Source organism: Martes martes (genome assembly GCF_963455335.1).
Source record: "Martes martes genome assembly, chromosome: 18".
Taxonomy (NCBI): domain Eukaryota; kingdom Metazoa; phylum Chordata; class Mammalia; order Carnivora; family Mustelidae; genus Martes; species Martes martes.
Genome location: NC_137906.1, coordinates 20,554,805 through 20,626,893, shown reverse-complemented (window position 1 = coordinate 20,626,893; position 72,089 = coordinate 20,554,805). Strand labels below are relative to the sequence as shown.

The window sequence follows — 72,089 nt, the reverse complement described above, 5'->3', positions numbered from 1 at the left end:
CCATTCCGTGGGTTGCCTCTTTGTTTTGATGACTGTTTCTTTTGCTGTGCAGAAGCTTTTTATCTTGATGAAGTCCCAGAAGTTCATCTTTGCCTTTATTTCCTTCGCCTTTGGAGACATATCTTGAAAGAAGTTGCTATGGCTGATATCAAAGAGGTTACTCCCTATGTTCTCCTCGAGGATTCTGATGGATTCCTGTCTCACGTTGAGGTCTTTTATCCATTTCGAGTTTATCTTTGTGTACGGTGTAAGAGAATGGTCAAGTTTCATTCTTCTACATATAGCTGTCCAGTTTTCCCAGCACCATTTATTGAAGAGACTGTCTTTTTTCCACTGGATATTTTTTCCTGTTTTGTCAAAGATTATTTGACCATAGAGTTGAGGGTCCATATCTGGGCTCTCTACTCTGTTCCACTGGTCCATGTGTCTGTTTTTATGCCAGTACCATGCTGTCTTGGTGATCACAGCTTTGTAGTAAAGCTTGAAATCAGGTAACGTGATGCCACCAGTTTTATTTTTGTTTTTCAACATTTCCTTAGCAATTCGGGGTCTCTTCTGATTCCATACAAATTTTAGTATTATTTGCTCCAGCTCTTTGAAAAATACTGGTGGAATTTTGATTGGAATGGCATTAAAAGTATAGATTGCTCTGGGCAGTATAGACATTTTAACGATGTTTATTCTTCCCATCCAAGAGCATGGAATGGTCTTCCATCTTTTTGTGTCTTCTTCAATTTCTTTTAGGAGTGTTCTGTAGTTCCTCGAGTACAGATCTTTAACCTCTTTGGTTAGGTTTATTCCGAGGTATCTTATGGTTTTTGGTGCTATAGTAAATGGAATCGATTCTCTAATTTGCCTTTCTGTATTTTCATTGTTAGTGTATAAGAAAGCCACTGATTTCTGGACATTGACTTTGTATCCTGCTACATTACTGAATTGCTGTATGAGTTGTAGTAGTTTGGAGGTGGAGTCTTTCGGGTTTTCCATATAAAGAATCATGTCATCTGCGAAGAGAGAGAGTTTGACTTCTTCCTTGCCAATCTGGATACCTTTTATTTCTCTTTGTTGTCTGATTGCTGTTGCTAGGACTTCTAATACTATGTTGAACAAGAGTGGTGAGAGTGGGCATCCTTGTCGTGTTCCTGATCTCAATGGGAAGGCTGCAAGCTTTTTCCCATTGAGGATGATATTTGCTGTGGGTTTTTCATAGATAGATTTGATGAAGTTCAGGAATGTTCCCTCTATCCCTATACTTTGAAGCGTTTTAATCAGGAACGGATGCTGGATTTTGTCAAAAGCTTTTTCTGCATCAATGGAGAGGATCATGTGGTTCTTCTCTCTTCTCTTATTGATTTGTTCTATCACATTGATTGATTTGCGAATGTTGAACCATCCTTGTAACCCAGGGATGAATCCTACCTGGTCATGGTGGATAATCTTTTTAATGTGCTGTTGGATCCTGTTTGCTAGGATCTTGTTGAGAATCTTAGCATCCATATTCATCAGTGATATCGGTCTGAAATTCTCCTTTTTGGTAGGGTCTTTGCCTGGCTTGGGGATCAGGGTGATGCTGGCTTCATAAAAAGAGTCTGGAAGTTTTCCTTCTGCTTCAATTTTTTGAAACAGCTTCAGGAGAATAGGTATTATTTCTTCTTTGAAAGTTTGATAGAATTCCCCAGGGAATCCGTCAGGTCCTGGGCTCTTGTTTTTTGGGAGGTTTTTGATCACTGCTTCAATCTCGTTACTAGATATCGGTCTATTCAGGTTGTCAATTTCTTCCTGGTTCAATTTTGGGAGTTTATAGTTTTCCAGGAATGCATCCATTTCATCTAGGTTGCTTAGCTTATTGGCATATAACTGTTGATAATAGCTTCTGATGATTGTTTCTACTTCCTTGGTGTTAGTTGTGATCTCTCCCTTTTCATTCATAATTTTATTAATTTGGGCTTTCTCTCTTTTCTTTTGGATTAGTGTGGCCAATGGTTTATCGATCTTATTGATTCTTTCAAAAAACCAACTTCTAGTTTCGTTGATACGTTCTACTGTATCTCTGGTTTCTACCTCGTTGATCTCTGCTCTAATCTTGATTATTTCCCTTCTTACGTGTGGAGTTGGTTTGATTTGTTGTTGATTCTCCAGTTCTTTAAGGTGTAGAGACAGCTGGTGTATTCTGGATTTTTCCATTTTTTTGAGGGAGGCTTGGATGGCTATGAATTTCCCCCTTAGGACCGCCTTTGCTGTATCCCATAGGTTTTGGAGTGAAGTGTCTTCGTTCTCATTGGTTTCCATAAATTGTTTAAGTTCTTCTTTGATCTCCTGGTTGATCCAAGCATTCTTAAGCAAGGTGGTCTTTAGCTTCCAGGTATTTGAGTTCCTTCTGAACTTTTCCTTGTGATTGAGCTCCAGTTTCAAAGCATTGTGATCTGAGAATATGCAGGGAATCATCTCAGTCTTTTGGTATCGGTTGAGCCCTGATTTGTGACCCAGTATGTGGTCTATTCTGGAGAAGGTTCCATGTGCACTTGAGAAGAATGAGTATTCTGTTGTTTTAGGGTGGAATGTTCTGTATATATCTATGAGGTCCATCTGGTCCAATGTGTCATTCAATGCTCTTATTTCTTTATTGATTTTCTGCTTCGATGATCTGTCTATTTCTGAGAGAGGCGTGTTAAGATCTCCTACTATTAATGTATTCATATCAATATGACTCTTTATCTTGATTAATAGTTTTCTTATGTAATTGGCTGCTCCCATATTGGGGGCATAGATATTTACAATTGTTAGATCATCTTGGTGGATAGTCCCTTTAAGAATGATGTAGTGTCCTTCTGTATCCCTGACTACTGTCTTTAGTTTAAAATCTAATTTATCTGATATGAGAATCGCTACCCCGGCCTTCTTTTGAGGCCCATTGGCGTGAAAGATGCTTCTCCATCCCTTCACTTTCAGTCTGGGTGTATCTTTAGGTTCAAAATGGGTCTCTTGTAGACAACATATGGATGGGTCCTGTCGTTTTATCCAATCTGCAACCCTGTGTCGTTTTATGGGTGCATTTAGGCCATTCACATTGAGAGTGATTATTGAGAGATACGTTTTTATTGACATTGTGTTATCTTTGAAGTCTTTCTTTCTGTCGATTGTCTCTATATTTCTGTTCAATGCTATTCTTAGGATTTTTCCTCTTTTATAGAACCCCCCTTAATATTTCCTGCAGTGTCGGCTTGGTGGTTGCATAGTCTTTCAAGCCTTGCCGGTCTTGGAAACTCTTTATCTCTCCATCCATTTTGAATGTCAGTCTTGCTGGATAAAGTATTCTTGGCTGCATGTTCTTCTCATTTAGTGCCCTGAATATATCTTGCCAGCCCTTTCTGGCTTGCCAGGTCTCTGTGGACAGGTCTGACGTTATTCTGATGGGCTTTCCTCTGTATGTAAGGAGCTTCTTTGTCCTAGCGGCTTTCAAGAGATTGTATCTACAATTATGATTCCTCAATTTTACTATGAGGTGCCTGGATGTTTTTTTTGAATTTATAATCTTGGGGGGGGGACCTTTCTACTTCTAGTACATGAACACTTGTTCCATTCGCAAGATTGGGAAAATTTTCATGAAAAATTTGTTCCACTATATCTTCTAGACTTCTTTCTTTCTCCTCCCCTTCAGGGATTCCAATAATTCTGACGTTGGAACGTTTCATGGCATCATTTATTTCCCTGATTCTGTTTTCGTGGCTTCTAAGCTGTTTGTTCCAGGCTTCCTCCTGATCCTTTCTCTCTATTTGTTTGTCCTCCAGATCACTAATTCTATCTTCTGTCTCAGTTACCCTAGCTTTTAGAGAATTTAGATTAGATTGGAACTCATTGAGAGCGTTGTGAACCTCATCCCTGGTGGCCTTCAGCTCTGCCCTAACATTATGAACCTCCTCTCTGGTCGCTTTCAATTCTGCCCTAATCAATTCCGTTTGGTCATCCATGGCTTTCTCCAACCTAGCTATTGCCTGGATAATTGTTAGCCTGAATTCTCTTTCTGACATATTGTCTATGTTGATAGCCGTTAGCTCTGTTGCAGAAGGCCCATCCTCTGTATTTTTCTTCTGTTGGGGATTCCTCCTCCTAGTCATTTTGGTGAGAGATGACTGGACAGATGTAGCTGGATGTATTGACCGTGGTGCAGTCAAGGGGCACCCTGGAACGCTTCTGAGCACTCAGGATTCCCCACCCAAATGAGAGAAAAAAGAAAAGAAAAAGAAAAAAGAGGGAGCGAGAGAGAGGAAAAAAAGGGAAGATAAAAGTGAAGGTTCAGCCCAAATGGGCCCCAGGGTAAGGTTTATGACGTATACAAACAAAAACAGACAAACAAAAAGACTGATAAAAGTATATGACGAGAGAAAAAAAATATATATATAAGCAAAAAAAAGGAGGAGCCTCGTCAAGAAGAACCCCAAGTATAAGATTTATATACTATCCAGACAAACATAAATACACAGAGACACTGGCAGAAGAAAAAGATGGGAGCATGGTTATAGATTCTCGGTGTGGGCGAGGAAGGTTATTTTGATTCTTCCTGGATGTATCTTGATATCTTTGTTAAAGGACTCAACTTTCCTAAGAAAAAGGGGGATTAAAAATTGGTTCACCTATAGGGGTAGCATTGCTTGGAGAAAGGGGGTTACCTTGAAGTTTAACTCTATATGAATATTAGAAAATAAAAATAAAAAAGGAATAAACTGGACTAAACTAAATTAAAAATTTTTTTTTAAAAATTAAGAAAATAGAAAAGCAAAAGAAAAACACATGTGTATGTATCAAAAAATTCAGGTTAGAAGTTTATCATGGAATTTGATGTACTGGACATCTCACTGTGATGGTAAATAGGTTAAAAAATTATCTATATAAAAAAAGAAAAAAAATGAACCAGAATAGTGGGAAAGAATTAAAAATAAAAGTTGTATCTATGAAGTAGTGGTGGTTGTTCTCTTGTAGTCTTTTTTTTTTTTTCCTGATTTGTTTTCTGGGGGAGGGGGCTGCCACGTGGGTTTTCAGTCAATGATGTTCCCTGAGTTAAGTCCTCCCGACCCCCTCAAGGGGGTGGGCTCTGAGAAAAACGTTTTTTTCAGGTTTTTGTTCTCTGGAGGTTTTTATGTTTGTTCACTTCTTTTCTCTCGCCTTGACAGCTTTTGATGGTTTTTGGAGGTTTAGAGGAAAGAAAACTGCACCCCAACCTCCCTCTCAGAGAGAAGCCTCAGTCTGCTCCCCTGCAGGTGCTGCAGCCGCTGGGCCACTGGCAGAGCAGGTTCTGAGTCACGGTCCCTGGGGACGCAGGATCTCCTGCTTGTATGCAAAACCAAGGCAGCTGTGGCTGTCTGGGCAGCTCCAGACCGCCAGAGACGTTCCAAGCAGCGGTCGCACACTGAGATTTTCCCGCTGGCTGGGGCTGAGAGCTCAGGGCTTGCGCGCACCTCTCCCAGGGGATGGTTTGGGGCGCGGCGCCTCCAGCTCTATCGGCTCTATCGCCGCGTGGGTCATTCACCGCGTGGGTCCCAGAACACCAGGCTGGGCGTTCGTGCACCTCTCTCAGGGGAGGTTGAGGCACGCGCGCATCTCCAGGAAGGTGCGCGTTCTGCCGTCTGGCGTGGCCCCAGCCCCTCACGGGAGCCGGACTCCACCCGTTCTCGGGCGCACTGGCGGCTCCGGGACAAAGACCAGGTTTCTCCGCCGCACTCTCCGGCTCAGCGCCAGGGGATGCTGCCCTGGGTCTGGGGACTTAAGCCCCTATCCCTATCCGCCCCGATTCCCACAATTTCCCCGCGCGAGTCTTTGCTCTTTTGAGTGCTTTCAACAAGACTCCAAGTTAATGCTGGTCCCCAGATGCCGGGCACTCTCGTATTGGGGTATTATTTTCCAGTCGGTCGCCTCTGGTGGCTCCCTCCCCCTTTTGTTTATCTTCCGATATCAGTCCGACGTTCCCACTCCACTTTACCTGCCCACTGGCGTCTTCTGGCCCCCGTAGAGATCCAGACGTGTATAATTCTGATCTCAGGCTGATTTCATGGGTGATCGGAGTTCTTTGGTAGGTAATCAGCTCACTTTAGGGTGCAGGTTGAAAAGGCGCCTCCTCCTACTTCCCCGCCATCTTGTCTCCCCTCCTATACTACATCATCTTTATCCATTCATCTGTTGATGGACATCTAGGTTCTTTCCGTAGTTTGTCTATTACGGACATTGCTGCTATAAACAGTTGGGTGCATGTGCCCCTTTGGATCACTACATTTGTATCTTTAGGGTAAATACCCACTAGTGTGATTGCTGGGTCATAGGGAGGCTCTATTTTCGACTTTTTGAGGACCTTCTATGCTGCTTTACAGAGTGTGTGCACCAGCTTGCATTCCCACCAGCAGTGTAGGAGGGTTCCCCTCTCTCAGCATCCTTTCCATCATCTGTCGTTTCCTGACTTGTTAATTTTAGCCATTCTGACTGGCGTGAGATGGTACTCTCATTGTGGTTTTGATTTGTATTTCCCCAATGCCGAGTGATGTGGAGCACTTTTTCAAGTGTCTGTTGGCCATCTGGATGTCTTCTTTGTAGAAATGTCTGTTCATGTCTTCTGCCCACTTCTTGATTGGATTATTTGTTCTTTGGGTGTTGAGTTTGATAAGCTCTTTATAGATTTTGGATACTAGCTCTTTATCTGATGCACCATTTGTGAATATCTTCTGCCATTCTATTGATTGCCTTTTGGTTTTGTTGACTGTTTGCTTTGCTGTGCAAAAGGTTTTGATCTTGAGAAGTCCCAATAGTTCATTTTTGCCCTTGCTTCCCTTTGCCTCTGGCAATATTTCTAGGAAGATGTTGCTGTGGCTGAGGTTGAAGAGGATGCTGCTGCTGCCCGTATTCTCCTCAAGGATTTTGATGGATTCCTTTCTCACATTGAGGCCTTTCATCCATTTTTTATTTTATTTTATTTATTTTTTTATTTTCAGCGTAACAGTATTCATTGTTTTTGCACCACACCCAATGCTCCATGCAATCTGTGCCCTCCCTAATACCCACCACCTGGTTCCCCCAACTTCCCACCCCCCCCTTCAAAAACCTCAGGTTGTTTTTCAGAGTCCATAGTCTCTCATGGTTTACCTCCCCCTCCAATTTCCCTCAACTCCATTCTCCTCTTGATCTCCCCTTGTCCTCCATGTTATTTGTTATGCTCCACAAATAAGTGAAACCATATGATAATGGACTCTGTCTGCTTGACTTATTTCACTCAGCATAATTTCTTCCAGTCCCGTCCATGTTGCTACAAAAGTTGGGTATTCGTCCTTTCTGATGGAGGCATAATACTCCATAATGTATATGGACCACATCTTCCTTATCCATTCATCCATTGAAGGGCATCTTGGTTCTTTCCACAGTTAGGTGACCGTGGCCATTGCTGCTATAAACATTGGGGTACAGATGGCCCTTCTTTTCACTACATCTGTATCTTTGGGGTAAATACCCAGTAGTGCAATTGCAGGGTCATAGGGAAGCTCTATTTTTAATTTCTTGAGGAGTCTCCACACTGTTCTCCAAAGTGGCTGCACCAACTTGCATTCCCACTAACAGTGTAAGAAGGTTCTCTTTTCTCCACATCCTCTCCAACACACATTGTTTCCTGTCTTGCTAATTTTGGCCATTCTAACTGGGGCCTTTCATCCATTTTAAGTCTATTTTTGTATGTAGTGTAAGGAAATGGTCCAGTTTCATTTTTCTGCATGTGGCTGTCCAATTTTCCCAATACCATTTTTTGAAGAGACTGGTTTTTTTTTTTCCATTGGACATTCTTTCCTCCTTTGTCAAAGATTAGTTGACCATAGAGTTGAGGGTCTATTTCTGGACTCTCTATTCCATTCCATCGATCTATGTGTCTGTTTTTGTGCTGGTACCACACTGTTTTGATGATGACGGCTTTGTTGGAGAGCTTGAAGTCTGGAATTGTGATGCCACCAACTTTGGCTCTCTTTTTCAACATTCCTCCAGCTATTCGAGGTCATCTCTGGTTCCATAGAAATTTTAGGATTATTTGTTCCATTTCTTTGAAAAAAGATGATGGTGTTTTGATAGGGATTGCATTAAACATGTAGATTGCTTTAAACCTACTTCCAATCCAGGAGCATGGAACATTTTTACATTTCTTAGTGTCTTCCTCAATTTCTTTCACGAGTATAGTTTTCTGAGTATAGATTCTTTGCTTCTTTGGTTAGATTTATTCCTAGGTATCTTATGGTTTTGGGTGCAATTGTAAGTGGGATTGACTGCTTAATTTCTCTTTCTTCTGTCTTGCTGTTGGTGTATAGAAATACAACTGATTTCTGTGCATTGATTTTATATCCTGACACTTTATTGAATTATTGTACAAATTCTAGCAGATTTGGAGTGGAGTCTTTTGGGTTTTCCATATAATGTGTCATATCATCTGCAAAGAATGATAGTTTGACTTCTTCTTTGCCGATTTGGATGCCTTTAATTTCTTTTTATTGTCTGATTGCTGAGGCTAGGACTTCTAGTACTATGCTGAATAGCAGTGGTGATAGTGGACATCCCTGTCATGTTCCTGACCTTAGGGGAAAAGCTCTCAGTTTTTCTGCATTGAAAAATTAGCAAGACAGGAAACAACGTGTGTTGGAGAGGATGTGGAGAAAGGGGAACCCTCTTACACTGTTGGTGGGAATGCAAACTGGTGCAGCCACTTTGGAGAACAGTGTGGAGATTCCTCAGGAAATTAAAAATAGAGCTTCCCTATGACCCTGCAATTGCACTGCTGGGTATTTACCCCAAAGATACAGATGTAGTGAAAAGAAGGGCCATTTGTACCCCAATGTTTATAGCAGCAATGGCCACGGTCACCAAACTGTGGAAAGAACCAAGATGCCCTTCAACGGATGAATGGATAAGGAAGATGTGGTCCATATACACTATGGAGTATTATGCCTCCATCAGAAAGGACGAATACCCAACTTTTGTAGCAACATGGACAGGACTGGAAGAGATTATGCTGAGTGAAATAAGTCAAACAGAGAAAGTAAAGTATCATATGGTTTCACTTATTGGTGGAGCATAACAAATAATATAGAGGACAAGGGTAGATGGAGAGGAGAAGGGAGTTGAGGGAAATTGGAAGGGGAGGTGAACCATGAGAGACTATGGACTCTGAAAAACAACCTGAGGGTTTTGAAGGGGCGGGGTGGGAGGGTGGGGGAACCAGGTGGTGGGTATTAGGGAGGGCACAGATTGCATGGAGCACTGGGTGTGGTGAAAAAACAATGAATACTGTTACGCTGAAAATAAATAAAAAATTGGAAAAAAAAAAGAAAATGATATTCACTGCGGGTTTTTCATAGATGACTTTGATGATATTGAAGTATGTAACTTCTATTCCTACACTTTGAAGAGTTTTGATCAAGAAAGGATGCTGTACTTTGTCAAATGCTTTTTCAGCATCTATTGAGAGTATCATATCGTTCTTGTTCTTTCTTCTATTGATGTATTGTATCACATTGATTGATTTGCAGATGTTGAACCAACTTTGCAGCCCTGGAATAAATCCCACTTGGTCATGCTGAATAATCCTTTTAATGTACTGTTGGATCCTAGTGGCTAGTATTTTGGTGAGAATTTTTTTTTTAAATTTTTTATTTATTTTCAGCGTAACAGTATTCATTGTTTTTTCACCACACCCAGTGCTCCATGCAATCTGTGCCCTCCCTAATACCCACCACCTGGTTCCCCCACCCTCCCACCCCGCCCCTTCAAAACCTTCAGGTTGTTTTTCAGAGTCCATAGTCTCTCATGGTTCACCTCCCCTTCCAATTTCCCTCAACTCCCTTCTCCTCTCCATCTACCCTTGTCCTCTATATTATTTGTTATGCTCCACCAATAAGTGAAACCATATGATACTTGACTTTCTCTGTTTGACTTATTTCACTCAGCATAATCTCTTCCAGTCCTGTCCATGTTGCTACAAAAGTTGGGTATTCGTCCTTTCTGATGGAGGCATAATACTCCATAGTGTATATGGACCACATCTTCCTTATCCATTCATCCGTTGAAGGGCATCTTGGTTCTTTCCACAGTTTGGTGACCGTGGCCATTGCTGCTATAAACATTGGGGTACAGATGGCCCTTCTTTTCACTACATCTGTATCTTTGGGGTAAATACCCAGCAGTGCAATTGCAGGGTCATAGGGAAGCTCTATTTTTAATTTCCTGAGGAATCTCCACACTGTTCTCCAAAGTGGCTGCACCAGTTTGCATTCCCACCAACAGTGTAAGAGGGTTCCCCTTTCTCCACATCCTCTCCAACACACGATGTTTCCTGTCTTGCTAATTTTGGCCATTCTAACTGGTGTAAGGTGGTATCTCAATGTGGTTTTGATTTGAATCTCCCTGATGGCTAGTGATGATGAACATTTTTTCATGTGTCTGGTAGCCATTTGTATGTCTTCCTTGGAGAAGTGTCTGTTCATATCTTCTGCCCATTTTTTAATATGATTATCTGTTTTGTGTGTGTTGAGTTTGAGGAGTTCTTTATAGATCCTGGATATCAACCTTTTATCTGTACTGTCATTTGCAAATATCTTCTCCCATTCCGTGGGTTGCCTCTTTGTTTTGATGACTGTTTCTTTTGCTGTGCAGAAGCTTTTTATCTTGATGAAGTCCCAGAAGTTCATCTTTGCCTTTGTTTCCTTTGCCTTTGGAGACATATCTTGAAAGAAGTTGCTGTGGCTGATATCAAAGAGGTTACTCCCTATGTTCTCCTCGAGGATTCTGATGGATTCCTGTCTCACGTTGAGGCCTTTTATCCATTTCGAGTTTATCTTTGTGTACGGTGTAAGAGAATGGTCAAGTTTCATTCTTCTACATATAGCTGTCCAGTTTTCCCAGCACCATTTATTGAAGAGACTGTCTTTTTTCCACTGGATATTTTTTCCTGTTTTGTCAAAGATTATTTGACCATAGAGTTGAGGGTCCATATCTGGGCTCTCTACTCTGTTTGGTGAGAATTTTTGCAACTGTGTTCATCAAGGATATTGGTCTATAATTCTTTTTGTTTGGGTCTTTGTCTGGTTTTGGGATCAAGGTAATGCTGGCCTCATAAAATGAGTTTGGAAGTTTTCCTTCCATTTCTATTTTTTGGAACAGTTTCAGGAGAATACGTTTTTTAAAAAAAAAAATTTTATTTATTTATTTGACAGACAGAGATCACAAGTAAGCAGAGAGGCAGGCAGAGAGAGAGAGAGGAGGAAGCAATCTCCCTGCTGAGCAGAGAGCCTGATGTGGAGCTCAATCCCAGGACCCTGGGATCATGACCTGAGCTGAAGGCAGAGGCTTAACCCACTGAGCCACTCAGGTGCCCCAGGAGAATAGGTATTAATTCTTCTTTAAATTTTTGGTAAAATTCCCCTGGGAAGCCCTCTGACCCTGGGCTCTTGTTTGTTGGGAGATTTTTGATGACTGATTCAATGTACTTACTGGTTATGGGTCTCTTCAGGATTTCTATTTCTTCTTGGTTAAGTGAAGTAGTTTCTACGTCTCTAGGAATGCATCCATTTCTTCCAGATTGTCAAATTTGCTGGAGTATTGTTGCTCATAATATGTTTTTATAATTGTTTGTATTTCTTTGGTGTTGGTTGTGATCTCTCCTCTTTCATTCATGATTTTGTTTATTTGGGTCCTTTCTCTCTCTCTCTCTCTCTTTTTTTTTTTTTTTGATAAGTCTGGCCAAGAGTTTATCAGTCTTAGTAATTTTTTTGAAGAAGCAGCTCTTAGTTTCATTGATTTGTTCTACTGTTCTTTTCGTTTCTATTTCATTGATATCTGCTCTAATCTTTATTATTTCTCTTCTCCTGCTGGGTTTAGGCTTTATTTGTGGTTTTTTCTCCAGCTCCTTTAGGTAGGGTTAGGTTGTGTATTTGAGACCTTTCTTGTTTCTTGAGAAAGTCTTGTATCAGTATATATTTTCCTCTCAGGACTGCCTTTGCTTTGTCCAATAGATTTTGAACAGTTGTGTTTTCATTATCATTTGTTTCCATGAATTTTTTCAATTTTTCTCTAACTTCCTGGTTGACCCATTCATTCTTTAGTAGGATGCTTTTAGCCTCCATGTATTTGGGTTCTTTCCAACTTTCTTCTTGTGATTGAGTTCTACCTTCAGAGCATTGGGGTCTGACAACATGCAAGGAAAGATCCCAATCTTTTGGTACCAGTTGAGTCCAGATTTGTGACCCAGGATGTGATCTATTTTGGAGGATGTTCCATGTGCACTAGAGAAGAATGTGTATTCTGTTGCTTTGGGGTGGAATGTTCTGATTATATCTGTGATGTCCATCTGGGCCAGTGTGTCACTTAAGGCCTTTATTTCCTTGTTGATCTTTTGCTTGGGTGATCTGTCCATTTCAGTGAGGGAGGTGTTCAAGTCCCCTACTATTACTATATTATTGTCGATGTGTTTCTTTGATTTTGTTATTGATTGGTTTATATAGATGGCTGCTACCATGTTAGGGTCATAGATATTTAAAATGGTTAGTTCTTCTTGTTGGACAGACCCTTTGAGTATGATATAGTGTCCTTCCTCATCTCTTATTATGGACTTTGGCTTAAAATCCAATTGATCTGATATAAGGATTGCCACCCCAGTTTTCTTTTGATGTCCATTAGCATGGTAAATTGTTTTCCACCCCGTCGCTTTAAATCTGGAGGTGTCTTTGGGTCTAAAATGAGTTTCTTGTAGACAGCATATTGATAGTTTTTTTTTTTAAATCAATTCTGATACCCTGTGTCTTTTGATCGGGGCATTTAGCCCATTTACATTCAAGTTAACTATTGAAAGATATGAATTTAATGCCATTGTATTGCCTGTAAGGTGACTATTACTGTACATTGTCTCTTTTCCTTTCTGGCCTACTACGTTTATGCTCTTTCTTTGTTTAGAGGACCCCTTTCAGTATTTCCTGTAGGGATGGTTTGATGTTTGCAAATTCTTTTAATTTTTGTTTGTCCTGGAAGATTTTTTTTTTTACTTTATTAAAATACTGAGTTTATTTCACATGTATATTTTTGTCTCCCCACCATTTCCATTTGTCTGACCACCACTACTACTATGTCCTATCATAACATTCCATACATACTTAAAACCAAGCAAAGGGTGGAGTTCCATCTTTAAAAACTAAACAGGCATTTTGGACAACACATTCTTGGCAATAGAACCTGGACAACGTTTATCAGACACGGTAGGGAAAGTTCTCACTCTGCATTATAAAAAGGACAGCCAGATATCAACTGTTACAGAAATGAAATAAGACGGAAAATTTTAACAAACTGTTTAAACTATTTTCTTAAAGAGACTTCCTCCACTGCCAGAGATCTTGAATAGCCTCTTGGTCAGTCATCCGGAAGCAATTCTTCACATAATTGATGAACTTGGCTTCCACTTTGGGAAGAGAACCACCTTTTTCTATACTTGCTTGCATTTTTGCTTTAATGTCTTCTACAGAACTAGGTCCTTTCGGTGTCTTGGGAGTCTTTTCCTGTTTTTTTAAAGATTCTTGACCTTTTGTTCTTGCTGTTGATGGTTTTGAGTCTTTTCCATTCTGGTTCGATTTCTGTGCATTTTTGGCTGGAGTATCTCGTATAGATTTCTTTACTGGAGCCTTTTCTTCAGCTTCCTCATCATTGAAATCATCATCATCATCATCTTCATCAGCAGCAAGTTTTACTTTTTTCTGAGGAACCTTGCTACCACTTCCAGGGGCAGAACGCTTTCCTGATATACTAAGGAGTTTCACGTCCTCTTCCTCTTCATCTTCTGACTCTGCATCTTCCTCCACAGCTACTAAGTGCTGTCCACTAATATGCACAGGCCCTGAACCACATTTCAACCGTAAGACCACAGGTGGTGTTATTTCAAAGCCCCCAAGGGAAACCGTTGGCTGTACAGACATTTTCAAAGTTGCCAGTGTGACTTTAATTGGACTGCCTTCATAATTCATTGCCTCTGCTTCAACAATGTGCAATTCATCCTTTGCACCAGCTCCTAAACTGACCGTTCTTAAAGATAACTGGTGCTCATTTTCATCATTATCCACCTTAAAGTGATAATCCTTGTCAGCCTTTAGTTCACAACCGAAAAGATAGTTCTGGGGCCTCAGGGGCTCATGTCCATATCCATCGAATCTTCCATGGGGGGGGGGTGGCTCGCACTTAAGTGGGAGAGAAGGCTGACGGAGATAAATGACTACTGTTCACAGAACAGCCGCGCAGGACGGAATCACACCAGGGCTGTCCTGGAAGCTTTTTATCTCTCCTTCTATTTTCAATGATAGCCTCGCTGGATATAGTATTCTTGGCTGCATATTTTTCTCACTAGTGCACTGAATATATCGTGCCAGTTCTTTCTGTCCTTCCAGGTCTCTGTGGATAAGTCTGCTGCCAAGCTAATATTTCTACTATTGTATGTTACAGACCTCTTGTCCTGAGCTGCTTTCAGGATTTTCTCTTTGTCACTAAGACTTCTAAGTTTTATTATTAGATGTCGGGGTGTGTATCTATTTTTATTGATTTTTGGGGGGTTTCTCTGTGCCTCCTGGATTTTGATGCTTGTTCCCTTTGCCATTTTAGGGAAATTCTCCATTATAATTTTCTCCAATATACCTTCTCTCTTTCATCTTCTTCTGGGATCTCAATTATTCTAATATTGTTTCATGTTATGGTATCCCTTATCTCTTGAATTCTCCCTTTGTGGTCCAGTAATTGCTTGTCTCTCTTTGCTCAGCTTCTTTATTCTCTGTCATTTTGTCTTCTCTATAACTAATTCTCTCATCTGCCTCATTTATCCTAGCAGTAAGAGCCTCGATTTTTTATTGTACATCATTGCTAGCTTTTTTGATTTCAACTTGGTTAGATTATATTTCTCCAGAGAGTGATTTTATTTCTCCAGAAAGGGTTTCTCTTATATCTTCCATGGCCTTTTTGAACCCAGCTAGAACCTTGAGAATTATTGTTCTGAACTCTAGTTCTGACATATTACCAATATCTGTATTGATTAAGTCTCTAGCCATTGATACTTCCTATTGTTCTTTTTTCTGTAGTGAGTTTTTCTGCCTTGTCATTTTATCCAGATAAGAATATATGAATGAGGGAATAAAATACTAAAACGGTGGAAAAGAGCCCAGAAAAAGGCACACTAACTAAATCAGAAGAGAGTCAAACCAGGGGGAGAAGAAAGGGAAAAAGAGAAATAAAAATAAAAATAAAAAAATAAAAAAATGTGTATATTAGACTGGTGAATAGAACAGAGCCATCCACTTAATTTTGGGTGTATTCTGGCCTCTTAGAAGAAACTACCTCCCAAAATTTTAAAGAAAGAGAAACTTATACATATAAAATAAGGGTAAACATGATGAAGGGATGGAATATGACTGTAAAGATGAAAATTAAAAGAATTTTTGAAAAGGGAATTGAGAAGATAAGTTGTCTGGAAAAAGAAAAAAAGAGGAGGGAATGTGCTCAGGCTAGAACTAGAACTAGACTAGAACAAAGCCATGTGATAGATTTAGCATATATTTTGATATATTAGAAGAAATTGTTTCCCCAAAATTTTTTTTTATAAAAAAAGCTTTTATATATGCAAATATCAGGTTAAATACAATGAAGGGATAAAATATGACTGTAATAATGAAGGTTTAAGAAGAGTTTTTTTTAAGAATGGTATTGTTAAGATAAACTAGTCAAAAAGTGTTAAAAGAGGAAATAAGAAAAGTTAAAAAAATAGAATAAGAAAAAAAATAAAATTAAAAAAGTTTAACTTTACAAGACTAAAGGATCATGGGGAAAAAGCCATGAATTGTATGCGTTGCTTTCCCCTACCTCTGGAGTTCCACTGTTCTCCTTAATCGGTGAGCTTAATTTTGGCGGGCTGTTCCTGCAGATCTTCTGGGGCAGGAGTCTGCTGCAGTGATTCTCAAATGTCTTTACCCAAGGTGGAATTGCACTGCCTTTGCCAGGGACCAGGCTAAGTAATCTGCTTGGGTTCATTCTTGGGAGCTTTTGTTCCCTTAACACTTTCTGTAGAGTTCTGGAGGAGTGGAATGAAAATGGTGGCCTCCCAATCTCTGTCCCAGAGGAGCTGAGAGCTCAGGGCCCCACTCCTCAGTGCACCCTTAGAGAAAAACACTCAATCCCTCTTGTCTCCCTGGTCTCTGGCCGTGCTCTGTGCTCACCTGGCCTGTGACGGAACATTTCTGTCTCTGGTGCACGGCCCAGTTTGAAGTCCCAAACCCAGCAGATTCCTGCTGCACTGCTCCTCCTGGAGAAGGAAGGTTAGTCTTCCCAAATCTGCCACTTGTGGGTCCCTGTTCGAAGAACAGTGGCCCAACTGTGCCTTGGATCATGGTTTATGGTAATCCCAAGCTGAGAGCTCACTCCTAGGCTGTGTCTCTGCAGCTGGCTTCCCCACTCTGATACCTGGGAGCTCTTCCACACTCAGACACCCCTGATCTTTCTGTGACCCTGCAGGACTTGAGACCATTCTCTCCCTGCGATGGCTTCACCTCTGCTTAGCCTCTGGAGTCATGTCCCTCAGTGGAGCAGACCTCTAAAAGTTCTGAATATTTGTTCCACTTCTCTACCACTTGCCAGGAACTGGTCTATTTTCCCGTCGTTTTGGATTCACTTCTCCGCACATCCTACCTTTCAGAAAGTGGTCAATTTTCTATTCCTAGAATTGTTCCTCTTCTTCTCTTCTATCTCCTGTTGAGTTTGTAATTGTTAGGAATGGCTTGATAAGTATCTAGCTGAACTCTTGGGACCTGATGTCATTTCAATCTGCTACTCCTCTGTCATCTTGCCTCCCTATTTTGTTTTTCTTTTTCAACATTTTCTTAGTAATTCAGGGTCTCTCCCAGTTCCATACAAATTTTAAGATTGTTTGCTCCAGCTCTGAAAAATACAGTGGAATTTTGATTGGGATGGCATTGAAAGTATAGATTGCTCTAGGTAGTATAGACATTTTAACAATGTTTATTCTTCTGATCCATGAGCATGGGATGGTCTTCCATCTTCTTGTGTCTTCTTCAATTTCTTTCATGAGTGTTCTGTAGTTCCTTGAGTACAGATCCTTTACCTCTTTGGTTAGGTTTATTCCCAGGTATCTTATGGTTCTTGGTGCTCTAGTAAATGGAATCGATTCTCTAATTTCCCTCTCTGTATTTTCATTGTTAGTGTATAAGAAAGCAACTGATTTCTGTACATTATTTTGTATCCTGCCACATTACTGAATTGCTGTAGGAGTGCTAGTAGATTGGGGGGTGGAGTCTTTTGGGTTTTCCATATAAAGTATCATGTCATCTCTTGACTTCTTCTTTGTCAATTTGAATATCTTTTATTTCTTTTTGTTGTCTGATTGCTGTTGCTAGGACTTCTAGTACTACTTTGAACAATAGTGGCAAGAGTGTTGTGTTTCTGATCTCAAAGGAAAGGCTGTCAGCTTTTCCCCATTGAGAATGATATTTGCTGTGGGTTTTCATAGATAGATTTTATGCAGTTGAAGAATGTTCTCTCTATCCCTGTACTTTGAACTGTTTTAATCAGGAGCGGATGCTATATCTTGTCAAATGCTTTTTCTGCATCAATTGAGAGGACCATATGGCTCTTCTTTCTTCTCTTATTGATTTGCTCTATCACACTGATTGATTTGCAAATGTTGAACCACCCTTGCATCCCAGGGATAAATACCACCTGGTCATGGTGGATAATCTTTTAAATGTACTGTTGGATCCTATTAGCTAGGATCTTGTTGAGAATCTTGGCATCCATATTCATCAGGGATATTGGTCTGAAATTCTCCTTTTTGATGGGATCTTTGCCTGGTTTGGAGATCAGGGTAATGCTGGCTTCATAGAAAGAGTCTGGAAATTTTCCTTCTGTTTCTATTTTTTGAAACAGCTTCAATAGGTATTGAATAATAGGTATTATTTCTTCTTTGAATTTTTGGTGAAATTCCCCAGGGAATGCATCAGACCCTGGACTCTTGTTTTTTGGGAGGTTATTGGTCACTGTTTCACTCTTGTTACTGGTTATTGGTGTATTCAGTTGTCAGTTTCTTCCTGTTTCAGTCTTGAAGTTTACAGGCTTCCAGGAAGGCATCCATTTCTTCTAGGTTGCTTATCTTACTGGCATATAGCTGCTGAAATTAATATCTGATGATTGTTTCTATTTCCTTGGTGTTAGTCATGATCTCTCCCCTTTCATTAATAAGTTTATTAATGGGTCCTCCCTCTTTTCTTTTGGATTAGCTTGGCCAGTGGTTTATTTGTCTTATTGATTCTTTCAAAGAACCAGCTTTTAGTTTTGTTGGTGTGTTCTACTGTATCTCTAGTTTCTAAGTCATTGATCTCTGCTTTAATCTTAATTATTTCCCTTCTTGTGTGTGGCATTGGTTTAATTTGTTGTTGATTTTCCAGTTCTTTGAGGTACAAAGAGAGCTTGTGTTTTCTGGATTTTTCTGTTTGTTTGTTTGTTTGTTTGAGCGTTGGATGGCCTTGTATTTCCCCCTTAGGACTGCCTTTGCCATATCCCATAGGTTTTGGACCAAAGTGTCTTCATTCTCATTGGTTTCCATGAATTGTTTAAGTGTTTCTTTGATTTCCTGGTTGATCTAAATATTTTTTAACCAGGGTGGTCTTTAGCTTCTGAGTGTTTCAATTCCTTTCAAACTTTTTCTTGTGGTTGAGTTCCAGTTTCAAAGCATTGTCATCTGAGAATATGCTAGGAATAATCTCAGTCTTTTGGTATTGGTTGAGCCCTGATTTGTGACCCAGTATGTGATCTGTTCTGGAGAAGGTTCCATGTGTGCTTGAAGAGAATGAATATTCTGTTGTTTTAGGGTGGAATGTTCTGTATATATCTATTAGGTCCATCTGGCCCAATGTCCAAAGGTTTTGTTTCTTTGTTGATTTTCTGTTTAGATGATTTGTCTATTACTGAGTGTGGTATGTTAAGATCCCCTACTATTACTGTATTCATATCAATAGGTCTCTTTATTATTATTATTTTTTTAATAAAATTTTAAATACAATATTTTAATAATGTATGCTGACAGATGGTAACTACACATCATGGTGAACATTGTGTAATGTATAAAATTGTTGAATCACTTCTTTATTTTGATTAACAGTTGTCTTATGTAGTTGGCTGCTCCCATATTGGGGGCATAAATATTTACAATTGTTAGATCTTCTCGGTGGAGAGACCCTTTAAGAATGATGTAGTGTCCTTCCGTATCTCTGACTACAGTCTTCAGTTTAAAATCTAATTTATCTGATATGAGAATCATTACTCCAGCTTTCTTTTGAGGCTCACTGGCATGAAAGATGCTTCTCCATCCCTTCACTTTCAGTCTAGATATACCTTTAGGTTCCAAATGTGTGTCTTGTAGACACCATATGAACAGGTACTGCCATTTTATCCAATCTGCAACCCTGTGCTGTTTTATGGAAACATTTAGGCTATTCATGTTGAGAGTGATTACTGACAGATACATTTTTATTATCATCATGTTGCCTGTGAAGTCCTTGTTTCTATAGATTGTCTTCATAGATTTCTGTTCAATGACACTCCTGGGTTCTTTCTTCTTTTATAGAACCCCCCTTAATATTTCTTGTAGTGCCAGCTTGGTGGTCACATACTTTTTTAAACCTTGCTGGTCTTGGAAGCTCTGTATCTCTCCATCCATTTTGAAAGTCAGCCTTGATGGATAAAGTATTCTTGGCTGCAACTTGTTCTCATTTAGTGCCCTGAATATGTCTTGCCAGCCCTTCTGGCTTGGCAGGTTTCTGTGGACAGGTCTGACATTATTTTGATGGACTTTCCTCTGTACTTAAGGAATCTCATCCCCCTAGCTGCCCTCAGAAGCTCTTGTGTAAAATTATGATTCATGAGTTTCACAATCAATTATCTTGAGGTATTTCCAGATTCGTTGATCTTGGTGGGTGCTCTTTTTGCCTCTAGGACATGAATGCTTGTTCCATTCCCTAGTCTGGGAAAATTTTCATCCAGAATTTCTTGAACTATATCTTCTAGTCTTCTCTTTTTCTACACCCCCTCAGGGATCCCAATAATTGTGATGTTGGAAGATTTCGTGGCACCATTTATTTCCTTAATTCTGTTTTCATGGCTTCTAAGCTATTTGTTCCATGCCCCCTCCTGATCCTTTTTCTCTATCAGTTTGTCCTCAGATCTCTAATTCTTTTTAAAAAAAAATTTATTTATTTATTTATTTAAAATTTATTTATTTACTTGACAGAGAGAGATCACAAGTAGGCAGAGAGGCAGGCAGAGAGAGAGGGGGGAAGCAGGTTCCCTGCAGAGCAGAGAGCCCAGTGCGGGACTTGATCCCAGGACCCTGAGATCATGACCTGAGCCGAGGGCAGAGGTTTAACCCACTCAGCCACCCAGGTGCCCCAGACCTCTAATTCTATCTTTTGCCTTGGTTACCCTAGCTGCTAGAGTATATAGATTAGATTGGATCTCATTGATGCAATTAAAAAAAAGATTTTATTTATTTATTTGACACAGAGAGAGAGATTACAAGTAGGCAGAGAGGCAGGCAGAGAGAGGGAGAAAACAGGCACTCTGCTGAGCAGAGAGCCCAAAGTGGGGCTCAATCCCAGGACCCTGAGATCATGACCTGAGCCCAAGGCAAAGGTTTAATGCACTGAGACACCCAGGCACCCCTATTGATAGCATTTCTAACTTCTGCCAGATCGACCCTCACTTCTGACCTTAGGGATTCTATATTGTCACTAATGGTTTTCTCCAACCTATCCATTGCCTGAATTCCATTGTTATCCTGAATTCCCTTTCCAACATACAGTTTATGTCCATAGCCAATAGTTCTGATGGAGAGGGTAAAGTCTCTGATTTTTCCTCTGTTTTGTGTTCCTCCTCCTAGTCATTTTGATGAGAGGTGGTTGAGGGGATGCATAGCTGAATATATCAACCATGATTAGGCAAGGTGCGCCCTGGACCATTTCAGAGCAATTGGAAGTCACCACCAAAAAGAAAGAAAAAAGAAAAAGAGGGGGTAAAGAAAACCCAGTCAGAATGAGCCCCCAAAGTAAGATTTATAATGTATGTAAGCAAAAATGGACAAAACAAAAAGACTGACAAAATAAATGACAAGAAGAAAAAGAACCCAGTCAAAATGAACCCCATGAATAAGATTTAGATAATACCAGAACAAAAACAAATAGACAGAAACACTGACAGAAGTAAAAGATGGGAGGGTGATTATAAATCTTTGATGTGGGCAAAGAATGTTATTTTGGTTCCTCCTGGGTGTATCTTGATATCTTTGTTAAAGGACTCAACTCTCCAGAGATAAAGGGAGATTAAAACTGGTTTATATATAGGGGTAGTATTGATTAGGGAAAAGGGATTATCTTGAAACATATCTATATGTATATTAAAAAAAAGAAAAGAAAAAGAAAAACACAGGTATATGTATGAAAAAATTTCAAGTTAAAAGGTTATTTATGGAATTTGTTGTATTAAACCTCTAGTTGTAATGGTAAGTATGTTAAAAAAATTTAAAGAACAAGAATCATGAGAATGAACTTAAAAAAAAGCTTTATCTATGAAATATACAGGTTTTAGGGCAATACTGGGAGCTTAATATATTGTTTTCCCCTGATGTTGGTGTTTTACAGTTTTAGGGGGACCCAGTGGTGGTTGTCCTATTGTTCTTTTGGCTTGTCTTCTGGGCAGGGGGCCTGCTGTGTTGTTTTCCAGTCAGTCTTGCTTGGGTTGAGTTGTCCTGCCCCCTGTCAAGGGACTAGGCTCTGTGGAAACCGTTTTTTCAGGCTTTTGTTCTCTGAAGGTTTTTGTTCTTTGGGGGATTTTTGAGGCTTTTTGGAGGTTTAGTGGAAAACAAACTGCACCCAGACCTCCACCTCAGAGAGAAGCCTCAGTCTGCTTCCCAGACTGACTCTCCAATTGGACTCCCCAGTGTTGTCCAAAACACAGACACTCCTCCTCTACAAACTCTGCTGAACCTTGCAACCTCCCACAGGCGGTGCGCACCCCCAGCCACCCTCTCAGTGGTCACCTGAGGTGCCCATTTGTCTCTGCACCCCCATGCTGCTAAAACCCTGAGTGATATTTGGCCAGGTAGTCTGCTTCCGGTGGCTTCCTTTGCCGTGACTGCTGTCTGGGGTCCAAACTTCATGGTTGCGCAGGTCGCAGAAGGCTGCCAGTGCTGAGGGATCCTGACCAGAGATTTTGCTGGGTTCTCTCAGGCACAGGCTGGGAGTGTCCAGACCCTCCACGTGGCAAGAGGCCGGGGTCCTAAAGAGCACTGGTTGGCACCCACACCAAGCTCTCTCAGGCGCAGGAGTAGTATGCTTAAAGTCCACTTTTGTGCGGGGCATGCAGAGTGCAGAATGGTGTAGACCTAGCAAGTGTTGGCCAGTGCCCACACCAGAACCTCTGATGCATGGGCAGGATTGAGCTAAGCCCAGTGGTGGTGCAAGCACCTGAAAGCTGTTAGCTCAGGGACCAGGAAAGCCGTTAGCTCAGGCTCTGCTGTACTCTCTCTGGTTGGGTGGTCGCCGGCAGTGGCCATCCTGTGTCCGTGGGCTTAGGCCCATGCCTGTGACCGCCCAATTCCACCAGCTGCCCCTTAAGATCTTTTGCTCTTTTTGAGTGCCTTCAACCACACTCCAGGTTAATGCTGGTTCCCAACCACAAGGCACTTTCATATTGGGGTATTACTTTCTAATATGGTGGCTCCGTTCCCCTTCTGCTTATCCTCTGATATCAGTCTGAGCATTCCATTTCTGCTTTACCTCTCTACTGATGTCTTCTGCCCCTGTAGAGATCCAGAAGTGTATAATATTACATCTTAGCCAGTTTTAATGGGTGTTCAGAGTATTCTGGAAGATATTTAGTTCACTTTCAGGGACTGGTTGAAATAGAGCCTCCTACTTCTCAGCCATCTTGCCCCTTCCACATAGCAAGTTTTTGACTTGAACTTTTTCATACATACACTTTTTTCCTTTTTTATATATATAGATAACAATCTTCAATATAGTCCTTTCCCCCATACACAATACCACCTTTTTTTTAACTTTTAAAAAGTTTTTATTTATTTATTTGTTTATTTATTTATTTGATTTTTTAAATTTTTTTTCAGTGTTCCAGAATTCATTGTTTATGCACCACACCCGGTGTTCCATGCAATACAAAACTGAGTTAACATACAGTGTAATAATAGTTTTGGGTATACAAAATAGTGATTCAACACTTTCATATAATATCTGGTACTCATCATAAGCACACTTTTTGATTCCCATCACCCATTTAACCCAACCCACCATCTCCCTCCTCTCCTGTAACTATCAGTTTATTCTTTATAGTTAAGAGTCTGTTTCTTGGTTCGCTTCTCTCTTTTGTTTCCCTTTGCTTGTTTTGTTTCTTAAATTCCACATATGAGTGAAATCATATGGTATTTGTTTTCCTCTGGCTGACTTATTTTGTTTAGCATAATATTCTCTAGCTCCATCCATGTCATAGCAAATGGTAAGATTTCATTCTTTTTATGACTTTTTATGACTAATATTCCACTTCCATATATCTTCCATAAAGATATATCTATATCTTTATCTATATATTTATCTATATCCATATCTATATATCTCCCATCTTCTTTATTTATTCATCAGTCAAAGACAGATGAGCCATTTCCACAATTTGGCTATTGTCGGTAATGTTGTTATAAACATTGGGGTGCATGTATTTCATTGAATTAGTATTTTTGTATTCTTTGGGTACACTGAACACATAGAACATGGAGGGGAAATTTCTGGTTACTGTTTTCGTGACTGGACTTTGAAAGTCTCTGTCTTGATTACATGTTTACTCCAGGTATATATTGCTATCTCATCTGGGTTTGGGGCATATTTTTCCTAGTTTTATATTTCACTTTGTTTCAGTGAAATAAATAATGGGATTTTAAAAACAACTTTGTTGAGATGCAATTTACATATCATGAAATTCACCTATGGTAAGTTTATAATTCAATGATTTTTTAATAAATTCAGAACATTTTCATCATCCAAAAAGATCCTGTATATCTTTTACAATTAATTCTAGCTCCCAACTCCAGCTTTAGGCAACCACTAATGTTTCTTTTTTTTTAATATATATACCAGTTTTAATTTCCCTGTATCTGGAAATTTGAGTTCTCTAACAAAGGTAACAAGATACACCCAGGAAGAACTGAAATACACTTCCTCTCCCACATTAAGGGATTATAACCACCTTCCTGTCACCCACCCTTTTATTTTTTTCTTTGTTTTTCCTTTTTCTTTTGTCAGTCTTTTTTTTTTTAAAGATTTTTATCTATTTATTTGACAGACAGAGATCACAAGTAGGCAGAGAGAGAGAGAGGAGGAAGCAGGCTCCCCGCCGAGCAGAGAGCCTGATGCAGGGCTCGATCCCAGGACCCTGAGATCATGACCTGAGCCGAAGGCAGAGGCCTTAACCCACTGAGCCACCCAGGTGCCCCTTTTGTCAGTCTTTTTGTTTGTTTTTGTACTTTATAAATCCTACTCTTCGGGCTCATTTTGGCTGTTTTTTTTCTTTTTTTTCCACTTTTGTGGTGACTTCCGATTACTCCAAAACTTCCAGGGTGCACCTTGCCTGGATAGTAGTTGACATTTTCATCTATTCATCCCCTCAACCACAATTCAACAGAATGACAAGGAGGAGGAATTCCCAACGAAGAATAGACCCAGAGACAATGGCCTCTCCAGTAGATCTAATGGATATGGATCTAAGCAAGATGTCAGAAATAGACTTCAGGGTAGCAGCTATGAAGATAATAGTCAGGCTGGAGAAAACTATTAGTGGCAACATAGATTCATTAAGAGCAGAAGTGAGAGCAGATCTGGCAGAACTTAAAATTGCTCTCAGTGAGATCCAATCTAATCTAGATACTCTAATAATTAGGGTAAATGAGTCAGAAGAATGAATTAGTGATCTTGAAGACAAATTGATAGAAAATAAGGAGCAGGAGGAGGCCTGGAACAAACAGCTTAAAATGCATGAATGCAGAATTAGAGAAATAAATGACTCCAAGAAACATTTCAATGTCAGAAATTGGGATCCCTGAGAGAGTGGAGAGAGGGAGAGGACTAGAAGATATTTTGACCAAATTGTAGCCATGAATTTCCCTAATCTGGGGAATGAAACAAGTAATCGTGCCCTAGAGGCAGAGAGGACACCCCCAAAATCAATGAGGGAAGATAAATCCCCAGCATGTAATAGTAAAACTCACAAGTCTTAGAACCAAAGAAACTATTTTAAGGGCAGTTATGGGGAAGCTATTCCTTACATACAGAGGGAGGAACATCAGAATAATGCCAGACCTGTCCACAGAGACCTGATAAGCTAGAAAGGCCTGGCAAGACATATTTAGGGTACTAAATGAGATTAATATGCAGCCAAGGATACTTTACCTGGCAAGGCTGTCATTCAGAATAGATGGAGAGAGGGATGCCTAGGTGGTTCAGTAGGTTAATCCACTGCCTTTGGCTCAGGTCATGAACCCAGAGTCCTGGGATCGAGTTCCTCATCGGGCTCCTTGCTCAGCGGGGAGCTTGCATCTTTCTCTGCCTCTGCCTGTGTTTTCTCTCTCTCTCTCTCTGACAAATAAATAAATAAAATCTTTAAAAAAAAGGAAAAATCTTTTTATTTATTTATTTATTTATTTTCAGCATAACAGTATTCATTGTTTTATCACCACACCCAGTGCTCCATGCAATCTGTGCCCTCCCTAATACCCACCACCTGGTTCCCCCAACCTCCCACCCCCCGCCCCTTCAAAACCCTCAGGTTGTTATTCAGAGTCCGTAGTCTCTCATGGTTCACCTCCCCTTCCAATTTCCCTCAACTCCCTTCTCCTCTCCATCTACCCTTGTCCTCTATATTATTTGTTATGCTCCACAAATAAGTGAAACCATATGATACTTGACTCTCTCTGGTTGACTTATTTCACTCAGCATAATCTCTTCCAGTCCTGTCCATGTTGCTACAAAAGTTGGGTAAAAAAAAAAAATCTTTTTTTAAAATTTCTTTTCAGCGTAACAGTATTCATTGTTTTTGCACCACACCCATGCAATACGTGCCCCCCATAATAACCACCACCTGGCTCCCCCAACCTCCAACCCCCCACCCCTTCAAAACCCTCAGGTTGTTTTTCAGAGTCCATGGTCTCTCATGGTTCACCTCCCCTTCCAATTTCCCTCAACTCCCTTCTCCTCTCCATCTCCCCATGTCCTCCATGTTATTTGTTATGCTCTACAAATAAGTGAAACCATATGATAATGGACTCTGTCTGCTTGACTTATTTCACTCAGCATAATCTCTTCCAGTCCCGTCCATGTTGATACAAAAGTTGGGTATTCATCCTTTCTGATGGAGGCATAATACTCCATAGTGTATATGGACCACATCTTCCTTATCCATTCATCCATTGAAGGGCATCTTGGTTCTTTCCACAGTTTGGCGACCGTGGCCATTGCTGCTGTAAACATTGGGGTACAGATGTTCCTTCTTTTCACTGCATCTGTATCTTTGGGGTAAATACCCAGTAGTGCAATTGCAGGGTCATAGGGAAGATCTATTTTTAATTTCCTGAGGAGTCTCCACACTGTTCTCCAAAGTGGCTGCACCAGTTTGCATTCCCACCAAGAGTGTAAGAGGGTTCCCCTTTCTCCACATCCTCTCCAACACACACGTTGTTTCCTGTCTTGCTGATTTTGGCCATTCTAACTGGTGTCAGGTGGTATCTCAATGTGATTTTGATTTGAATCTCCCTGATGGCCAGTGATGATGAACATTTTTTCATGAGTCTGATAGCCATTTGTATGTCTTCATTGGAGAAGTGTCTGTTCATGTCTTCTGCCCATTTTTTGACATGATTATCTGTTTTGTGTGTGTTGAGTTTGAGGAGTTCTTTATAGATCCCGGATATCAGCCCGTTGTCTGTACTGTCATTTGCAAATAACTTCTCCCATTCCGTGGGTTGCCTCTTTGTTTTGTTGACTGTTTCCTTCGCTATGCAGAAGCTTTTGATCTTGATGAAATCCCAAAAGTTCATTTTCACTTTTGTTTCCTTTGCCTTTGGAGACATATCTTGAAAGAAGTTGCTGTGGCTGATATCAAAGAGGTTATTGCCTATGTTCTCCTCTAGGATTCTGATGGATTCCTGTCTCACGTTGCGGTCTTTCATCCATTTTGAGTTTATCTTTGTGTACAGTGTAAGAGAATGGTCGAGTTTCATTCTTCTACATATAGATGCCCTTCAACAGATGAATGGATAAGGAAGATTGGTCCATATACACTATGGAGTATTATGCCTCCATCAGAAAGGATGAATACCTAACTTTTGTAGCAGCATGGACGGGACTGGAAGAAATTATGCTGAGTGAAATAAGTCAAGCAGACAGAGTCCATTATCATATGGTTTCACTTATTTGTGGAGCATAACAAATAACATGGAGGACATCGGGAGATGGAGTGGAGAAGGGAGTTGAGGGAAATTGGAGGGGAAGGTGGACCATGAGAGACTATGGACTCTGAAAAACAATCTGAGGGTTTTGAAGGGGTGGGGGTTGTGAGTGTGGGGGAGACTGGTGGTGGTTATTATGGAGGGCATTGTATTGCATGGAGCACTGGATATGGTGCATAAACAATGAATTCTGTTACAGTGAAAGAAATTAAATAAAAAAATAATACATTAATTATAGGAGAACTTAACACTCCACTCTTAGCAACAGAAAGATCAACTAAGCAGAAAATAAACAAACAAGTGCTTTGAATGACACTCTGGAGCAGATGGACAATATATAGCTATATGTCTCTCTATATATATAGATAGATAGATATCTGTAACATTTCATCCTAACACAACAGAATACTCATTCTTCTCAAGCACACATGGAACCTCCTCCAGAATAGACCACATACTGGGTCACAAATCAGGGCTCAACTGATACCAAAAGATTGAGATTATTCCCTGCATAGTCTCAGACAACAATGTAAAACTGGAACTCAATCCCAAGAAAAGGTTTTGAAGGAATTCAAACTCTTGGAAGCTAAATATATACAGTAAGGAGATCAACAGAACTAGAAACTGGTTCTTTGAAAGAATTAATAAGATCAATAAACCACTGGCCAGACTTATCCAAAGGAAAGGAAAGGACACAAATTAATAAAATTATGAATGAAAGGGCAGAGATCATGACTAACACCGAGGAAATAGAAACAATCATCAGATATTATTATCAACAGCTATATGCCAGTAAGATAAGCAACCTAGAAGAGATGGATGCCTTCCTGGAAACCTATAAACTTCAATACTGAAACAGGAAGAAATTGACAATTGAATACACCAATAACCAGTAACAAGAGTGAAGCAGTGATCAATAGCCTCCCCAAAAATAAGAGTCCATGGTCTGATGGATTCCCTGGGGAATTCCACCAAACATTCAAAGAAGAAATAATAATACTCATTCTCTTGAAACTGTTTCAAAAAAATAAAAATAGAAATGAAAGGAAAATTTCCAGACTGTATGAGGCCAGCACTACCTTGATCCTCAAACCAGGTAAACACCCAATCAAAAAGGAGAATTTCAGACCGATATCCCTGATGAATATGGATGCCAAGATTCTCAACAAGATCTTAGTTAATAGGATCCAACAGTACATTAAAAGGATTATCCTTCACAACCAGGTGGGATTTATCCCTGGAATGCAAGTGTGGTTCAATATTTGCAAATCAATCAATATGATAGAACACATAAATAAGAGAAGGTTTTCATGCATTTTTAAGGAGTGTGCTGACCAGATTCTAGTTCAGACAGGGCTGGACAAGTCCTGTCCTGAAGGCCAATCCAGTTCTCATGAAATTCTTCACACCTGCCCAGTGAGGTGGATATTATTGTTCCCATTTTGCAGAAGAGGATACCGATTATTAGTGAGGTTATGTTAACTTAATCAAGGTCAGGTAGACTTTCCATAGCTGGGACTCCAACCCAGCTTTGCCCACTCACCTATGTGAGCCGAATCGAAGGCTGGGAGCTGGGACAGCATTGTGGAGCCTTCAGATGGAAAGTATGTTCTCTCCAACGGAAACACAGAAGGACATAGCTCAGTTATCAACACTTCAGCCCCTAGCCCCCCTTACTCTGACCACATAATTTCCTCTTCTTTTTCCTCATTTTCCAGTCCTCCAGTGCCTTGTCTTTGCTTCTCCTTTTCTCTTCTGTCTCGATTTCACAGAACTTAAGTACAAATTAAGTACTATGTTCTTCTCATTCCAGCTAAATCACTTGCCAGCAGTGGGAGTCAGAGCAAGAACAACACTTTGGCTCTCCTAGGAGTTTTGCCAATGTCTGTACATGAGCCAAACCAGTGCTCTTTCCTTATCCCTTCACTGTTGCCCCAGAGTTGTCCTCATCCACCAGGTACACATTTGCTGTGTTCCCTAACATCCCTCTACTTATTTCCTAAAGCCTTTTACTCAACCTAAACAAATCCCTGTTGTATCCCAAATTTGCCCTAATTCAAGTTAGTTTGCATTCTAGTAAGGCTGCCTCTGCCTTGTTTTGAGGCAGCCTTCTGATTTATGCAACAATTAAACAGATTACAGGGTGATCTGGATGGAAGAGTTGGTCCATTAACTTCAAATCTTTGCAGACTCCCTTTCCAAATACCTGTCCACTCACTCACTTACACAATCATCCACTCACTTTTCCATTTACCCTGTCACTTGCTCATCTGTCCATGCACAAACTCATTTACATCTATCTATCTATCTATCTATCTAATCTATTTATTTGACAGAGAGAGAGAGAGAGAGAGAGAGAGAGTGAGAGTGAGGGTACAAGTAGAGGGAGTGGCAGAGAGAGAAGCAGAAGTAGGCCCCCTGCTGAGCAGGGAGCCTGACACAGGACTCAATCCTAGGACCCTAAGACCATGAGGTGAGCCGAAGGCAGATGTCCAACCATTTGAGCCACCCAGATGCCCCTCATCTACCCTCTTATCACACTCATTCATCCACATACTCAACAGACATGTTTGAGCCCTGGTTGTATCTACTCCAATCCTAAAGGTGATCCTTGGAAAGAAAAAGAGAAATGACTGTCTGCTTTCAATGAGCTCTCATTGAGAGGGTGTCACCTTTTATTCTTCACTAAGGAAGACTGATTGTTAATTTCCACCTTTGTCCTCAGCTTATAGCAACTGCAGCAACAAACAGCAGCAAGTGCTATTTCCCAGGCACATAGCTGAGTTGCAACAGAGAATGAGACAAGAAATGTTGGATCTTCTGTACAAAAAGACTTGTTCCCTTGCCTGGGATTAGCTCTGCTATTCTTTAACTTCATGTGGGTACCGAGTATTCACTGGGTGCTTCCTGTGTGTCAGGTATTGTGCTGAATGCTGAGGTTAGAGGAGCCAGAAGGACAAAGTCCCAAATTGAAGTCTATAGTCCCTACCTCAATCCCTGGTGTATCAAGACATTTTTTCCCCCAGGCATCTCCTTTTGAGACTCATCAAAGCAGAGTTAATCACTTCCTCTATGAGCCATACAAGTCATTCTTCTGTCTAGTAAAACTTGTGATTTGAATGCATGAAATATTTTCTCCCTTGTAGGGTATGATCTCCTTGAGGGCCAGAACCCTTTCCTGCTTGTCTTGCTTCCCCAGTAGCTAGCCCACAGTCTGGGTCACATGAGAAGCTCATGTGTGTAGGATAAATGGTTGAGTGAACAAATGCTGCCCAGGCAGCAGATGGGGTAGAGAGGAGGAAGTAAGATCATTAGCAGTGTGGTCAAGATTCTGGTGCCTTGAAATCTGTCTTTACCTTGCACTAGCTGGGCAACTTGAGACAAATGACTCAAGTTCTCTGTGCCTCAATTTTGCATCTGTAAAATGAGGGTAATAGAAACTTCCCACCTGCAATGGGCTGTTGTGAACATTCAGTGAGCTAACAGACATAAAGTGTACAATGATATGCTAGTATTACCTCAGTTCTTTTGTTCTGCCACCAAGATGTTATTACCTTGTGCCTGCTTCTCCTGCTCATGTCCCAAGCTTACCAACTACTGGCAAAAATCCTCTAGCACTTTCAAATCATCCATCATAACAGAACTCCAGGCCTAGAGCTCCAGGAATTCAGGAGAACCAGTTGCTTTTGTAGGACAGCTTCTTCCTGAGAACATGAGTATGCATGTGTGTTTCTATACTATAGAATTAAAATAAATTCTGTTTTGAGAAAATCTGATGGTAAGGCAGGCAATGTCCTTCAAAGACAGAGAAGTGAGACAGACTTCATGTAGTAAGAGGAAGGGCAGAAACTCTAGGGAAAATCCATTCAGGCCACACCAGTAAGGTTGGGGTGGAAATGGACTAAAAAATACAAGTGTTTCCACCCACCAGATATCGGTTCTCTTTCCATGGAAAAGAAACATGGGAGACAGACCCAAGATTATTCAGTTCTACTTAGCTCAGGCAAATCAAAACTGAATTAAAGCAGCTTATGTCCGTGTTTCTCCACTAACAAACCCCCCACCCCACCGGTATGTAACAGATCAGATGCAGCCCTTACTGCCCCACTGCCCTGCCAGAATCTTCTTCAGTCAGCACCTCTAGGCTCAGGGACAGAGCAGAAATTTTTGAGTGAGGAATGTCAGCAGTGGGAAAGGCTGACTGCCCTCCAAACTTCTCTAGACCTCCCCCTGTGAATACCTTAGGTGTGCCAGATGGACAGAGCTGGATGTGACTGATTCATGGTCCCACTGGACTGAAGAGATTGGGGAATTTGGGTGTCCACTCCTTCTTTGCTTATATTGTCTCCCTCACCTGCCTTCCTTTTTCTGAAAGTGTCATATCATGATTCACTGAAATGAAAAGGGGTTGTGCGTTTTAGTTCCTGGTTGGAGCATCACTGCTCTCATCTGTAAAATGGATGGGTTGAATTAAAGACATATCCTGTTCTCGTTACGGTTTAAGTTATCTTTGCTGAAGGTTAGATGTCTTACCTTGCTTGGCTTTTCTCTGAAGTATCATGGAAGTATGCTGGGCAGCTTGAAAGAAGAAATGAAGTCTTATTTGTCCAATATTATTGTCTTGTGTACTCTAACCCACCAAAGGTGGAACCCAAGCCCAAGGAAAGGAAGCAATGGAAAGGTCAGGACTCACCTTCAAAGGCTGGGGTCCTCTCTGGTACTCACCCTGTCTGTGAGCTCCTAGTCTCACAGACATCTTCTGGCTTGAGTCATTTCTGCTTTGTCTTTTATTCTCTTTGGACTCTGTGCCACTTCTCCTTTTTCTTTATTGGGGTTCTTTGTCATCATTTCCTTCTCCCTAAAATTTTCTTCATCTCCAAGAATTCCAGGGCTTTTCTCCATCCATATTATATCTGAGGTCTCTTCAAGCCTGCTTATCTCCAGGTGACATTGGTGCCCACGTTCTTCATTCCCAGATCCTTTCCCATTACCCTGGCACTGCTGACTCCAGGGTTCCTGGAAGCTTCTGTTGTCATAACTGAGAACTTCCTCACTTCTTACCTCACTTGGCATCTGACAGCTTGTGACACTGTATACACTCCTCTCCAGGCAGCCATTCCATGATGCCCTTCTTTTTTTCTCCTGGGCTTCTTTCTTCCTCTTTGAGGACTCCTTTCTTCTCGGTATTCTTCTGCTCCTGCTCTGCTGCCAACACTGACTTTCTCTCCCTCCTCTGAGCATCTTTCTCTTCCCTCTTTACACTCCCATCAGGATCTCAACCAGCACTTCTGATGGATACAAAACTCATCTCCAACCAAGACTTTTCTCCTGAGATCTAGCCCCATTCATTCAGCCCTCCTCTAGGACATCTCCTCTTTGAAAGCCTTCAGTACCCTCTTACCTAACACAATAATAATCACAGCATAGTATTGATAATAGCCAATAATAGAAGCTCTTACACATTCTTCTTAGCATTTCACACTTACTAACTCAAACTCAACTTTCCTGGCAACAATAGGAGGTGTGTATTTTTTTTTGAAGGTTTTATTTTTTTTTTTTTATTTTCAGCGTAACAGTATTCATTGTTTTTTCACCACACCCAGTGCTCCATGCAATCTGTGCCCTCCCTAATACCCACCACCTGGTTCCCCCACCCTCCCACCCCGCCCCTTCAAAACCCTCAGGTTGTTTTTCAGAGTCCATAGTCTCTCATGGTTCACCTCCCCTTCCAATTTCCCTCAACTCCCTTCTCCTCTCCATCTACCCTTGTCCTCTATATTATTTGTCATGCTCCACCAATAAGTGAAACCATATGATACTTGACTTTCTCTGCTTGACTTATTTCACTCAACATAATCTCTTCCAGTCCTGTCCATGTTGCTACAAAAGTTGGGTATTCGTCCTTTCTGATGGAGGCATAATACTCCATAGTGTATATGGACCACATCTTCCTTATCCATTCATCCGTTGAAGGGCATCTTGGTTCTTTCCACAGTTTGGCGACCGTGGCCATTGCTGCTATAAACATTGGGGTACAGATGGCCCTTCTTTTCACTACATCTGTATCTTTGGGGTAAATACCCAGCAGTGCAATTGCAGGGTCATAGGGAAGATCTATTTTTAATTTCCTGAGGAATCTCCACACTGTTCTCCAAAGTGGCTGCACCAGTTTGCATTCCCACCAACAGTGTAAGAGGGTTCCCCTTTCTCCACATCCTCTCCAACACACGTTGTTTCCTGTCTTGCTAATTTTGGCCATTCTAACTGGTGTAAGGTGGTATCTCAATGTGGTTTTGATTTGAATCTCCCTGATGGCTAGTGATGATGAACATTTTTTCATGTGTCTGGTAGCCATTTGTATGTCTTCATTGGAGAAGTGTCTGTTCATATCTTCTGCCCATTTTTTGATATGATTATCTGTTTTGTGTGTGTTGAGTTTGAGGAGTTCTTTATAGATCCTGGATATCAACCTTTTATCTGTACTGTCATTTGCAAATATCTTCTCCCATTCCGTGGGTTGCCTCTTTGTTTTGATGACTGTTTCTTTTGCTGCGCAGAAGCTTTTTATCTTGATGAAGTCCCAGAAGTTCATCTTTGCCTTTATTTCCTTCGCCTTTGGAGACATATCTTGAAAGAAGTTGCTATGGCTGATATCAAAGAGGTTACTCCCTATGTTCTCCTCGAGGATTCTGATGGATTCCTGTCTCACGTTGAGGTCTTTTATCCATTTCGAGTTTATCTTTGTGTACGGTGTAAGAGAATGGTCAAGTTTCATTCTTCTACATATAGCTGTCCAGTTTTCCCAGCACCATTTATTGAAGAGACTGTCTTTTTTCCACTGGATATTTTTTCCTGTTTTGTCAAAGATTATTTGACCATAGAGTTGAGGGTCCATATCTGGGCTCTCTACTCTGTTCCACTGGTCCATGTGTCTGTTTTTATGCCAGTACCATGCTGTCTTGGTGATCACAGCTTTGTAGTAAAGCTTGAAATCAGGTAACGTGATGCCACCAGTTTTATTTTTGTTTTTCAACATTTCCTTAGCAATTCGGGGTCTCTTCTGATTCCATACAAATTTTAGTATTATTTGCTCCAGCTCTTTGAAAAATACTGGTGGAATTTTGATTGGAATGGCATTAAAAGTATAGATTGCTCTGGGCAGTATAGACATTTTAACGATGTTTATTCTTCCCATCCAAGAGCATGGAATGGTCTTCCATCTTTTTGTGTCTTCTTCAATTTCTTTTAGGAGTGTTCTGTAGTTCCTCGAGTACAGATCTTTAACCTCTTTGGTTAGGTTTATTCCGAGGTATCTTATGGTTTTTGGTGCTATAGTAAATGGAATCGATTCTCTAATTTGCCTTTCTGTATTTTCATTGTTAGTGTATAAGAAAGCCACTGATTTCTGGACATTGACTTTGTATCCTGCTACATTACTGAATTGCTGTATGAGTTGTAGTAGTTTGGAGGTGGAGTCTTTCGGGTTTTCCATATAAAGAATCATGTCATCTGCGAAGAGAGAGAGTTTGACTTCTTCCTTGCCAATCTGGATACCTTTTATTTCTCTTTGTTGTCTGATTGCTGTTGCTAGGACTTCTAATACTATGTTGAACAAGAGTGGTGAGAGTGGGCATCCTTGTCGTGTTCCTGATCTCAATGGGAAGGCTGCAAGCTTTTTCCCATTGAGGATGATATTTGCTGTGGGTTTTTCATAGATAGATTTGATGAAGTTCAGGAATGTTCCCTCTATCCCTATACTTTGAAGCGTTTTAATCAGGAACGGATGCTGGATTTTGTCAAAAGCTTTTTCTGCATCAATGGAGAGGATCATGTGGTTCTTCTCTCTTCTCTTATTGATTTGTTCTATCACATTGATTGATTTGCGAATGTTGAACCATCCTTGTAACCCAGGGATGAATCCTACCTGGTCATGGTGGATAATCTTTTTAATGTGCTGTTGGATCCTGTTTGCTAGGATCTTGTTGAGAATCTTAGCATCCATATTCATCAGTGATATCGGTCTGAAATTCTCCTTTTTGGTAGGGTCTTTGCCTGGTTTGGGGATCAGGGTGATGCTGGCTTCATAAAAAGAGTCTGGAAGTTTTCCTTCTGCTTCAATTTTTTGAAACAGCTTCAGGAGAATAGGTATTATTTCTTCTTTGAAAGTTTGATAGAATTCCCCAGGGAATCCGTCAGGTCCTGGGCTCTTGTTTTTTGGGAGGTTTTTGATCACTGCTTCAATCTCGTTACTAGATATCGGTCTATTCAGGTTGTCAATTTCTTCCTGGTTCAATTTTGGGAGTTTATAGTTTTCCAGGAATGCATCCATTTCATCTAGGTTGCTTAGCTTATTGGCATATAACTGTTGATAATAGCTTCTGATGATTGTTTCTACTTCCTTGGTGTTAGTTGTGATCTCTCCCTTTTCATTCATAATTTTATTAATTTGGGCTTTCTCTCTTTTCTTTTGGATTAGTGTGGCCAATGGTTTATCGATCTTATTGATTCTTTCAAAAAACCAGCTTCTAGTTTCGTTGATACGTTCTACTGTATCTCTGGTTTCTACCTCGTTGATCTCTGCTCTAATCTTGATTATTTCCCTTCTTATGTGTGGAGTTGGTTTGATTTGTTGTTGATTCTCCAGTTCTTTAAGGTGTAGAGACAGCTGGTGTATTCTGGATTTTTCAATTTTTTTGAGGGAGGCTTGGATGGCTATGAATTTCCCCCTTAGGACCGCCTTTGCTGTATCCCATAGGTTTTGGAGTGAAGTGTCTTCGTTCTCATTGGTTTCCATAAATTGTTTAAGTTCTTCTTTGATCTCCTGGTTGATCCAAGCATTCTTAAGCAAGGTGGTCTTTAGCTTCCAGGTATTTGAGTTCCTTCTGAACTTTTCCTTGTGATTGAGCTCCAGTTTCAAAGCATTGTGATCTGAGAATATGCAGGGAATCATCTCAGTCTTTTGGTATCGGTTGAGCCCTGATTTGTGACCCAGTATGTGGTCTATTCTGGAGAAGGTTCCATGTGCACTTGAGAAGAATGAGTATTCTGTTGTTTTAGGGTGGAATGTTCTGTATATATCTATGAGGTCCATCTGGTCCAATGTGTCATTCAATGCTCTTATTTCTTTATTGATTTTCTGCTTCGATGATCTGTCTATTTCTGAGAGAGGCGTGTTAAGATCTCCTACTATTAATGTATTCATATCAATATGACTCTTTATCTTGATTAATAGTTTTCTTATGTAATTGGCTGCTCCCATATTGGGGGCATAGATATTTACAATTGTTAGATCATCTTGGTGGATAGTCCCTTTAAGAATGATGTAGTGTCCTTCTGTATCCCTGACTACTGTCTTTAGTTTAAAATCTAATTTATCTGATATGAGAATCGCTACCCCGGCCTTCTTTTGAGGCCCATTGGCGTGAAAGATGCTTCTCCATCCCTTCACTTTCAGTCTGGGTGTATCTTTAGGTTCAAAATGGGTCTCTTGTAGACAACATATGGATGGGTCCTGTCGTTTTATCCAATCTGCAACCCTGTGTCGTTTTATGGGTGCATTTAGGCCATTCACATTGAGAGTGATTATTGAGAGATACGTTTTTATTGACATTGTGTTATCTTTGAAGTCTTTCTTTCTGTCGATTGTCTCTATATTTCTGTTCAATGCTATTCTTAGGATTTTTCCTCTTTTATAGAACCCCCCTTAATATTTCCTGCAGTGTCGGCTTGGTGGTTGCATAGTCTTTCAAGCCTTGCCGGTCTTGGAAACTCTTTATCTCTCCATCCATTTTGAATGTCAGTCTTGCTGGATAAAGTATTCTTGGCTGCATGTTCTTCTCATTTAGTGCCCTGAATATATCTTGCCAGCCCTTTCTGGCTTGCCAGGTCTCTGTGGACAGGTCTGACGTTATTCTGATGGGCTTTCCTCTGTATGTAAGGAGCTTCTTTGTCCTAGCGGCTTTCAAGAGATTGTATCTACAATTATGATTCCTCAATTTTACTATGAGGTGCCTGGATGTTTTTTTTGAATTTATAATCTTGGGGGGGGACCTTTCTACTTCTAGTACATGAACACTTGTTCCATTCGCAAGATTGGGAAAATTTTCATGAAAAATTTGTTCCACTATATCTTCTAGACTTCTTTCTTTCTCCTCCCCTTCAGGGATTCCAATAATTCTGACGTTGGAACGTTTCATGGCATCATTTATTTCCCTGATTCTGTTTTCGTGGCTTCTAAGCTGTTTGTTCCAGGCTTCCTCCTGATCCTTTCTCTCTATTTGTTTGTCCTCCAGATCACTAATTCTATCTTCTGTCTCAGTTACCCTAGCTTTTAGAGAATTTAGATTAGATTGGAACTCATTGAGAGCGTTGTGAACCTCATCCCTGGTGGCCTTCAGCTCTGCCCTAACATTATGAACCTCCTCTCTGGTCGCTTTCAATTCTGCCCTAATCAATTCTGTTTGGTCATCCATGGCTTTCTCCAACCTAGCTATTGCCTGGATAATTGTTAGCCTGAATTCTCTTTCTGACATATTGTCTATGTTGATAGCCGTTAGCTCTGTTGCAGAAGGCCCATCCTCTGTATTTTTCTTCTGTTGGGGATTCCTCCTCCTAGTCATTTTGGTGAGAGATGACTGGACAGATGTAGCTGGATGTATTGACCGTGGTGCAGTCAAGATGCACCCTGGAACGCTTCTGAGCACTCAGGATTCCCCACCCAAATGAGAGAAAAAAGAAAAGAAAAAGAAAAAAGAGGGAGAGAGAGAGACAGGAAAAAAAGGGAAGATAAAAGTGAAGGTTCAGCCCAAATGGGCCCCAGGGTAAGGTTTATGATGTATACAAACAAAAACAGACAAACAAAAAGACTGATAAAAGTATATGACGAGAGAAAAAAAATATATATATAAGCAAAAAAAAGGAGGAGCCTCGTCAAGAAGAACCCCAAGTATAAGATTTATATACTATCCAGACAAACATAAATACACAGAGACACTGGCAGAAGAAAAAGATGGGAGCATGGTTATAGATTCTCGGTGTGGGCGAGGAAGGTTATTTTGATTCTTCCTGGATGTATCTTGATATCTTTGTTAAAGGACTCAACTTTCCTAAGAAAAAGGGGGATTAAAAATTGGTTCACCTATAGGGGTAGCATTGCTTGGAGAAAGGGGGTTACCTTGAAGTTTAACTCTATATGAATATTAGAAAATAAAAATAAAAAAGGAATAAACTGGACTAAACTAAATTAAAAATTTTTTTAAAAATTAAGAAAATAGAAAAGCAAAAGAAAAACACATGTGTATGTATCAAAAAATTCAGGTTAGAAGTTTATCATGGAATTTGATGTACTGGACATCTCACTGTGATGGTAAATAGGTTAAAAAATTATCTATATAAAAAAAGAAAAAAAATGAACCAGAATAGTGGGAAAGAATTAAAAATAAAAGTTGTATCTATGAAGTAGTGGTGGTTGTTCTCTTGTAGTCTTTTTTTTTTTTTTCCTGATTTGTTTTCTGGGGGAGGGGGCTGCCACGTGGGTTTTCAGTCAATGATGTTCCCTGAGTTAAGTCCTCCCAACCCCCTCAAGGGGGTGGGCTCTGAGAAAAACGTTTTTTTCAGGTTTTTGTTCTCTGGAGGTTTTTATGTTTGTTCACTTCTTTTCTCTCGCCTTGACAGCTTTTGATGGTTTTTGGAGGTTTAGAGGAAAGAAAACTGCACCCCAACCTCCCTCTCAGAGAGAACCCTCAGTCTGCTCCCCTGCAGGTGCTGCAGCCGCTGGGCCGCTGGCAGAGCAGGTTCTGAGTCACGGTCCCTGGGGACGCAGGATCTCCTGCTTGTACGCAAAACCAAGGCAGCTGTGGCTGTCTGGGCAGCTCCAGACCGCCAGAGACGTTCCAAGCAGCAATCGCACACTGAGATTTTCCCGCTGGCTGGGGCTGAGAGCTCAGTGCTTGCGCGCACCTCTCCCAGGGGATGGTTTGGGGCGCGGCGCCTCCAGCTCTATCGGCTCTATCGCCGCGTGGGTCATTCACCGCGTGGGTCCCAGAACACCAGGCTGGGCGTTCGTGCACCTCTCTCAGGGGAGGTTGAGGCACGCGCGCATCTCCAGGAAGGTGCGCGTTCTGCCGTCTGGCGTGGCCCCAGCCCCTCACGGGAGCCGGACTCCACCCGTTCTCGGGCGCACTGGCGGCTCCGGGACAAAGACCAGGTTTCTCCGCCGCACTCTCCGGCTCAGCGCCAGGGGATGCTGCCCTGGGTCTGGGGACTTAAGCCCCTATCCCTATCCGCCCCGATTCCCACAATTTCCCCGCTCGAGTCTTTGCTCTTTTGAGTGCTTTCAACAAGACTCCAAGTTAATGCTGGTCCCCAGATGCCGGGCACTCTCGTATTGGGGTATTATTTTCCAGTCGGTCGCCTCTGGTGGCTCCCTCCCCCTTTTGTTTATCTTCCGATATCAGTCCGACGTTCCCACTCCACTTTACCTGCCCACTGGCGTCTTCTGGCCCCCGTAGAGATCCAGACGTGTATAATTCTGATCTCAGGCTGATTTCATGGGTGATCGGAGTTCTTTGGTAGGTAATCAGCTCACTTTAGGGTGCAGGTTGAAAAGGCGCCTCCTCCTACTTCCCCGCCATCTTGTCTCCCCTGAAGGTTTTATTTTTAAGTAATCTCTTTTTTTTTTCATTGTGAATCTGAGGGTCAATGTTTAATTTATTTTTGTTTGTTTGTTTATTTATTTATTTATTTATCTATTTATTTATTTTCAGTTAGCCACTGTATAGTACATCATTAGTTTTTGATGTAGTCTTTACACCAACATGGGGCTTGAACTCACAACCCCAAGACCAGGATTCATGTGCTTCACTGACTAAGCCAGCCAGGCACCCAGGGACATTTGTACTTTTATTATCACCCCCCACTTTGTGGATGAGGAAACTGGAACCTAGAGAGGTTGAAAGAGTCCAAGCTCTTAAACACTGAATTTAGGTTTTCAAAATCAAAGTAGTCCTACCTCACTGCTCCCCCCCACCACTCCTGCAAGTATTCTCAGGGACTATCACCACAGTCCTCCCCTTAGGGAGCAGTTAGCCTCCAGTCCATTCCCATGGCCACTAGCTCACTCTATAGGGCCCCATTACCTCCTTAACTGCTCTGTCTCCAGCTAGTTCCCAATGAAACCCAATTCATATAGCCCCTCTTTTTAGCTTCCTAAAATGTAAATTTGAAGATTTCATTCTTCCTAATTTGATACAATGCTTCCCTCTGCCCTCAGGATAAAATAAACATGCCTTAAGGGGCTTTCCAGACCTGGGTCCTACTTCTCCTTTCCCCCAAATGGTATTGACCTCATTTCTTGCCACTTCCTACCTCCTACTCTCTGGTTTCCCATCGCTGCTTTTCCAAGATGCACACTCATTCTCATGCTTCTTCTACATTTGGTTACCCCTTCTGAAATACACACCTCTATGGTCGGTTGCCTTCAAGACTCAGCTCAAGTGCCCCTCCAGGAAGACTTTCAGGAAATCCACACCCTTCTAACTTGAGTAAGCTACTCTGTGGTCTGTGGGCTTCTCATTTCATAGCAACATCTTGCTGTTTGCACATTTGTCTTCTCTATTGACCCCAGGGCTTGTGTTTTTGTTTTATCTTTTTGTTGTTAGAGAGGTACATGGTCAGCCTCAAATTAGCATGTTGTGTTAATGATTGAATATTCACTCTGTTCTCCTCCTAAGGCCTGGATTCTTGACTTGTAGCCCAGAGGTTTCCAGGTCTGAAGTGGAGGGTCCCCATCAGGGTCTTCATTAGGGCCCTAACTATTCTGGCATCTGGTGGTTTTCCCTCGCCAGGTGAACTGAAATTTCAAGGTCAAGAGGAACCTTCTGCCAGTACAACTAGAGAAAGTTGGAGAGGTGTTGCAGGGCAAGGATCTACAACCACCTAAACCTAGTTTGGTAAGGTAAAAGAAGCAAGCCAAGATATCTCTGGTTAGAGACTCCTGAAGGAGCTTCTGTGTGGCTCAGTTGGTTAAGCATCTGCTTTCGGCTCAGGTCATGATTCCGGGGTCCTGGGATCAGGCCCTGTATTGCGCTTCCTGCTCAGTAGGGAGCCTGCTTCTTCCTCTCCCACTCTCCCTGCATGTGCTCTCTGTCCCTCTGTGTCAAATAAATAAATAAAATCTTAAAAAAAAAGAAGGAAAGACTCTGACATACAGCATATGTGGGCTATGTCGACCCTTTTTTTCTGCTTAATTTAGTCCTATTCTCCGCCCTCTACCTCTGAGTCATGCTGACAACTTCCCTTCCTGCTTCTGGCCTCCTGACCACCTCTCTGCACACTTGTTCCCTCTGCACCCTGGTTCAGCTGTTCTCTCAGCGGCTGAGGAGCTCAGAAGCTCATGTCTGACCTTCCAGTCATGACCAGGATCAGAACATCCCTCCTTTTGTTGATGGGTAAGTCATGGGCCCCAGTGAAGGGATATGAGAAGATTTGGGTCCAGATAGAGAGAGAGCTGAGACTGTACATGTTTTAGACCCAGACATTAAGGGGGGATCTGGAAATACATAGGGTTTGGGATCTGGAGTTTTTGGAGGGAGACGATATTGAAGAACTAATTTTAGGGGAATTCAAGAGATGCTAGAAAAGGAGCCAATTGCCTGAATAATCCAGTGATTTCCCAAGTAGGAAGAACAAGTCAAACTTGTACTCTATTCACAATGTTACTTTGGCCTAAGTTTTCCTGGATTCTTCCTCTTGGAAGCCCCCAGTGGTAGGGGTAACAAAGGAGTGTCTTTAGAGCTTGTGTGTTGCTCTGTGAAAATGGAGAATTGAAGCTTGCCAGTGGGTCAGTGGGTGAAGAACTGTCTCTGGACTGCCTGAGGAGAGAAGGACGGGTGAGGGAGGCCAGAGGCTGAGGGTTCAGAAATCCAGGAGATGCTGGGACATTGGGCCTACAGGGGAGAACAGGTGTTGGGGGCTGGGGAGATGGAACAGGAGGAAGACCCTTCTTCAGAGTTTCTTTTCTCACCCACTTCCCCAGCCTCGGCTTCTTCTCTCTGCTTCAACTTGGACACAGACCAGCCAACAATCTTCCTTATGGACAGTGCTGGATTTGGACATAGCGTGGTCCAGTATGGCAACACCTGGTAAGGACTGGATGGTGACTTGCCTTTGATTCTTACCAGTTCCTCTCCATGCATAGGGTCCTGTCCTTCCCCATGACCCTCTTATCCTCTGTTTGGTGTGGCAATTCCCCCAGAGCTATGAAGAGTTGGACTGAAAGCAGGTGTTGTCATGCCATCTTGATAATCACAACTAATATTTATTGAGTGCTTACTAAGTGCCCAGCACCCTTTATGTGGGCCCTGATCTGTTTTATTTTATTTTACTTTAAATTCCAGTATAGTTAACATAAAGTGTTACTATTAGTTTCAGGTGTACAGTATAGTGATTCAACAATTCCATACATCACCTGGTGCTTGTCATGACAAATGCACTCCTTAGTCCCCGTCACCTGTTGTACCCATCCCCCCATGCCCATATCCTGTGGTAACCATTGGTTGGTTCTCTATAATTAAGAGTCTGTGTCTTGGTTTGTATCTCCCTGGTTTTGTTTGCCTTGTTTCTTAAATTCCACATGTAAGTGAAATCACATGGTATTTGTCTTTCTCAGACTGACTGATTTCACTTAGCATAATATTCTCTAGCTCCATCTAAGTCATTGCAAATGACAAGATTTCATTCTTTTTTGTGGCTGAATAATATCTCTATCTCTATTTATCTGTATATACCACATCTTTTTTTAAAAATTTTAATAAACATATAATGTATTTTTATCCCCAGGGGTACAGGTCTGTGAATCGCCAGGTTTACACATTTCACAGCACTCATCATAGCACATACCCTCCCCAATGCCCATTTCCCCACCACCCTCTCCCGTCCCCCCTCCCCCCAGCAACCCTCAGTCTGTTTTTGGAGATTGAGTCTTTTATGGTTTGTCTCCCTCCCAATCCCATCTTTTCATTTTTTCTTTTCCTACCTCCCCCCAACCCCCCCCGCATTGCATCTCCACTTCCTCATATCAAAGAGATCATATGATAGTTGTCTTTCTCCGATTGACTTATTTCGCTAAGCATGATACCCTCTAGTTCCATCCACGTCATCGCAAATGGCAAGATTTCATGTCTTTTGATGGCTGCATAGTATTCCATTGTGTATATATACCACATCTTCTTTATCCATTCATCTGTTGATGGACATCTAGGCTCTTTCCACAGTTTGGCTATTGTGGACATTGCTGCTATAAACATTCGGGTGCACGTGCCCCTTCGGAGCACCATGTTTGTATCTTTAGGATATATACCCAGTAGTGCAATTGCTGGGTCATAGGGTAGCTCTATTTTCAGTTTTTTGAGGAACCTCCACACTGTTTTCCAGAGTGGTTGCACCAGCTTGCATTCCCACCAGCAGTGTAGGAGGGTTCCCCTCTCTCCGCATCCTCGCCAGCATCTGTCATTTCTTGACTTGTTAATTTTAGCCATTCTGACTGGTGTGAGGTGGTATCTCATTGTGATTTTGATTTGTATTTCCCTGATGCCGAGTGATGAATACCACATCTTTTTTATCCATTCATCAGTTGGTGGACACTTTGGCTGCTTCCATCTCTTGGCTATTATAAATATTGTTGCTATAAACATCAGGGTGCATGTAGCCCTTTCAAATTAGTATTTTGCATTATTTGGGTAAATATCCAGTAGTACAATTGCTAGATCATAGGATATTTCTATTTTTAACTTTTTGAGGAACTTCCATACTCTTTTCCACAGAGGCTGCACCAGTTTGCATTCCCACCAACAGTGCACAAGTGTTCCTTTTTTTTCCACAACCACATCAACACCCCTTTTTTTAAATAAAAAAGAATTTATTAACATATAATGTATTATATGCCACAGGGGTAAGGGTGTGTGAATCATCAGGCCTACACATTTTACAGCACTCACCATAGAACATACCCTCCTCAATGTCCATAACCCAGCTACCCTATCCCTACCCTCCACCCCCAGCAATCCTCAGTTTTTTTCCTGAGATCAAGAGTCTCTTATGGTTTGTCTCCCTCCCAATCCCATCTTCATCAACACCTCTTGTTTCTTGTGTTGATTTTAGCGATTCTGATAGGTGTGAGGTGATATCTCATTATAGTCTTTATTTATTTATTTATTTAAATTTTTTATGTCTTTTCAGCGTAACAGTAGTCATTGTTTTTTCACCACACCCAGTGCTCCATGCAATACGTGCCCTCCCTAATCCCCACCACCTGGTTCCTCCAAGCTCCCACCCCCCCACCCCTTCAAAACCCTCAGGTTGTTTTTCAGAGTCCATAGTCTCTCATGGTTCATCTCCCCTTCCAATTTCCCTCAACTCCCTTCTCCTCTCCATCTCCCTATGTCCTCCATGTTATTTGTTATGCTCTACAAATAAGTGAAACCATATGATAATTGACTCTGTCTGCTTGACTTATTTCACTCAGCATAATCTCTTCCAGTCCCATCCATGTTGATACAAAAGTTGGGTATTCATCCTTTCTGATGGAGGCATAATACTCTATAGTGTATATGGACCACATCTTCCTTATCCATTTGTCCGTTGAAGGGCATCTTAGTTCTCTCCACAGTTTGGTGACCGTGGCCATTGCTGCTATAAACATTGGGGTACAGATGGCCTTTTTTTTCACTGCATCTGTATCTTTGGGATAAATACCCAGTAGTGCAATTGCAGGGTCATAGGGAAGCTCTATTTTTAATTTTTTGAGGAATCTCCACACTGTTCTCCAAAGTGGCTGCACCAGTTTGCATTCCCACCAAGAGTGTAAGAGGGTTCCCCTTTCTCCACATCCTCTCCAACACACACGTTGTTTCCTGTCTTGCTGATTTTGGCCATTCTAACTGGTGTAAGGTGGTGTCTCAATGTGATTTTGATTTGAATCTCCCTGATGGCCAGTGATGATGAACATTTTTTCATGTGTCTGATAGCCATTTGTATGTCTTCATTGGAGAAGTGTCTGTTCATATCTTCTGCCCACTTTTTAATATGATTGTCTGTTTTGTGTGTGTTGAGTTTGAGGAGTTCTTTATAGATCCTGGATATCAACCTTTTGTCTATACTGTCATTTGCAAATATCTTCTCCCATTCCGTGGGTTGCCTCTTTGTTTTGTTGACTGTTTCCTTTGCTGTGCAGAAGCTTTTGATCTTGATGAAGTCCCAAAAGTTCATTGTAGTTTTGATTTGAATTTTTAGGTGAACATTGATTTATTCTTCACAATAATCTTATGAGGTACGTAGGTATCAACCATTCAACAAATATTTATTGAACACCTACTACTAAATATTTCAGGAGCCAGGCATACATCAGAAAACAAAACAGACAAAAAAAATCTCTCCCCTGTGGAACTTACAATGTATTAATCTCCACTTTGCAGATGGGAGGCTTAGAGGAGTGAAACAAACTTACTGAGGAGAAGTCTGGCTCTGCTGTCCACATTCTTTTTTAAAAAATTTAAAAAGATTTTTATATATTTATTTGACAGAGAGAGATAGTGAGAGAGGGAACACAAGCAGGGGTAGTGGGAGAGGGAGAAGCCGGCTTCCTGTGGAACAGGAAGCCTGATACAGGGCTCGATTCCGGGACCCTGAAATCATGACCTAAGCCATAGCAGACGCTTAATGACTGAACAACCCAGGCACCCTGCTGTCCACATTCTTAATTATAGTGTTCTTTGTCTCCCTCCAGGGTGGTGGTTGGAGCCCCCCAGGAGATAAAGGGTACCAACCAAACAGGCAGTCTCTACCGGTGTGACTACAGCATGGGCAAGTGTGAGCCCATCCAACTGCAGAGTGAGTCACTGCCCCTCCTTAGGACTTAGGTCTAGACTCTCATGCTCTAGGAAACTGTGGGGAGCACAGAAGACCTACTTCTCAGTTCCAGCTCTGTCTGAGACCCTTAACCTTACAGGCTTCCTGACCCCCTTATGGCCTCCCTGTCCATCACACCCCTGCACTCCCATGGCTCCATCAAGACCCGAAAGCCCTTCACCAGTCAGACTTCTTTGTCTTTCAGGGTTGAGGTGACACCTGCCCAGGTCTTTTACAGTCTCCTCTGTCCTGAGGGTAACATATATCTGTCCCCTCAGTCCCCCCAGAAGCTGTGAACATGTCCCTGGGCCTGTCCCTGGCAGCCTCCTCTAGTCCCTCTCAGCTGCTGGTGAGTTGCCTTGGGTTGTGGAACTGTCCTGAGAGAAGGAGTGGGGACCTATAGCTGGTGGGGCTAGGGGTCTAGGGGAGGGTGAAGGTACTGGGATAGGAGGATGGGATGGAAGGAGGAGCAGGCCCTCCCATCAGGCGCCTCTGTCCCTAGGCCTGTGGCCCCACAGTGCACCATACATGCAGGGAGAACATGTACTTGACGGGGTTCTGCTTCCTGATGGGCTCCTCTTCTTGGCAAGCCCAGAGGCTCCCGGCTGCCCTGCAGGGTGAGTGTTGGGGGGCCACTGGCTCCTTTGAGGAGCATACACATCTTGTGACTGGGTAAAAAAAAAAGATATCTGGAAAAAAATATTACTGGATGGGAGAGTGGTTCCAAATGTGGGCTGGGGAGTCACTGCCTGATTTTACACCTTGCCCTGTCACTGTCCCACTTACCCTCTTGGAGACTCAGTTTCTTCATCTGTCTGATGGTGATAACGACACAACCAAGCCTAAGAGGGACAGAAGATGATTCATGGCCAGGATTTAACACAGTGCCTGGCAAGTGGTGAAGGCTCATTTAATGTTAGATGCTATTATTTTTAGGAGAAGGGGATTTATTTGCACACAGTACATCCTAGGGTATAAACACTTGGTTTGTGGAAATGTGTGATGAGGGTGAAGACAGTCTGAGTGGTATGTGTGTGTGTATGTATGGATGTATATATCTGTGCATATGCATATATATGTGTATGCATGTGTCTGATGTATATTTTCATGCAAATGTATACATGAGTATGTGTGTCTGTGTGTGCATATGAGTATGCATTTGTATATGTGTGTATGTATATGTGAATATGTATGTATGAATGTATGTGTATACACATATGTATATATGCACACACGTACACATGCATATGCACATATGTATGTATGTACATGTATGCATGTGTGTGTGTGCATGCAGGTTGAGACATAGGGTCTGGCTTTCCCAATGTTGATAGGGGTGGGAGATATGGAGTAAGAACAGTAAGTTTTCAGATCTAACCACGGCAGTCCTAGGCCTCTCCTTGGTCTCACATTTACACTCAGGCTCCTGGGGAGATTGACATCTGGCCACTGAATGGAGTGCCCTTCCAGTACCTCGTAGACTCTAGACTTCACTCATAGGAGCCTGGGCTCCCTTCAGAACACCCAGGTGGGAACCTCTGGAACAGAAAGGGGAAACTGGGAGGTCTCTTCTTGGAGACCTGGGAGAGTTTCCTCTTTTTTTTTTTTTTTGACCAATTATGAATTCACTCAGGAGGGGCTTAAGGGCCTATATTTAAGCTGAGAACAGAATAGGGCCAGTATGTGGCTGTTGTCAGGGGTGACATTAAAAATATTTAGCAAAAGTACAGTTTGCACTGACTAATGAAGATGGACTCTGGCCAGGGGCTGAAGCAGTCCCCTTTCATTGCTAGATCATGAAGATGTGGGGAAAGAAGTAGAGTAGGGCTTGGGAAAGAGACATGGACAGCCAAGCTACCTTGGGGAATGGCTCCCAGCTTCTTACCATCTGGATTGGAGGAACTTTTACTTTTTTTTTTTTTTTAAATAAACCAGGCTGACTACAGAGGTGTGAGCAGCTGTGTCACAGATGTAGCTTCTTTAAGGACTTTAGGAGGCCAAAGGGCCCTGTTCTACACAGGATTTGTGGAAGCCCTTGGGTCGGGGGTGGAGAGTTCTTACAGCCAAGAGGCTGAGGTCCTAGGCTCTGGGAGTGTTCTTTGGAGGACTGGTGCCACCTCTTTTCCCAGAGTGTCCAAGGCAAGAGCAGGATATCGTGTTCCTGATTGATGGCTCAGGCAGCATCTCCTTCCGTGATTTTACCAAGATGTTGAATTTTGTGAAGGCTGTGATGAGCCAGTTCCAGAAACCTAGCACCCAGGTGTGCCCTTGGGAGAGGGAAGGGAAGTGTGCAGGGCCCCTGTGGGAGGCTTGTGGGTGGAGTGCCCATGGTTCGGCTCAAGTGGCCTCGGCTTCCAGCCCCCTGCAATTCTCCCAGTTCTCCTTGATGCAGTTTTCCAACGAGTTCAAGGTGCACTTCACTTTCAAAGAGTTCACATACAGCTCAAACCCACTATACCTGTTGAATTCTGTATACCAGCTGGGAGGGTATACTCACACAGCCACAGCCATCCAAATGGTCACGTAAGTCCTGACTTCTCCTGGGTCCTTCCCTAAAGCATCTGGGTCTTCCTTTAGGCCTCATCTCTATCCATGAGAGAGGGACAGGTTGGTACTGAAATTCAGCCTGTGATTTCCTCATCCAGCTGGGGACCTATGAGTGGGAGCAGGGCATCCAAGGGGTAGGGGGCATCTCCTTCCCAAAAGGCATCAGGAGCTAGCAGCAGGCCTGTTCATAGGTCTCTGGATCTTTTTCTCTGACAGAAACAAACTGTTCAGTACCTCAAGAGGAGCCCGAAAAGATGCCTCCAAGATCCTCATTGTCATCACAGATGGGCAAAAACAAGGCGACCGCCTGGGTTATGAAGATGTCATCCCTATGGCTGAGGCTGCGGGTATCATCCGCTATGCAGTTGGGGTAGGATGTGGACATACCCTGTCACCACTTCCTCCCCTTGCTTCCTCTTAAGGCAACTTCCCTTTCCAGGATGAAACCACCAGCTCTCTCAGCTTCAACTACCTTCAGGATGAAAGCTGTGTCTGGGGACCCTGATCCTTTTCCCTAACCTCCTTGATGCTGTTTGAGCCTCACTTTTCTCATCTGTACACTGTGTGAAATAATATTGACCTTGAGGGGTTACTGGAGTATGTCAGCATCCAGCATGTGCTAGGCATATTAGATTAATGATTGTTTTCACTGAGTTGGTCTTCACTGGGGACAGGTGGGATCAGCTTTTCAATACCAACATTCCTGGAAAGAATTAAATGACATTGCATCGAAGCCCTCACAGGAGTACATTTTTAAAGTGGAGAATTTTGATGCTTTGAGAGACATTCAAAACCAACTAAAAGAGAAGATCTTTGCCATTGAGGGTAAGCTACAGATGAAAGTACTCATTTCAGAAACCCTCACCCATAAATGCTTCTTGAACCTGGATCCCCATGCCATGGGCATAAGCCCATCCCTTTGGGTATTAATCTCCCACATTAAATCCTCTAAAGCTGAGGTGTCCTTCTCAGACTTGGCAAAGCCTATCTTTCTCTCTGAAACCCAGGTGTCATGCCTTCCCTCAGGTACGCAGACCATAAGCAGTAGTTCCTTTGAGTTGGAGATGTCCCAGGAGGGCTTCAGTGCTGTGTTCATACCTGTGAGTGGGGCCCCTTTCAAGCCATTGATGTAGGAAGAGGGATAAGTGGTAGGAGGGAAGGTAAGGAGGGGTATTTGATAAGTGAGTGGAGGAAGAGAATTCCAAATAATGAGCAGAGTTGGTGGCAGGCATTGCTTGGGAATAGGCTGTCTTCATTTGGCTTAGGCCTGCTCAGCCCTGGAAACCTTTCCTTCCAGGATGGACCAGTTCTGGGGGCAGTGGGGAGCTTCAGCTGGTCTGGAGGTGCCTTCCTGTACCCCCAAAATAAAAGACCCACTTTCATCAACACGTCTCAAGAGAATGTGGACATGAGGGATTCTTACCTGGGTGAGAAAAGGCTGGGGTTGGGGGCACAGGTGGGACATGAGCCTGGGAAGGGCAGGGGCTCAGGGGCGGGGAGGAAGCCTTTGTGCTGAGGTGTGCCCTCCTCAGGTTACTCCACTGAGCTGGCCTTTTGGAAGGGGGTCCAGAGCCTGATCTTGGGGGCCCCCCGCCATCAGCATACTGGGAAGGTTGTCATCTTCACCAAGACGTCTGGGCAATGGAGGCCGAAAACTGAAGTCACAGGGACTCAGGTTGGATGTTGAGGAAACCAGAGTGGAACATGAGGGTGGCAGGGTCTGCAGGGGCAGAGAGAGAGGAGATGAAGGGGTTTGGGAGCCTGTAGGGGGGAGGTCCCAGTGGTGGGGGAGAAGTGGGACCTGTCCCAGAAGGGGCTGCCTCTGGCAGAGGCAGGCAGGATGACCTTTGGCTGTGCCCTGCAGATCGGCTCTTACTTTGGGGCCTCCCTCTGCACTGTGGATGTGGATAGAGATGGCAGCTCTGACCTTGTCCTCATCGGGGCTCCTCATTACTACAAGCCAACCCGAGGGGGGCAGGTGTCTGTGTGTCCCTTGCCCCAGGGGGTGAGTGTCTGATGAGACCAGGGCTGGGTGGGGCCTGGGTGTGGGGTGGAGGGATTGCCTGGGTTGGGACCTGACACTGGTTTTGTTCTGCAGAGGGCTAAGTGGCAGTGTGAGGTCATTCTCTGTGGGGAGCAAGGCCACCCTTGGGGCCGCTTTGGGGCAGCCCTGACAGTGCTGGGGGATGTGAATGGGGACAAGCTGACGGACGTGGCCATTGGGGCTCCAGGAGAGCAGGAGAGCCGGGGTGCTGTCTACCTATTTCATGGAACCTCAGAGCTGGGCATCAGCCCCTCCCACAGTCAGGTGAGCTCCAGTCACGTGTCCTTTTGTTACAACAACTTCTTCCTTGCTTCTTCTTGTTTTCTATTCTGCCACCAGAAAATTCTCCTTTACCTCATCTTACTTCTTTGCCCAGCACTGGCACCTTGTAGGCAGCAAGCAAAATCTGTGGAACTTAAAAATGAACACATTGGAATGTTCTCTGCTTTGTATGAGGACTTGATTTTTGAGAGAGATCTCCACTCAGGACTTCTAATCCCACAGTGGCTCTATAAGGTACATAGGCCAGGCATTAACAGATCCATTTTAGAAATGAAATCTGGGGCATGGAGAATACCAGTGATTTGACTTGTCCAAGGTTTATAGTGGATCAGGAATGGTGATGAGTTAGGTTCCAATTTCCTGACTTCTAACCCAGTTCTTGGTCTCTTGATGGCTCCCTGTTGCCAGTCTAGGTCTGGCTGCCTTAGTCTGCCTGTCTACTCACCCCTTCTTCTCCGTGGATGCTATATGACCATTCCCTCATGCCATCAGCTGTCCTGCCAAATGTCTGTCTTGATGGGGAAAGCTCCCTGAAAAGGGAAGACTTTTTCCCTTGGCAAAAGTCAAAGAAAGCCCCATTTAAAAATAGGTCAAAGTTCTGAACAAACATTTCTCCAAAGATGATATACAAAGGACCAATACATATATGAAAAAATGCTGAACATCATTAGTCATCAGTCATCAGCAAATCAAAACCACTGTGAGACACTACTTCACACCCACTATGATGGCTAGAATAAAAAAGACAGATAATAACAAGTGTTGATGAGAATGTGGAAAATTTGGTACCCTCAAACTCTGCTGGTGGGAATATAAAATGCTGCAGTCACTTTAGAACACATCTTGCAGTTTCTTGAAAGGTTATATGTAGAGTCATTGTATGACCTAGCAATTGTACACTGTATGACTCGAGAAAATTGAAAACCTATGTCCACAGAAAAAGTTATACATGAATGTTCATAGTAGCGTTATTGATGATATCTAAAATGTAGAGACAGTCCAAATGTCCATTAACTGATGAACACATACATTCCATTGTAAATAAATATGCATACAATGGAATACTGTTTGGCCATAAAAGGAATGAAAAACTAGTATTTGCTATATGAATGAACCCCTTCTTTTCCTTATGGTAAGTAAAAGAATCCAGAAACAAAAGGGTACATATTGTATGATTCTTTTTATATGAAAGGTAAATAGGTAACTCCATAGAAACAGAAAGTAGATAAGGGGTTGTCAGGTGCTGGTGGTGGAGGAAAATAGGGATAAGGGGGTGAGTGATAAAGAGTATGTTTTTTGGGGGGGGTGATGAAAATGTTTTAAAATTGATTTGGTGTTGGTGGCATAACTCTGAGAACATCTTAAAACCATTGAGTTGTATACTTTATGAATTACACCTTAAAAAGTTTTTAGAAAAAAATGTCAAAGAAGATCCCTATAGTACTGTTACTTCCTAGCTACAGGATATTACACACCTCTCTGTGCTCAGTTTCCTCATCCGTAAAATGGTCATAGTAAGAGAACCAACCTCACTGGGCTGCTACTGTGAGGATTAAATGAGTTAGTACATATAGAGTATATACATAGTATAAATATATATATGTACCTGGCATATAATAGGTATTACAGTATTATAGTCAATGATTGTTAATACAATTTAACAATTGAAAGGGTTCTAAAGAACCTGGAACTTTAAGAAGAGAATGAAAGGCTTTGTTGACAGTAACACCAGATGTTAAGGAACTGCATTCTACACCAACTGGTTTAGCCTTGTCTTTGTTGCAACAGTTTAGAGGCATATGTATGAACACCTGCAATTGCAAATATCACTTGATATTGCAAGTGTCGCTTGAGTTATACCTGAAAGTCTTGACTCTAAGAGAAGGCCTTTCCAGATTTGCTGGTCCACCATGATTTTCTTCCTTCCCACATGATGTATCCCACCCCATTATTTGACTGGGAAGGACTGGCCTTGTTCCCACTGGGCCCACACACTAACCTGAGGATGTGGCAGTGAGATCAGTTTTCTTGAGCATGAGGCTGCTTGACTGGATTTGTGCTAACTCTACCTACCTCTTTCTTTTTATATGTCCTTAGTAATTAGTAAATTGATCTTTCATTTTATTATTACTATGCTTAATGCCTGCCAGTCCAGCCGTGCTTAGAGATTTTAAAGGGCACATTCTCCAAAGGGTTGGTCATTATAGGAGCAATGGAAATAAAAGAGAAGGAACCCACAGGGAGGCAATGTTCCAGAGCTTAGAATTTTCTTATGGGTATAGCCACTCCCCATGCCAACTTTTCCCCTCCTTGTCCTCTGAAGAGATAGGGTGGCCCTGGAAAGCAAAAAGGGCCCTGGGCATGGAGTCAGAGGGTTTGATTTCAGGTCTGGGGGTGGCCTCTTAAAGGCTCTGTGGCCTTGGCACTCTCTGCAAAGTGGGAAGTGGGGTTAGATGAGCTCTGAGTGTCCCCTCTAGCTCTAATACTCATTATAATCAATGACTAGTGATTTCTTCTGTTCAAAGACATATATGCATTAATTCATTTACTACTCACTGCTAAAGTCTAAGATATTATTATCCCCATGTGAAAGATGAGGAAACTGAGGCACAGTAAGATTGGATCCTGGCCCGAGACCTCATGGCTCATGAGAGGAGCCAGAATTTGACCTGAGAGTAAGTAGCTGAATGAATGAATGAGACACAGGTCACCAGGCCAACCTTTCAATCACCACTTCTTCATTTATGTCTTAGGGATCTTTTTTCTGGTCATCATTTTCCCACCCCACCTCCTCTTTTTTAGGAACTTCTGGTGACATCTTTTCATTACTCATCTCTTTCTATCTCCCACATTCCTACCTTCCTGTTCCTCTTATTGCTCATTTCCAACTTGTTTCCATCACCCTCAATCTGACTTGTCTTTCCCTCTCTTTTCAGAGGATCTCAGCCTCCCAGCTCTCTCCCAGCCTCCAGTATTTTGGGCAGTCACTGAGTGGGGGCCAAGATCTTACCCTGGATGGACTGGTGGACCTGGCCGTGGGGGCCCAGGGACAGGCGCTGCTGCTCAGGTGAGAAAGTCCTTCTCAAACACTTCCAGATCAGTCTAAGTCTGCTTAGGATTTTAGCCTCCCCACCCCCATCCCAGTTTGCCCTGCTGGGACCAAGGTCCTACCCTCAGCTCAGTGTTCTGCCCATAGGACCAGACCTGTACTCAGGGTGTGGATGCGAATCCAATTCAAACCTGCAGAGATAGCCAGGTCTCTGTTTGAGTGTCGGGAAGAGACCTCCTCTGACAACACACTGGGTGATGCTAATGTCTGTCTTCGTATTTATGAAAGTCCCAAGAATCGGCTGGGTGAGTCCTCGCCTCTCTGACCCAAGATATCTGGTCCTTAGAGTCCTCCTGCCTTGACACTTGTCCATCTGGGGAGTTTCTCGCTCTCTCAGCCCTTCTCATCTCTTCCTTTCCCCTACAGGTGACCTCCAAAGCTCTGTGACCTTTGATCTAACCCTTGACCCTGGCCGCCAGAGTCCCCGTGCCATCTTTGAGGAGACAAAAACCCGGAATCTGACTCGTGTCCGAGTCCTTGGGCTGAGTCAACACTGTGAGACTGTGAAGTTGCGTCTCCTGGTAAGTGGACCTCAGAGTCCTGGGGATGGCAGAGATTCTGAGGCTGGCAGTGGGATGGGCAGGGAAGGAACAGGGTTATTGTGGCTTATCCCTACCAGAGGACCTGGAATAAGGAGGCACATAACACTGGTTAGCTGATGAGTAAGTGAGCAAGCACATGCAGAAATGGATGGGTCATCTGCAACTGCTGAGGCTACACAGTTGGATTTTAGGAGAGTATTACTACTTCAGAGAACTATGGGGTGATGAGTTGGGATTCTTTTAGGAACTGCTTCTCTGAGATAGGCCCTGTCCTAGGCACTGGGGACACGGCAGTGGACAAAACAGTTGTGTCCACCGGCAACTCTGAGAGAAGGCCAAAAACAATCAAGTTCCTAGATAATAGATATCAGGTAGTGATGAATGCTGTGAAAAAAGATAAAGTCAAGGAGGAGAGTAGAGAAGATGTTGGGAGACCTCTTAGATCAGGTAAAGTTTGGGAAGATCCTGAATAGAATGAGTGAGCCATGGGGGACGCTGTGGGGAAGGAATAAGGCAGAAAGCAGGCAAAGCAGAGGTTCTGCATGGTAGAATTGTAGCAATTGAGCAAATCTGGGTATCATTATTACCCCATTTTACAGATGAAGGAACAGGACAGTGACTTTGAAGATGCATTCCTTAGTCACTGCTGTCTTTAATGTCCATCCTCTAGGCCTGCGTGGAGGACTCGGTGACCCCCATCACCTTGCGTCTCAACTTCTCCCTGGTGGGCAAGCCTATCTCTTCCTTTGGAAACCTCCGGCCTATGTTGGCTATGGATGCTCAGAGATATTACACAGCCTCTGTAAGTCCTGGTTTTGTAATCTTCCAGAAGGGAGTGGAGGGTGTGGACTCCAGATCTTGAGGAAAACCCTGCTTTGCCTTCCCTCTCAGCTCCCCTTTGAGAAGAATTGTGGAACTGACCATGTCTGTCAGGACGACCTTGGCGTCTCCTTTGGCTTCTCAGGGTGAGCTACCACTCCCTTAGACCTGCCCTTGTTCCCCAACTCCTCTTCTGGAAACTGGAACTCTTGCCCTGGCTCTCCCTAACATTTCTAGCCTGTGCTCAGAAAGACCTCCTGTCCCCTATTTCTCCCCTACCTCCCCACTCTGTGTTTCATCTCCAGACCATTTCTAGCCCCAATCCCAGGATTATCTTCTGCCCTCTACCCCAACACCTAGCTTGAAGACCCTGTTGGTGGGGAGTACCCTGGAGCTGAATATGAGAGTGATGGTGTGGAATGATGGTGAGGACTCCTACGGAACCACAGTCACCTTCTTCTACCCTCCAGGGTTGTCTTATCGACGTGTGGCAGGGAGCAAGGTATTTCTTTCTGGGGAATAAGGCAGCTGCTGATGCCTGGAGATCAGCAGAAACTTCTGTGCTGGGTTCAAAGCTCAGGTGGGTGCTGCCATTGCTTGGCAGCCTTTTGTAAGCCAAGAGGTCTAGGTTGATCATGGTTGGATGATGGATTTAGTCATGTTTCTGGGGCTTGCTTTGCCTCATAATGTGTTCAACTCTGGGTATTGCATTTTAGAGACATTGACTATTAGGAATGAGTTCTCACAAGGCTGCTAATGTGGAGAGATAGGGGACCCTACGTTAAATTTCTTTGTATTCCACATCATATCAATATTCCTTTGAAAGAAAACATATCTCTACCATCAAATATTTTAAAACACTGTTGCGTATAAGAAAGAGTTGAATTTATCAGTAACTCTAGATGAGGGTTTTGCATACTTTGATAACCAAACCTGTCTGTATGCCCGATGCAAAGCCAATCACTGAGACATTGAATTTGAAGCAAGGAAAGAATTTATTGAAGAGACAGCCAAATCAGGAGACAGGAAAGCCAGCCTCAAATCTACCCCCTCTAAGTGGGAGAGTCAGAGATATTTATTTATTTATTTATTTATACTTTTATTTTATTTATTTTTATTTCTTTTCAGTGTAACAGAATTCATTGTTTATGCACCACACCCAGTGCTCCATGCAATACGTGCCCTCTGTAAGGGGAGATGAACCATGAGAGACTATGGACTCTGAAAAACAATCTGAGGGTTTTGAAGGGGTGGGGGGTGGGAGGTTGGGGAAGCCAGGTGATGGGTATTATGGAGTCAGAGATTTTTAAGGCAAATAAAAAAGGATCTGGTTAGATCCTTTTGATCTGGTTAGGGGAGAGGAGTTATGTGACTTCAGAATCAGATAAAGGAAATTAATAAGTAGGGGAGGGTTGATTTTGTTATCTCTGCCTGCTTGAAGCTTCTGTATGTATTTTCATGCAATCCATAACCAGAAAATGGCATCCTTAACATGATCAGAGGGTGGGGTTTTAGGACTTTCTAGGTCAAAAGTTCATCCATTGGACACTTGTGCATGCTCAGAGACAGTGTTCCTGACTAGTTTTGGTCATTTTCTTAGTGAAGTCTTGAGTAAGACAACTAAATCAATATTCTGCTATCATAGTGTCAGGCAAGATTCTATAGAAACTGAGTGGCAGGCTGTATTCTGAGAACAAGCAGATCTGGGTAAAAAGTTGCTGTTACACTTATTAGTCCCATTAACCCTTTGGTTACTGGTCTCTACTCCCACTGTCTTTTGATCATTCCTCATTCTTGAGGGAATTCGGAAGATGACTGCTTTAGCTATTTCCTGCTGAAATAGTGTGGAAATCAGGGTTAGAGGAATGGAAACTTTTCGTACTCACCTGGAAATATTCCTTTGTTCCAGTTTGTAAGCCAACATTCTGCATTACCAGTATTTTTGTACTTTTTTTGTTTTTGTTTGCTTTTGTACAACATTTTATACTACATTTTATGATTAAGTAGCAAAGAAGAAGAGTTAAGAATATGGATATTCTAAATATGACTAATCCTAGGAAAATTGACCTAATTTCTTGGAGGATCCAAGAAAATAACTCTGAAAACCAGTCCAAATCTGAATCTGTGACTTCAGGGGAGATTTATTGTAACCAAGTAGCTCATGTTCTTATTTTGTGAAGACAAACTTCAATTTCTGAGGAAGTATTAATATATGTACTGTAGGATGAATTAGCTTCTACACAAACACACTGCTCTACTAAAATATAATCTAAAGCAGGGCGCCTGGGTGGCTCAGTGGGTTAAGCCTCTGCCTTCAGCTCAGGTTATGATCCCAGTGTACTGGGATCGAGCCTTGCATCGGGCTCTCTGCTCGGCAGGAAGCCTGCTTCCCCCTCTCTCTCTGCCTGCTTCTCTTCCTCATTTTATTTTATTTTATTTTTTATTTTTTATTTTTTAAAGATTTTATTTATTCATTTGACAGACAGAGATCACAAGTAGGCAGAGAGGCAGGCAGAGAGGAGGAAGCAGGCTCCCCGCTGAGCAGAGAGCCCGATGCGGGGCCCGATCCCAGGACCCTGGGATCATGATCTGAGCCCAAGGCAGAGGCTTCAACCCACTGAGCCACCCAGGCGCCCCTGCCTGCTTCTCTTCCTACTTGTGATTTCTCTCTGTCAAATAAATAAATGAAATCTTAATATATAATCTAAAACAAATATATTAGCTTAAATGATATTCTGACCAAAGAGTTTAAGGCCTTTTGTTGGGCTGTTTGTCTTGGGCAGTTTCATTTGCTATAATTCCTAAAGTTATTGAAAAATTTCAAATTGTATTTTCATGTGATACCATTCCCCACGATGGCAGTAATGTTCTCCTAAATATGTACCCAATTCCATCTTCTTAATTTCTGGGAAGATGATCAGAATACTTTGTGATTTCTCTCTTTAACCTGAGAATTGTTGAGAGTACTGGTCCAATGGCTGATTATATTAGAATTACATATGAAAAAAAGGGATGACCAAATATCCTAAAAGACAAGTACCTTCCATGCTACAGCCATTTAATAATTCATATCTCCAAGGGAAGTGTTGATATCCACAGACAAAAATGTAACATGGGGGTTCATATAGCACTTCTCTTAATTTATGGGGGTTAATACATTCACTATGTAGAATCATTGAAGGTATCATTTGAAACCAAGGAGAATATAGTTAAGTTTGGTATAATTGGTAAGAGGTTATACAGGAAGAAGTGTGGGGGGCTTCATGTGGTCAAGTTCATTTAATCTACAGTATTGTACAGAGAGAAGTAGGAAAAGATGAGTCACTTTTGTTAAAACATGATAGGTATTCACCTTACACCAGTTAGAATGGCCAAAATTAGCAAGACAAGAAACAACGTGTGTTGGAGAGGATGTGGAGAAAGGGGAACCCTCTTACACTCTTGGTGGGAATGCAAGTTGGTGCAGCCACTTTAGAGAACAGTGTGGAGATTCCTTAAGAAATTAAAAATAGAGATTCCCTATGACCCTGCAATTGCACTACTGGGTATTTACCCCAAAGATACAGATGCAGTGAAAAGAAGGACCATCTGTACCCCAATGTTTACAGCAGCAATGGCCATGGTCACCAAACTGTGGAAAGAACCAAGATGCCCTTCAACGGATGAATGGATAAGGAAGATGTGGTCCATATACACTATGGAGTATTATGCCTCCATCAGAAAGGATGAATACCCAACTCTTGTAGCAACATGGACAGGACTGGAAGAGATTATGCTGAGTGAAATAAGTCAAACAGAGAGAGTCAAGTATCATATGGTTTCACTTATTTGTGGAGCATAACAAATAACATGGAGGACATAGGGAGATAGAGAGGAGAAGGGAGTTGAGGGAAATTGGAAGGGGAGAACCATGAGAGACTATGGACACTGAAAAACAACCTGAGGGTTTTAAAGGGGTGGGGGTGGGAGGTTGGGGGAGCCAGGTGGTGGGTATTGGGGAGGGCACGTATTGCATGGAGCACTGGGTGTGGTGCAAAAACAATGAATACTGTTACACTGAAAAGAAATAAAAAAACAAACAAACATATGGGTATTAAGGAGGGTATGTATTGCATGGCGCACTGGGTGTTATACATACACAATGAATCATGGAACACTACATCAAAAACTAATGATGTACTGTATGGTGACTAACATAACATAATAAAAACTGAAAAAAAGATTAAACTAAAAAAATTTAATTAAAAATTTTTTCATTCATTCAATTATTTAATAAATGTTTAGAGAGTTCCAATAAGTACCAAGCACAATACTAGTTTCTTTCTTTTTAAAAATTTATCTTATTTTTACAGTGTTCCAAGAGTCATTGTTTATGCACCACACCCAGTGCTCCATGCAATATGTGCCCTCCTTAATACTCACCACCAGGCTCACCTAACCCCCACCCCTCCCCTCCAAACCCCTCAGTTTGTTTCTCAGAGTCCACAGTCTCTCATGCTTCATCTCCCCTCCAGTTACCCCCAATTCACTTTTCCTTTCCTTCTCCTAATGTCCTCTGTGTTATTCCTTATGCTCCATAAATAAGTGAAACCATGTAACAATTGACTATATCTGATTGACTTATTTCACTCAGCAAGATCTCCTCCAGTCCTGTCCATGTTGATACAAAAGTTGGATATTCATCCTTTCTGATGGCTCCGTAATATTCCATTGTATATATGGACCACATCTTCTTTACCCATTCATCTGTTGAAGGGCATCTTCACTCTTTCCACAATTTGGTGATTGTAGCCATTGTTGCTATGAACTCTGGGGTCTCTGTGGCCCTTCTTTTCACTACATCTGTATCTTTGGGGTAAATACCCAGTAGTGCAATTGCAAGGTCATAGGGAAGCTCTATTTTTAATTTCCTGAGGAATCTCCACACTGTTTTCCAAAGCGGCTGCACCAACTTGCATTCCCACCAACAGTTTAAGAGGGTTCCCCTTTCTCCACATCTTCTCTGACACTTGTTGTTTCTGGTCCCATTGATTTTGGCCATTCTAACTGGTGTCAGGTGGTATCTCAATGTGGGGTTTTGATTTGAATCTCCCTAATGGCTAATGATGATGAACATTTTTTCATGTGTCTGTTAGCCATTTGTATGTCTTCATTGGAGAAGTGTCTATTCATGTCTTCTGCCCATTTTTTTTTTTAACATGATTATCTGTTTTGTGTGTGTTGACTTTGAGGAGTTCTTTATAGATCCTGGCCATCAGCCCTTTTGTCTGTATTGTCACTTGTAAATATCTTTTCCCATTCCATGGGTTGCCTCTTTGTTTTGTGTACTGTTTCCTTTGCTGTGTGTGAGCTATTGATCTTGACAAAGTCCCAAAAGTTCATTTTCGCTTTGTTTCCTTTGCCTTTGGAGACATATCTTGAAAGAAGTTGCTGTGGCTGATGTCAAAGAGGTTACTACCTATGTTCTCTAGGATTCTGATAAATTCCTGCCTCACCTTGAGGTCTTTTTTTTTTTTTTTAAATTTCTTTTCAGTGTAACAGTATTCATTGTTTTTTCACCACACCCAGTGCTCCATGTAATATGTGCCCTCCCCAATACCCACCACCTGGTTCCCCCAACCTCCCAACCCCCACCCCTTCAAAACCCTCAGGTTGTTTTTCAGTGTCCATAGTCTCTCATGATTCTCCCCTTCCAATTTCCCTCAACTCCCTTCTCCTCTCCATCTCTCTATATCCTCCATGTTATTTGTTATGCTCCACAAATAAGTGAAACCATATGATAATGGGCTCTCTCTGCTTGACTTATTTCACTCAGCATAATCTCTTCCAGTCCTGTCCATGTTGATAAAAAAGTTGCGTATTCATCCTTTCTGATGGAGGCATAATACTCCATAGTGTATATGGACCACATCTTCCTTATCCATTCATCCGTTGAAGGGCATCTTGGTTCTTTCCACAGTTTGGTGACCGTGGCCATTGCTGCTCTAAACATTGGGGTACAGATGGCCCTTTTTTTCACTGCATCTGTATCTTTGGGGTAAATACCCAGTAGTGCAATTGCAGGGTCATAGGGAAGCTCTATTTTTATTTCCCGAGGAATCTCCACACTGTTCTCTAAAGTGGCTGCACTAACTTGCATTCCCACCAAGAGTGTAAGAGGGTTCCCCTTTCTCCACATCCTCTCCAACACACATTGTTTCCTGTCTTGCTAATTTTGGCCATTCTAATTGGTGTAAGGTGGTATCTCAATGTGGTTTTAATTTGAATCTCCCTAATGGCCAGTGATGATGAACATTTTTTCATGTGTCTGATAGCCATTTGTATGTCTTCATTGGAGAAGTATCTGTTCATATCTTCTACCCATTTTTTGTAAATTAATTTTTAAAATCAATTTCTTTTCAGCGTAACAGAATTCATTGTTTATGCACCCACCCTGTGCTCCATGCAGTACATGCCCTCCATAATACCTACCACCTGGCTCCCCCAACCTTCCACCCCCCGCCCCTTCAAAACCCTCAGGTTGTTTTTCAGAGTCCATAGTCTCTCATGGTTCATCTCCCCTTCCAATTTCCCTCATCTCCCTTCTCATCTCCATCTCCTTATGTCCTCCTTGTTATTTGTTATGCTCCACAAATAAGCAAAACCATATGATAATTGACTCTCTCTGCTTGACTTATTTCACTCAGCATAATCTCTTCCAGTCCCGTCCATGTTGCTACAAAAGTTGGGTATTCATCCTTTCTGATGGAGGCATAATACTCCATAGTGTATATGGACCACATCTTCCTTATCCATTCATCCGTTGAAGGGCATCTTGGTTCTTTCCACAGTTTGGCGACTGTGGCCATTGAGTTTATCTTTGTGTATGGTGTAAGAGAATGGTCGAGCTTCATTCTTCTACACATAGCTGTCCAATTTTCCCAGCACCATTTATTGAAGAGACTGTCTTTTTTCCACTGGATATTTTTTCCTGCTTTGTCGAAGATGATTTGACCATAGAGTTGAGCGTCCATATCTGGGCTCTCTACTCTGTTCCACTGGTCTATGTGTCTGTTTTTATGTCAGTACCATGCTGTCTTGGTGAACAGCTTTGTATAAAGCTTGAAATCAGGCAATGTGATGCCCCCAGTTTTCTTTTTCTTTTTCAATATTTCCTTAGCAATTCAGGGTCTCTTCTGGTTCCATACAAATTTTAGGATTGTTTGCTCCAGCTGTTTGAAAAATACCGGTGGAATTTTGATCAGAATGGCATTAAAAGTATAGAATGCCCTAGGCAGTATAGACATTTCAACAATGTTTATTCTTCCCATCCAAGAGCATGGAATGGTCTTCCATCTTTTTGTGTCTTCTTCAATTTCTTTCATGAGTGCTCTGTAGTTCCTCAAGTACAGATCCTTTACCTCTTTAGTTAGGTTTATTCCCAGGTATCTTATGGTTCTTGGTGCTCTAGTAAATGGAATCGATTCTTTAATTTCCCTCTCTGTATTTCCATTGTTAGTGTATAAGAAAGCGACTGATTTCTGTACATTGACTTTGTATCCTGCCACATTACTGAATTGCTGAATGAGTTCTAATAGTTTGGGGGTGGAGTCTTTTGGGTTTTCCATATAAAGTATCATGTCATCCGTGAAGAGAGAGAGTTTGACTTCTTCCTTGCCAATTTGGATACCTTTTATTTCTCTTTGTTGTCTGATTGCTGTTGCTAGGACTTCTAATACTATGTTGAACAAGAGTGCTGAGAGTGGGCATCCTTGTCGTGTTCCTGATCTCAATTGGAAGGCTGTGAGCTTTTTTCCATTGAGGATTATATTTGCTGTGGGTTTTTCAAAGATAGATTTGATGAAGTTCAGGAATATTCCCTCTATCCCTATACTTGGAAGCGTTTTAATCAGGAACGGATGCTGGATTTTGTCAAATGCTTTTTCTGCATCAATTGAGAGGACCATGTGGTTCTTCTCTCTTCTCTTATTGATTTGTTCTATCACATTGATTGATTTGTGAATGTTGAACCATCCTTGTAACTCAGGGATGAATCCCACCTGGTCATGGTGGATAATCTTTTTAATGTGCTGTTGGATCCTGTTTGCTAGGATCTTGTTGAGAATCTTAGCATCCATATTCATCAGTGATATCGGTCTGAAATTCTCCTTTTTGGTAGGGTCTTTGCCTGGTTTGGGGATCAGGGTAATGCTGGCTTCATAAAAAGAGTCTGGAAGTTTTCCTTCTGCTTCCATTTTTTGAAACAGTTTCAGGAGAATAGGTGTTATTTCTTCTTTGAAAGTTTGGTAGAATTCTCCAGGGAATCCATCAGGTCTTGGGATCTTGTTTTTTGGGAGGTTTTTGATCACTGCTTCAATCTCATTACTAGATATCGGTCTATTCAGGTTGTCAATTTCTTCCTGGTTCAATTTTGGGAGCTTATAGTTTTCCAGGAATGCATCCATTTCATCTAGGTTGCTTAACTTATTGGCATATAACTGTTGATAATAATTTCTGATGATTGTTTCTATTTAATTTATTTTATTTATTTCTTATTTATTTTAAAGATTTATTTATTTATTTTAGAGAGAGAACAAGCATGAGTGGGAGGGATGGGCAGAGAGTGAGAAATCCTCAAGAAAACTCCCCACTGAGTGTGGAGCCAACCTTGGGCTCTATCCCAGGACCCTGAGATCATGACCTGAGCAGAAAACAACAGTCAAGTGCTCAACCAGCTGATCCACCCACGCACTCCTTATGATGATGTAATAAAGTTAAATATGTATGTTTTTTAAAAAAATACACTTGTCAACAAAACTAAAAGACAACCTATGGATTGGGAGAAGATATTTGTAAATGAATTATCAGATAAAGGGGTAGTATCCAAAATCTATAAAAACTTATCAAATTCAACACCCAAGAAACAAAAAATCCAGTCAATATGGGCAGAAGAGATGAACAGACATTTCTCCAAGAAGACATATGCTTTCGCTTATTTGTGGAGCATAAGGAATAACATGGAGGACATGGGGAGATGGAGAGGAGAAGGGAGTTGGGGGAAATTGGAGGGGGAGATGAACCATGAGAGACTGTGAAGTCTGAGAAACAATCTGAGGGTTTTGGAGGGGCAGGGGGGGTGGGAGGTTGGGTGAGCCTGGTGGTGGGTATTATGGAGGGCATGTACTGCATGGAGCACTGGGTGTAGTGCATAAACAATGAATTCTGAAACACTGAAAAGAAATAAAAAAATTTAAATAAAAAGTTAAATCATTGAAAAAAAAGACATACAAATGGACAACAAACATATGAATCAGGGGTCAGGGAAATACAAATCAAAACCATAATGTGATGCAACTTCACACCAGTTGGAATGGCTAAAATTAACAAGATAGGAAATAACAGATGTTGGTGAGGATATGGAGAAAGGGGAACCCTCTTACACTCTTGGTGGAAATGTAAACTGGTATAGCCACTCTCCAAAACAGTATGGAGGTTCCTCAAGAAGTTAAAAATAGAGCTACCCTATGACCCAGAAATTTTACTTCTAGGTATTTATCCAAAGGATACAAACATAGTAATCTGAAGGGGCACCTGCACCCAAATGTTTATGGCAGCAATGTCCACAATAGCCAAACTATGGAAACAGCACAGGTGTCCATCAACAGATGAATGGATAAAGAATATGTGGTATATTTATAATGGAATATTACTCAACCATCAAAAAGAATGAAATTTTGTCATATGCGATGATGTGGTTGGAACTAGAGGGTACTATGCTAAGCAAAATAAGTCAGAGAAAGACAGATACCATATAATTTCACTCATATGTGGAATTTAAGAAATAAAAGCAATGAACATAGGGGAAGGGAAGGAAAAATAAAATAAGATGAAAACAGAGAGGGAGGCCAACCATGAGAGGCTCTTAACTATGGGAAAGAAACCGAGGGTTGCTAGAGGGTAAGTGGGTTGGGGGTATGGGGTAAGTGGGTGATTGGCTTTAAGGAGGGCACTGGATGTAATGAGCACTGGGTCAGTTATATGTAACTGATAAACCACTAGATTCTACCCCTGAAACTAATAATACAGTATATGTTCACTAAATTGGATTTAAATAAAAAATAAAAAAAAAAGAAATGCAAAAAAAATACCCTTATTCGTTGATGGCATACATTAAAGTATTTCTGGATAAAATGATGTGATATTCAGAATGTGCTTTAAATTTTTCAGGAAAAAAGTGGCAAAGAGCTGAATAAAGCAAGAGTAGAAAAATGCTAGTAATTAAAATTGAGTGATGGGAACATGGGAGGGTTGACTTACCTAGTCTCTCGCTACCCTACTAAGTATGTTTCAAAATTTCCATAATAAAAAGTTTTTTAAAAAGAACAGTAAAGAAAAAGTGGATAGACTCTAATAAATCTGGCATTTCTATTAGGAAGAAGTTTGACCAAATAGTGTCTAAATATTTTTATTTTATTTTATTTTTAAAATCTGAGGATTTTTTAAAAAACATAATCTGAAGGTAGATACCAGGAAACTGTCACTACTTCATGGAGTCTCTTTGGAACATGAACAAATGCTCACCTGTTTTTTTTCCACCTGTCCTTGCCTAGAGCCAGCTGCAGCCACACTCCCCACGCCTGACCTGTGATGGCACCCCAGCCCAGGGCCAGGGTACTCAGAGCACTCGCTGCAGCATCAACCACCTCGTCCTCCATGAGGGTGCCCGGGTTAGCCTTGCTTCTGTCCACCCCCAGCTCCCCTGCCCTCACCCTATCTCATTCCCTGTAACCTCCCTCATTACTGCCTTTCCCTCAGATCACCTTCCTGGTCACCTTTGATGTCTCCCCCAAGGCCATGCTGGGGGACCGGCTGCTTCTGACAGCTAATGTGAGCAGGTGAGCTGGGGGTATTTAGATCTCCTTGCACCTTGCCTCCTCCTCTGGGGTGTTTACTAACTAGGCTCCTCTTTCTCCAGTGAAAATAACACTCCCAGGACCAGCAAGAGCACCTTTCAGATGGAGCTCATGGTGAAGTATGCCATCTACACCGTGATTAGCAGGTACCATAACATGACTTCTCCACTCTGATGGGTCTAGGCAAGTGTTGCAGCCACTGCAGCAGTTGAACACCTGAGACATTCAGGTTTTATCACCACCCTTTCTATTGGTAGATGATCAAGTATTGAGTGTTTATTGTGAGCTTGTTATGATGATAATAATTGTGATATTATTATCATAACATCATACATTTAATAGAGGCTATGGGTCTTTTTAAAAAAATTATTCATTTGACACACACACACACACACACACACATGCACACACACACATGCACACATACAGAGCACAAGTAGGCAGAGTGTAGGCAGAAGGAGAGGGTAGAGAGTCCATTGTGGGGCTCGATCCCAGGATCCTGGGGTCATGACCCAAGCTGAAGGCAGATGCTTAAACAACTGAGCAACTCAGATGTCCTGAGGTTATGGTTCTTAGAAGTTTTTCTTAAAAGTACCAAGATTGTCCTGGGTTTCCTGAGATGTATGAGACATTTTCCTGTCTTGAAGTTTTTACAGCTTTGTTGAGGAGGGAGGTTACCCTGATCCAAGGCAGAATCTCATCAATGACCTCTCTGTGGTTCTGTACCCTGAGGCTATTATGAATTCCCAAGAGCAGCTAGAGACTCCTTTCAGGGAGGCCTCAGCTAAATGTTGAAAAGTCCATAACACTGAGCTTAGCCAGTGATTCTCAAAGGAGACCTTGGCATTTGGATGAGACAATTCTTCATTGCAAGGAAGAGATATACACCACATAGGTCTTTCAGAACTGCTATTCCTCCTTTTCCCAGTTCCCTTTGGGAGGTATAGGAAGAAATGAACTGGTTGCTGCAGAAGCCGAGTGTCAGGGAGAAGGTAGATAAAAGAAAGACCTTAAAATGCTGCTCCAGGAGGGATAATAGATGAGTTGTTTAAAATTCAGGAGTCAAGTAATATATTTGAGCATATACCTTCCTTCCATAAATACCTTCCATAGCATTTGCTATGTTCTAAGCACAGGGCTGTATTTGCTTTATATAAATTCATTTGACATGCAACAAAGGTTTATTGAGCCTCTATTATATATAATCAAAACCAGATGTAACGACCTGTCCTTGTGTGATGTGTACACTCATGATGTACAACAAACCCATGTGGCTTAGTATGGGTACATTCTGTTGTACAAGTTCTGTCCTTGTGACTCATTGGACATCCTCTTCCACCCAGTTTCACACTCTAGTTCACACTTCCATACCAGGAGCTCTCAGCAGCCTGGCCAGGTGCATGCTCTGAGCTTGCTTACTAGAGTGTGCACTGGGGACCCATATGCAGGGTACACTACATCTAAGTGTATGTGGCTCTACAGTTCAGTTGTGCTCTGCTGATCCGACTCTGTGGGTGGGGACATTCAGAGAGGCCCTTAAGATGAAGCTGGGGCATTTTGGGGGAGTTCCTCACAGAAGAGGGATGAGAATTCAAAATAGAAGTGGTCTAGATTTACGACTTTGCTGGCAAAGGACAGGTACTTAAGAAGTGGAGCAAGAAGGGGTGGGGGTGAGACCACATGTTCAAGGGGCCAGGGTGGCCACTGGGTCTCCACACATGGGTCTGGGAAGGCCTCAGGAGGAATTGTTACACTGAGATCTAGGCAACAGTCTACTGTTAGACCTTCCCTCACCTCTAAGCCCCAATCCCAGAAGAACCAAGGAAACAGGAGACAAGAAAAGGCCTGTGGGAGGCCAGACAAGGGTAGTGTTCAGCAGACATTTGTCAACAGCATCAACATAAGTATCTCCAAAATTCTGCTGTGTCTTGCATGCATATCTAGTATCCTCTGTGCCCATGAAAGCCTGAAAGGGAAACAGTCACAGGGAGGGATGGCCTGGCCCCTGCTCTCCAGTGAGTCAATGGCATAGTTCTGGGTCCATTTCACTGTAGTCTCTGCCCAGTCCCTTGGTTAGTTTCCTCTGTTGGGAGCTTTTGCAAGAATCTTGCACCCAGCCTGAAGCTCAGTCCTGCTCCATAAACACTCCCATTATCCAACATCAGTAATAGACTTCATTGCAGACCACCCCAAGACCCCAGTGACTACCTATCCTGTCATGCTCCTAACCAGAACTCTTTAGGAGGCCCCCATGGGACCTCAAATTCAACCATGCCTCTTCTCTCACCAGCCATGAACAGTCCACCAAGTACCTCAACTTCTCAGCCTCAGACCAGGAGGAAAGCAGCCAGGCTCAGCATAGATACCAGGTAAGTGATGCTGACTCAAGACCGGGGGCTATGGCGGGGGCCTGGGATCCAATAATTAGGGAGAGAAAAGGGTTTTGGCATGGTCTTTGCCCTCACTGTCCTCTGTGCAGGTGAACAACTTGGGACAGAGGGACCTGCCTATCAGCATCATCTTTTCTGTGCCTGTGGAGCTGAATGGGGTACCTGTGTGGACAGAATTAGAGGTCTTCCACCCCCAGGTACTCCAGGACTGTGTACAGCTCATGTACTTTACCTGGATTCTCTCTGTCCCTCATGAATTCCCAAATGACCCCATTGAGATGCTTGCTTTGTATTTTCCTAGAATCCCTCCATTCAGTGCTCTTCAGAGAGAATAGTTCACACAAAGTCTGACTTCCTGACCAAAAATCAGAAGAATTATGTGCTGGTAAGGAGGGTTCTGGACCATTTCCACTTGAAGCCACGCTTCAGAGGAATTTAATTCAGGAATCAGTATTATATTCAGATGGCTGTCTGCTGAACAGTCCTCTTGAATTCAAATGTGGCTACTCCTCTCATCAGTCAGTTTAATGCTGTCTTTTACCTTTAAAACCACCTATCTCTGGCCTTGTGTTACTTCTCTATTCCTAGGACTGCTCCATTGCTGACTGTCTGAGGTTCTGCTGTGACCTCCCTTCCTTTGGCATCCAGGAGGAACTTGACTTCATCCTGAAGGGCAACATCAGTTTTGGTTGGGTCAGCCAGGTGTGTGGGCCCAACAGTAGAGTCTCTCCCCTGAATCCAGGTGGACCAGATGAGTCTGTGGCCACCCTCAAACCAGGACTTTACTTGAACTCTGAGCCTTTCCCAGAGATAGTCTCCAGCTCTGCCCCTCTGTATTGCAGACATTGCAGAAGAAGGTATTTGTGGTGAGTGTGGCTGAAATCACATTCAACAGATCCGTGTATTCCCAGCTTCCAGGACAGGAGGCATTCTTGAGAGCTCAGGTAGTGACCGTGTAGTAGGAATGGCCAGGCTGGTAAGAGGGCTCCTAATGCTAAATCTGTGGTGCTGCGTGGGAGGCTCAGAAACCTGGAGGGAGGAAGGATGAAGGTCCATCAGCAGGAAATTTGTCCCTAAGCCCATGAGTGTTTCTATATCCCACCTTTTGGGGAAAGGGAGGGAGGGGAGGGAGTTAAAGTTTGGTGAACCTAGAAAGAGTCTGGGAAAGGAAGAGTTCTGATACTTTCTGAGAAGGTCATCTCCACTCCAGATGGAGACAGTGCTGGAGAAGTATGAGGTCTACAATCCTATCCCCATCATTGTGGGCAGCTCTGTGGGAGGACTGCTGCTGTTGGCTCTCATCACAGCCATCCTGTACAAGGTGAGTATTTCCATCCTGCTCTTGACACCACCATCAATTTGATCCCATTCTTTCTATAATGTAAGAAAGAGCTCATCTTGGATATAGGTGCACATTCTTGTTAAGTCACTGCATGTGAGACATCCCCTTTCATCTATGACATCACTGGTCCCCAATTATCCCCCATGTCTGTGGTTTCCTATCTGATTTTCAAGCTTCCTTGAATCACTCTCCCTGTCTTTTCCACTCTCTTCTTCCTGTCTTTTGTACTCTCTTCCTCACTACATGTTTCTCTTCATGGCAAATACTAACATAAAAGTAGTGGCCTGGATTAGGTGTCGACACCACCACCGATTCTGTCTGTAGCTGTAGGCAGTGTCTGGTCCATGCTGGACCTTGATTTCTTGTTCTGAAGGTGATTCCACCTAGGTCACAAACTGTGGTAAAGTCTAAATGACCCAGTATGTCCAAAGACTCTAGTACAGTGCTTGAACATAGAGCAGATGTTCCAGAAATAGTGATCCCTATCCCCTGAGCCATCTCTTTTCCTCTCTTCCACTGGGTTTCCTAATTCTTTTTTCCTTCCTCTCCCACAGGTTGGCTTCTTCAAACGTCAGTATAAGGAAATGATGGCAGAAGCAAGTGGACAGACTGTCCCAGAAAATGGGACTTCAGACCCTCAAGTTGCCCAATAAGAAACTACCTCCTATTGTCCCTTGGACCTGTTATCTTCTGAGAAGTTTTCTGGTTCTCTTACAACCATCTAAGTTAGGCCTACAGGAGGAGAAATGCTCCACATGAGTGAGGCTAAGGTCAAGCTGATTTCTCCCTTTGGGAGGATGCAGTGTGTCCACACAACATGCCTTGCCTGGGGAGGGCCATTTGTCCTGTCAAGGTTGTAACTGGAAACCCCAAAAGAGGATTCTAACCATGCCTACATGCCATGACTTGCTCTGTGCCTCCCTATCATCCTTATTCCTAGTAAAATCCTGTCAATATTAGCCCTTTGTCTCAGGAATCTAGGTCCAGATTTCCCAACCTGAACTGGAAATAAAATGTCTGCACACTGGAATTTGTAAACTTGGTTTTCAGGTTTTGTCAACATTGCTAGCTGGGAAGGAGGAATAGAACCCCAGCAGAGGGGACATTTCTGTTCTCAGTTTTTCCACATTGAGGGTGATGTTGGCTGTGGGTCTTTCATATATGGTCTTTATGATGTTGGGGTATGTTCCATCTATACCTACTTTGTTGAGAGTTTCTATTGAAAATGGATGCTGTGCTTGGTCAAATGCTTATTCTGCATCTACTGGGAAGAACATATGGTTCTTATTCTTTCTTTCATTAATGTGGTATATCACATGGATCCATTTGCAAATATTGAATCACAAATCCCACTTAATCATGGCGAATGGTTCTTTTGATTTACTGTTTGATTTGATTTGCTGGTATCTTGTTGAGAATTTTTGTATCCATGTTCATTGGAGATATTGGTCTGTAATTCTTTTTATAGGGGTTTTTATGATATTGAATAAAGGTAATATTGGTCTCATAGGAACAAAAGAAAAAAAGAACCCCAGCAGAGTATTGCCCCAGTGCCACTTGGCTCACCTAGCTCTAGCATCTCTCAGAGATCAAGAGGCCCAGGGCACTTCCATATTTTGAGATT

At 42.2% G+C, this 72,089-nt stretch overlaps 2 protein-coding genes across 2 annotated transcripts; one reads left to right on the top strand and one right to left on the bottom strand.

The window, feature by feature from the left end:
• Positions 1-13,044: 13,044 nt before the first annotated feature.
• On the bottom strand, positions 13,045-14,209 carry LOC308359137 (nucleophosmin-like). The gene is given in 2 exon segments (XM_080829869.1): positions 13,045-14,179; positions 14,182-14,209. Coding segments are annotated over 2 exon segments (843 nt in total). The 5' UTR covers positions 14,207-14,209; the 3' UTR covers positions 13,045-13,361.
• Positions 14,210-42,574: 28,365 nt separating this feature from the next.
• Positions 42,575-71,500, top strand: LOC308359399 (integrin alpha-X-like; the record flags this gene model as incomplete). The annotated part of the gene is made up of 29 exons (XM_080830432.1): positions 42,575-42,735; positions 46,377-46,480; positions 46,777-46,847; positions 47,001-47,115; positions 48,628-48,758; positions 48,876-49,021; positions 49,262-49,415; positions 49,720-49,870; positions 50,072-50,145; positions 50,343-50,472; positions 50,578-50,720; positions 50,910-51,050; positions 51,144-51,353; positions 54,308-54,438; positions 54,568-54,725; positions 54,847-55,001; positions 55,693-55,824; positions 55,914-55,987; positions 56,202-56,343; positions 66,431-66,547; positions 66,636-66,715; positions 66,796-66,879; positions 69,024-69,102; positions 69,213-69,320; positions 69,425-69,508; positions 69,712-69,825; positions 69,966-70,067; positions 70,334-70,444; positions 71,020-71,500. The coding sequence occupies 29 exons, from the start codon at positions 42,575-42,577 to the stop codon at positions 71,116-71,118; spliced, it is 3,501 nt and encodes a 1,166-aa protein (XP_080686558.1). The 3' UTR covers positions 71,119-71,500.
• Between the last annotated feature and the right edge of the window lie 589 nt (positions 71,501-72,089).